This window comes from Microtus pennsylvanicus, chromosome 14 (genome assembly GCF_037038515.1).
Source record: "Microtus pennsylvanicus isolate mMicPen1 chromosome 14, mMicPen1.hap1, whole genome shotgun sequence".
NCBI classification, from domain to species: domain Eukaryota; kingdom Metazoa; phylum Chordata; class Mammalia; order Rodentia; family Cricetidae; genus Microtus; species Microtus pennsylvanicus.
The window spans coordinates 4,253,519-4,325,607 of record NC_134592.1 but is presented as its reverse complement, the minus strand read 5'-3'; the positions used below and the strand labels follow the sequence as shown (position 1 = coordinate 4,325,607).

Sequence of the window (72,089 nt, the reverse complement as noted above, 5' to 3'; positions counted from 1 at the left end):
TCACTTAAAGAGTACTCTTCAATACCAGCTGAATGAAAGAAAATATGTCTCAACCTTCTATAGAATCAGTCCCCTACTGAAAATTGAACATACCAACACTGTAAAAATAAAAGGATTTGAACAAAATGAATTTCTCAACAAGTAATTATAAATTTAGGAGTCTCAGACCAAAAGGGAATCATTTCAGCTGACTCTACTGTAATTCAGAACAACATTAAAAATTTCAATGGAAATATATCCCCTGAAAAACTGGATTCCCTGGAACAAATAGAAATTCTAAGTTCAAATCATCTACCAAAATTAATCCTCAAATATATAAAAAATATTTAACAACCAATTATCAATAAATTGGTATTGTTCTTAAAAGCTTCATCTTAAAGAAAAGTTCGGGAGCAGAGAAAGTCACTGTTCAAATGTTTCCTTTCCAAGGAAGACTTAGTAATACTTCTTCTTAACTGCTGTATATTATAAAGTGACTGAACACTTAAATTTACTTGAGGATTTCTGTATTATCTTGCTACCAAAAGAGCATGATACAAAAGTAATGACTGTTTCCCTTGATAAATATATATTCAAATTTCTTAGTAAAATAATTGTAAATCAAATTTAGTAATGCATTATGGAGTTTCAATAATACAAACAAGTGAACACCTTCAAATGCAAGGTTGGTTCAACCTACATTTTTCTATCAATAACATATCCTACATGAATTTGTATAAAAGTTGAAATAAAATAATTATTTCAAGTGATGCTGAAAGATCACTTAGCAAAGTTCAACACACTTTCATGAAATAAGTTCTGGAGTCTTTAGAAATAGATGTTACGAACCTAAAAATAAAAGTTGCATAGTCAAAATTATATTAAATTAAAACAAGTTGAAAGCATTTTATTGAAAAGGAGGAACAGAAGAAGAATATTTAATTTTTTACTCATCATTTGGCTTAGTGCTTATAGTCTTAGCTATAGTATTGGCAAGAGAAAGACATGAAATGTATCAGAATATGAAGGTAATAAATCAAATTGTCCAAATTTGCAGATGACGTGATGATTTACTTAAAAGTCCCAACAGTGTCTGGTAGAAAACTGTTGGATCTAATGAATACAGTAAAGTTTCAGAATACAAGTACTAGTGCAAAAACAAATGCAAAATAATTTGCCAAATCTCTATGTCCCTCCACTCCTGTGTAACTTATTGCATAGTAATGAACTCCAATGACAATTACATGATTGATTTTCCAGGCAAAATTACAAAAGAATAATTATGCCTATGTTTGTTGAACCCAAAGATTATATGAATATTCCGCAAACAAAATCAATACATGCTGAAGGAAATGAAAAGGAAATCCAAGCTATAAAAAATGACAAAGAATTGCTGAAGAAAACTAATTCAGTTGATGCTGGAAATGATCATAATATTATTTCAAAAATCAAAATACACTAAGTGTAATATTCACTATAGAATGAATCATATAAAAATAATAATCAAGAATTGAAGATATTTAAAAGGTAAAGAGTCATTTAGTAAAGGATGATGAGAAAAATTTTAAATGTGTATGAAGAGAACATAGAAAACTTTTGATAATGGGAAGAAATCATGGAGAACAGCCTAGCAAAAGCATAGTGAATATTTATCTGTGAAAACAGAAAAAATGTGAAATATAGAGTTACCTCTAGTTCCTAACAATCACCAAACTGTTAACTGATCAATGACCCATGGGTGGCAGACAGAAACACTGATTATGGAAAACAGAAACAGAAAAAACAGACAGTATTATCTTCTAGACCACACTTGTCCTTTTTCCAGGTACCTTAGCCCTGTATGAGCAGAGAGTTTTGCCCTGTTTTCCACTGAGGAGATAAGAAGACTATTTCCCTGGAGTAGATTAATTTCTCCCTGGTGATTAGAAGAATATTTGAGTTTTTACTCTTAAAGGTTGGGATTGCCAAGATCTTAGGTTCCCTTGAATACTCCAGGAAGTCTGTTAGTAATTTTCTTTTAATCTCACATAGTCATGATAGAATATCACTTCCCATGTGCTACATAAAACACATTATTTAATATGAGATTGTGCTACTGTGAACAAGATTTTATTATATGAAAAAATGAAAAGGAGGTAATTCTTATATTAACTAAAAGGGTTATCTTAGTACTTAAAAACACGCAAGAAAATTAAATTTACTATTTCTTCCTTGATTCTCTAAAAGTAAATAGATCACATATACTTTTAGGCAACACTGTGATTTAGAAAACACCTATGGGTGGTAAATTTGCCATGCTAGCTCTTAAAGACTTGGTATCAAAGAGGATTAAATATTTGTTTTATCTTAGCAGGAGGGAAGGTACAAGCTATGTTTTGGAAGACACTACTCTGTAGCACATCTTGTCACAGAATTCTCTTTTCAGTGATTCGGGTGCTCAAGACCATCTCAGAATATCTCTCCTACATGCAATCTTCTTCTCCAGCAGTTATCAAATATTTCCTTGATCCACATTCTTACAGGCACTTGATGGATGCCTTCCCACTACCTTAGAGAGTCACCTCCAATTCAGAAAATTGAAACTGAATGTTTGGCTGCCCTCTGGTTCGTCTCTACTATACAGTTGGGGTATATAAGAGGGTTCATTATAATGTTGCTGATATTTTATACAGCATTTCAATTTCAGAATAACTATGCATAACCTCTTATATAAAATTGTCCTGGAGGAATCATGCATACCCAATAAAGAAACTGCTTTGCCTGATAGGTTATAACCTAGGTGGGTGGAGTAAACAGAACAGAATGCTGGGAGGAAGAGGAAGTGAGGCAGACAACATACCTCTCCTCTCCAGGACAGATGCAATGGAGCAAGCCACCAGGTCAGACATGCTGAATCTTTCCCGGTAAGACTGGTGCAACACAGATTACTAAATATGGGTTAAGAAAGATATGAGAGTTAGCCAAGATGAGGCTAGATATAATGGGCCAGGCAGTGTTTAAATGAATACAGTTTGTGTGTTGTTATTTCGGGGGCTAAGATAGCTGTGCGGGAGCTAGGCAGGATGAAAAGCAGACCTGCAGCTCCTCACTACACCAACAGATGAAGCAAACAAATCGAGACTTGAAGACTGAAATAGAGGCAATAAAGAAAACACAAACTGAGGGAATGCTAGAAATAGAAAATCTAGAAAAAATTAACAGGAACTGTAGAGACAATAATAACCAACAAAGTACAAGAGATAGAAGATAGAATCTCAGATGTAGAAGACACTATAGAGCAAATAAATGCATTTGTCAAAAAAATGATGAATCCAATGAATTCTTAACACAATCCATCCATAAGATCTGGGACAACATGAAAAGACTAAGCCTAAGAATAATAGGGATAGAAGAAGAAGGACTCCAGCTCAAATACACAGAAAATATATTCAACAAAATCAGAGAGAAAAACATTCCCAAACTAAAAAACAAAACAAAACAAAATTCCTATGAAGAGAGAAGAAGCTTAAAGAACATCAAATACAATGGATCAAAAAAATGTCCCCTTACCATATAATAATCAAAATGAAAAAACATACAGAATAAAGATAGATATATTAAGAACTGTAAAGCAAAACGTCAAGTAACATAAAAGGGTAGATGTATCCGAATTACATCTGATTCTCAATGGAAACCATGAAAGCCAGTAGACACTGAGAAGATGTGTTGCAGACCCTACCAGACCATGGACAAAGGCCCAGACGACTATACCCGTCAAAGTTTTAAATCACTGTCAATGGAGAAAACAAGTTAATCCATGAAAAACAGATTTAAACAACAACTATTCACAAACACAGCACAACAGAAAGTACTAGAAGGAAAACCACAACCCAAGAAAGGTAACTGCACCCAAAAAAATCACAGGCAAGAGGTAATCATTCACCAGCAAAATCCAAAGAATGAAAACACTCAACCACTATCACCAAAAAATAACAGGAATTACCTAATACTGGTCAAAATATCTCCTCATATCAAGAGATTCAATCCACATATAAAAAGACACAGTCTAAGACAATGGATATGAAAACCAGATCTAGCATTTTGCTGTATAGAAGAATCACACCTCAGCCTCAAAGACAAACAATGTGTTAGAAGGAGGTTTGTAATCAAATAGAACTAAGAAACAAGTGGGTATAACTATCATAATATCTAACAAAATTGATATCAAAATAAAATCAATCATTACAGTTGGAAAAGATACTTTATACTAATAAGAGGAACAATCCACCAAAAAGAAATCTCAATCTTAAACATTTGTGACCCATAAAACAGAACATCCACATATGTAAAAGAAACATTATGTAAATTTAAATCACACATCAAACCCCACAAGTCATAGCAGAAGACTTCAACACTCTATGCTCACCAATGAACAGGTCAAACAGACAAAAATTTAACAGAGAAATAAGAGAAATGGCATGTCATAACACAAATGGACTTAACACACACATGGAGAACATTCCATCCAAACACAAAAGAATATACCTTCTTCTCAGAACCTTACAGAAATATCTCTAAAAAAGACCACATACTTGGTAACAAAGCAAACTTCCACAGATATGGAAAAAATTGAAGCAATCCCCTGTATCTTATTGGATCACCAAAGTTTAAACAAAGAACTTAACACTCTTCTCAGATATCCTATAAACACATGAAAGTTGAACAGTGAACTTTTGAACCATCCCTGAGTCAAGGAAGACATAAAGAAAGAATGTAAAAACTTCCCAGAATTCAATGAAAATTAAGGCACAACATACACAAATCTATGAGAAACTATGAAAGCAGTGCTATGAGGAAAGTACATAGCACTAATTGCCCACAAAAGAATGTGGAAAAAACTCAGATCAGTGACTTAAAAGCACACCTGAAAGTTCTAGACCAAAAAGAATCAGAATCGTTCAAGATAATGAGAAGACAGGAAATAATCAAATTCAGGCCTGAAATCAATAAAATAGAAAAACATTAATCAGTACAAAGAACCAATGAGTCAAATAGCTGGTAATTTATGAAAATAAACAAGATAGGCAAATCCTTATCCAAACTAATCAAAAAACAGAGAGAAAACATCCAAATTAACAAAATCATAAATGAAAAGAGGGACATAACTACAGACACTGAGGAAATCCAGAGACTATAGGTCATGCTACAAAAACATATACCCAACAAAATTGGAAATTTTTTTTAAAAAATGGACAATTTTTTGAATAAGTACCACATACCAAAATTAAATCAAAATATAGTAAACAATTTAAACAGAATTTTAAACTGCAAGAAAGTAGAAGCAGTCACCAAAACCTCCCCAGACCATATGAGTTCAGTGCAGAATTATACAAGATCTTCAAAGAAGAGCCAATACCCATACTCCTCAAAGGGTTCGACATAATTGAAAAAAAAGCAACATTGCCAATCTCATTTTATGAGATTACCATGATACTGAAACCACACAAAGTCCCAGCCATGAAAGAAAATTACAGACCAATCTCACTCATGAACATACAAGCAACAATACTCAATAAAATGCTGGCCAATCTAACACAAGAGCACATAAAACTATATTCTTCCATGATCAAATTGGATTCATCCCATAGATGTATAGATGCTTCAACATATGAAGATCTAACAATGTAATACATCATATAAATAAATTATAAAAAACATAACATCATTTCATTAGCTATTGAAAATGCATTCAACAAAATTCAACACCTCATCATGATAAAGGTCTTAGCGAGATCAGGGACAAAAGAAACATATCTAAACATAATAAAAGCGATATACAATAATCTAACAGCCAACATCAAATTAAGTGGAAACTCAAAGTAATTTCACTAAAATTAGGAAGAAGACAAGGCTGCCTTCTCTCTCTGTATCTCTTCAATATAGTTCTTGAAGTTCTGATTAGAGCAATATGATAACAAAAGGAGATCAGGGGATTCACAATGGAAAGACAAAGTCAAATTTTCATTATATGCAGATATGTAAGTATATATAAGTGAACTCAAAAATCCTACTAGGGAACTCCTACAGTTGGTAGATACATTTAGTAATGTAGAACAATACAAGATCAACTCAAAAAATTAGTAGCCCTCCATATACAAATGATAAAGAAGACAAGAAAAATATAAGGAAAACTTTACCATTTCAGAATAGTCACAGATAACATAAAATATAGTGATGTAACAATAACTAAAGAAGTGAAATATATGCCACACCAACTCCAACTGGACTGGGAATGAATGAGCATGGTATCAAACTAGTCCCTCTGAATGGGGTTAACATTTGGGGCACACTGAGAAGCCAGTGACAATGGCAGTGGGATTTGTCTCTACTGCTTGTGCTGAATTTTTGTGTTCCTATTCTCTTTGAATATATACCTGCTCCACCAGGATGTAGTGGAGAGGGCCATGGAAGTGCCACAGGTCAGGGTGCTTTGCCCTTTCTTAAAATTGGATGGAGTGGAGGAGAGTTTGTGGAGGGAATGGGAGGAGGGGAGAAAGCAGGAATTTGGATGATATTTTTAAAGTAATAAAATAAAATAATAATAAAAATAGAAATTTAAGTCTTTGAAGAAAGAAACTGAAGAAGATACCACAAAATGGAAAGGTTTCCTATGCTCTTGGATAGGTAGGATAAACATAATAAAATTGAAAGTCCTATTAAAAGCAATCTATAGATAGAGTGCAATCCCTATCAAAATGCCAACAGATTTTTCACAGACGTTGAGAGAAAAATACTCAACTACATATGGAAAAATAAAAATTCAAGGATAGCCAAAACAATCTTGTATAATAAAGGAATATCTAGACTCTTCAATATACATGACATCAACCTATATTATTGAGCTATAGTAATTAAAATAGCTTGGTATTGGCATAAAAACAGAGACTTTGACCAATGGAATTGAATCAAAGACAAAGATATTAATCAACACACCTATGAACACATGATTTTTGAAAAAGAATCTAAAATTATACAGCAAAGGCAGCAAGCATCTTCAAAAAATGGTGCTCTCATAACTGGATCTCAACAATTAGAAAAATGAAAATGGATCCATAACCATGCACAAAACTCAAGTCCAAATAGATTAAAGACCTCAATATCAATCTGTCCACAATGAACGTGATAGAAAAGAAACTAGAAAGTAGCCTGCAATGCCTGGGCACAGAAGACTACTTCCTAAATATAACCCCAGTAGCACAGACAATAAGAGCAGCAATGAATAAATGGAACCTCCTGACAATGAGAAACTTCTGTAAAGTAAGGGGTACTGTCATTAAGACTAAAAGACTGAAAGGGAGAATATCTTCTCCAATTCTATATCAGACAAAGTTCTGATCTCAAAAATATAACAAAACTCCAGAAACTAGACAGTAAAATTCTAAATACCCAATTAAAAATGGGGTGCAGAACTGAACAGAAAATTTTCAACAGACGAATATCAAATGGCCAAAAGATACTTAAGGACTTGTTCATCTTCCTTAGCTATCAAGGAAATGCCAATCAAAACAACTTGGAGATACCATCTTAAACCTGTCAGAATGGCTAAAATTTAAAACACTAATGATAGCTTATGCTGGAAAGGATGTGGAGTAAGGGGAACACTCATCCATTGCTGGTCAGATTGCAAACTTGTGCAACCAAAAATCAGTGTGGTTGTTTCTCAGAAAATTCAAAGTCAACCTACCTCATAATTCAGCAATGACACTCTTAGGAATATACCCAAGTGTTGCCTAATCATACTACAAAATCATTTTTTTCAACTATGTTCAATGCAGCATTATTTGTAATAGCCAGAATCTGGAAACAACCTACATGTCGCTCAATGGAAGAATGGATAAAGAATGTGTGGCGCATCTACATATTAGAGTACTACTCAGTGGCAAAAAAGGCAGGTTAAATTTTGCATGCAAATGGATGGAAGTAGAAAATTCTATCCTGAGTGAGATAACCCAGACACCCCCCAAATTAATATGATATGTACTCATTCATTCATTCATATGTGGAAACTAACCATAAACAAAGAACAGTGAGCCTATAGTTCATGATCATAGAGAATTTAAGTAATTAGGTGAACCCAAAGAAAAACATTTATAGATCCACCTGGAAATTGGAAGCAGACAAGATCGCAAGGAAAAAGTTGGGAGCATGACGGTAGGGAGTGTGGTAGAGGGAATGGGAGAAAAGGAAGGAGAGTGGAGAAGATGAGGCCTGGGGAAACCTTGTGGGAGTAGAATGGGTGAAATGGAGGAATGGTGGATATGGGAGTAGGGAAGGAAATATCTTAATTGAGGGAGCCATTTTGGGTTTGGCAAGGGGCTTGGCTCTAGAGAGGTTCCCAGGAGTCCAGAGGGATGACAACAGCTAGGACCATGGGCAGTGGAGGAGAGGGTATGTGAAGTAGCCATGTCCCTTAGTCAGACTGACTACCTTGAATATCACCAGAGAACCTTCAATGTGTGATGCATGGAGACAGAGACAGACTTACATTGGAGCTGTGGACTGAGCTCCCAAGATCCAGTTGATGAGTGAAAGGAGGGAGAAAATATCAAGGAAGTCAGGACCACAAGGGGTAGTTTCACCCACTGAGACAGTGTGCCTGAGATAATGGGAGCTCACCAACTCCAGCTTGACTGGAGTTGAATGAGTACAAAATAAACTGGACATGCTGAATGTGCTTGACAATTGGTGCAGACATAATGTCATTGTGATTTGTCTCTATTGCATATACTGGCTTTTTTTGGGATTATATTATTTTTGCTTGCATACATCTTAAACTTGGATACAGGGGGGAGGGCCTTGGACCTCACAAAAGGAAGGGTACCTTGTCACCTCTTATGACTAGGGGGAGAAGGGCATGTGGGGGAGGGGGAAATAAGTTAGAGGAGGGGAGGAGGTATGAATTTTGATTGGTTTTATTTATAATAAAATAAAAAGAAATTTAAAAATATAAAAAAGAAACTAAATAAAACCTCCAAAATTGACAGAGATATCTTTTTGTTTGTACAGTCACCCAACATTCTTTTGTAACACTGGGTTATCCATCTTCAGCCTACAGAACCATAGTATGCAGCTGACTTTTCCATGAATCAGGAAATTTGAATATCTGTTTGGCCTGTAATGGCTAATTTTATCAGACGCTTTCTTCTGTGTCCTTCAAAATGTTTGGCAATTCTTTCATGAAGCACAAAGGATCACCTCACCTACTTATGGCAAGTTTGGTAGTCATATTTCTGTCAGTTCTGCATGTCCAGTTCATATAGAATATCATCAGGAAGTATAGGCATTGATGTAGGTGGGTCTTCTGTCAATGTGTTAATTTTATTGGTCAATAAAGAAACTGCCTTGGCCTTTGATAGGCCAGACCTTAGGTAGGTGGAGTAGACAGAACTGAATCCTGGGAAGAAGGCAGTGAAGCAGCCTTTATAGCTCTCCTCTCCAAGATGGACGTAGGTTAAGATCCTTCTCTGTAAGCTACCACCTTGTGGTGATACACAGATTATTAGAAATGGGTTAATCAAGATATGGGAGTTAGCCAATAAGAGGCTGTAACTAATGGGCCAGGCAGTGTTTAAAAGAATACAGTTTCTGAGTAATTATTTTGGGTGTAAAGATAGCCAGGTGGAGGAACACTGCCCGCTGCCCCACACCTTCTACAAGGCATGAATAGTTTCTTGAATACATGGCTAACAAACTCCATAAGGACCCTCTTTTTTGTCCATCCTCCTCTCTGGAGAAAATGGTGCTGCCAGAAGCAGACATGTCTCACTGTAGAGAAAAGACTAATTTCTTAAAACCTTTTAAATGCTATATTCTGTGAGTCTTCGGAGCTCTGAAGATTGTATAATTTCAGTTATATTAACTGAAATATATTTATATAAATCTAGAAAACCTAACTAATTTGACTACAGTTTGACTTTTATAAATGATTATCTATTAATCTTTATTTTAGCAATACATTAAACACTAAAATGAGCTGCACAAACACAATACGTTAACCAAGAGAAGAAATATAACAAAATAGTCCTTAAATTTTTATCAGAAAACCAAGATTCATACAAATTGAAAATATTAATCTTTATAGCATATCCCCCTTTTAATGAAAACAAACATTTATAAACAATCATTTAATGAATTTGTTTGTTGTTCTCTAGACTACTTCCTGATGATTGGGGTGCTGTTAAGGAGATCTTTCTTGGGGTGTCCTTTGTGGTTAGTTCATCTTAGCCAGGAGTCCTGAATCTGACATGAATGTTAGATCCTCTGGGTTATGGTTTCAGGGGTTCTTGTGTGATCAAACCATATTAGTCAGTAAGGAATTTACAGCTTTCTATTGTCTGTTGAAACAAAAGCAGAACCTCCTTTCTGAAGTAACATATCTTTAGTCTCAAATTTTTAACTTAAAATTATTTATGTTGGTTTAACTTAGAGGCACATACAATTAAATATCTCCTTGTACTTAGTTCATGCACAGTCAAAGAATTCAAAGAATACACAAATATATATAATTCCAACTCTCTGTGTATTTTCTTTACATAGCTTAATTTTCTTTACTCCATTAATTTATGATTCTCTCTACTCTGTCTCTTAAAAGACTTCATAATTTTCTTTAAAGTTATATATTTTTACAACTTTCTATTTATTTCATTCTCTGTCAAGCCTACATATATTTTTGAAGTTTACTTCATCTGAATCTGATGTTTTGTTCATCTGAATCTTTATTGTCTATCTGTCTGTAATCTTTTTTTATGACCAGAAGCATTATTTTCTAATTGCTAGGTGGTCATAAATAAAAATAAGGCTTCTTTGCCTCTTGGCTCTGCCCAGACCAACATGATGGAGATATTTTTGTTGCCAGCTCTATGAATGATGCTCTCCACCCTAGCTCCAGGATCACATCTGGTCTACTTTGCTATCAGTCAACCTATAGCATTCTGCTCACATACCCTGTTCAAATTCTACATAGCCACACCTTCCAAAAGTGACAGAGCTTTTAGTGGTAGCATGAATCAGGAAACCTTTTCATTAGGAAGCCATGCATCTTTCGCTATCAATCTGGAGTCAGAAAGAACTCTTTTTAAGCAATCAGCAGAGGCCATGTGGAAAAAATATGACCACCAGAAGGCTTTACTAAAATTTTTATGTATTTTTGTCTAAAATTTCCTTCCAAGGTATCTCAGGTTTTATGTGGATGTAGTTGCCCCACATTTGCATGCCATTTTGTAGACAAAGAATGTTTATTCATTTCCTGACTGCCAAGCCCTTAAATAATCACAAAGAAACTATACAAATTAAAAGACTTCTTGGCCTGTCGATTAGGCATCTCATTATTTAACTCTTACATCTTAAATTAAAACATTTCTATTATTCTGTGTATTGCCACAATGCTGTGACTTACCAGGTTAATTTCCAGGGAATCTGTCTCATTTGGCAGTTACATGGCATCTTTTTGACTCTACCTACTGTTTCTCTATGTCTCTGTTCATATTTTGCCCTTCATAGGCCTTTGGCACCAACCAACTCACAGCATACTGAGGGTAATCCTACGTCATACTTCAGCATTTATCTCTAAGAAAATAAAAGAGTGGGTTTTTTTGTTTTTTATAACATCAAGCATATTAGAATTATACAACAAAATTCTATAGGGCAAATATAGAGAAAGACCAAATTGACCTCTATAAGATATGTAAATAAACAAAAGAGGATGATAATACCACCAGAAATAGATTTTCTAGTACATTATTAACTTTGAATTTTCTAAATGCTAATGATAAAGTGGCAACTGCAGAGAGACATTAAATAGAAAAAAAACTACAGAATTAATCAGCTAATATATCATGAAGATGTACTGGCCTCAGAACGGAAACCAGGACATGGGTTATATTGGAGGAGGAGTTCTGATTTTGTTACCACAGAGGAAGAGAACTATGCTATGGATACCACCAAAAATGATAAAGATTCAATCTGAACAGGAGATACGTGTTGATTAGAAGAGAAGACAGTTCATCAAACAGCATGGCTATTTAATCAGGTTAACCTATAAAAGTAAAAAAAAACAATTTTCCTTTGATCGGTTATAGATTGCAAGAAAAGAATCTCCTCAAAATTAGTGTTGAGGAAGGGTTTTTATTCTTTTCTTTAAGGAGAATAAAGATATCCAGTTATAGAATCCAAGAACAATTGAGACATCTGAAGAAATAGGATAAATCATCTAGAAAAAGTATTTTTAGAATAGGAATAAATTAATTTATTGGTTCATCATATTTCCAACAGGAAAAACTTTCACACATCTTAGCAAACGATAATTTCTTCTATGTTCTATAGACTAATAATACAAATGGACATTTTTAGTCACAATTAATTTAAAGATTAAAGCTCACAAAGGAGTTGGAGTGTGTTCCTCCCCATGTTTACACTGAAACATGATTATTAATGTGAAATCCAAAATCTCTGTCTCATGTCAGAAAAACCACCTGATAAGGGGCAGAAGATGAATAAATAATTATGGACTAGTTTTGCTGTGGGACAAAGATCAGTATCATTTCAATTATACTTTAAATAAACACTGATTGGCCAGTAGTCAGGCAGAAAGTTTAGGTGGGATAACAAGACAGGAAATAAAATCAGGTCAATGAGACCAGGAAAATTCAGGGAAGAGGGAAGCTCTTTCCCCAGTCCTGGCCCAGCCACAGAAGAAGCAAGATGTGACTTCCCCACCGAAAAAGGTAACAAACCACATGGCTAACGCAGACTAGAATAATGGGCTAATATACATTACAAGAGTTCATAAGAAGCCTGAGATAATGGGTAAATCAGTTTATAACTTATGTAGTCCTCTGTGTAATTTCTTTGGGACTTAACAATTCTCGGAACCATTCAGGACAGAAAACCCTACAACAAATGGCACCCATATGGACAATTGCATCCACATAAGCCTGAGAAAGCTTTGGAATAATTCTACACTTAAAATAATAGAGCTAAGGATGCCTTTTGGATAGCAGCATTTTCTCAGGTGGGCTCTGTTTGCTAGGGGTAAATGTGTCTCATTTAAGAGAGTCTTCCTGACTCAGTTTTAGATGTAAAACCTTGTAGCTCTTTTAAGAGTCCCTGCCAGGAAACAAGTAATTAGTGTTGATTAAAAGCTGACCACATGCAAAAGGTTTTCAGCTGTGACAGGAAAAAAAAAACACACCATTTTAAAATGCAGGATTTCTGGGCTGTCCTGCCATCTCAAACTCTGACTCTTTCAGTTAGGAAGTATGGCTAGAGAGCATTTGGTTTGTGAGCAGACTGTGGCAGCTTGCTTGCTGGCATAGGCATTGAAACTCCATAGAATTGTGGTACTATACATGACTACAGCCCATACCTTTTCTCCCATGAGGCTGGGATCTCAGAAAACCAAGTAATGGCCTAGATCCAGCTGTCAAACCCAAAGTTTACATCCTCTCCATATTGCTTAGCAAATTAAAGACTCATCTTTTCAGAAAAAGAGAGATATATAGTAAAGATAGATTCACAAATGAAGAAAACTTCTAAATGTTTTCAATATGTTAAAAATACATGCAGGCTTGGGAGAAATAAAGGTTAAAGTCCTTAAAAAATAAAGTAGTGTGATGTGGTGCCATATACCTTAATCCCAACACTTGGTAGGTAGAGGCAGGTAGATCTTTGTGAGTTCAAGGCTTGGTAGCACACACCTTTAATCCCAATTCTTGAGAGGCAAAGGGACAGACACTGTAAATTCAAGGTGTGGTAGTACACAACTTTAGTCCCAGCACTTGGGTAGCAAAGGCATGTAGATCTCTGTGAGTTCAAGGACAGCCTGGTCTACAGAGTGAATTCCAGGATAGCCAACATACACAAAGAGCCTGTTTCAAAAAGCCAAAAATTAAAAGTAAAAAAAAAAAAGGAATAGAGGTTAAAATAAAGCCACATAAAGATAAAAAATACACAGCGATTCTGGATAATGTATGTTATCATGCTCTCTGAATTGTCTGAATGCTGAATAAGGAACAAAAGATAAGATATTTGCTTATAAGTGCTGCTGAATTAATACAAGATAGGTATTTTGAAAACACCTTGACTTCAAAAATTCAAGTCAAAAGATATGTTATTTGGAGAAGAGTTTTTGCTTTTGTTTCCACAGAAAATAGAGGCTACGAATTCATTCTGAAATAAGTAAAATCAGGTTTGATCAAGGAACCACCTGAGAGACATAACATCACGCAGCCTAGCCTGTCTGGGCACTGGGTCCAAATCCTCAGGGCAACAAAGCGGGCGAGAGTTCCTTTGTTTCTATAGCCTGCCTGTACCAAGCAAGGTAGGCGCTTTGTTTGCGAGCTACCCAAGCAGCACGGAGACCTGATCTCTCGGTGCCAGGAGAGCCAACATTGGGGTGAGTTTCTGACCCCACGGCGCCAGCCCGGGACAGGGAACTCAGAAGTTTTCAACCCCCTATCCTTCTTGGGCTCTCTGCAGGGCCTCTACTCCCTGAATACTGCCCCTTTCTTCCTATCCTACCCAGCTTGCATCCAGAACCCTCCCTACTTGGGCATCCCTGCCCTCTTTCGGCACTTAACATCACCCAGCCCAGCCAGTCTGGGAACTGGGTCAGAATCCTCAGGGCAACCAAGCAGGCGGGAGTTCCTTTGTTTCTATAGCCTGCCTGCACCAAGCAAGTTAGTTGCTGTGTTTGCGAGCTGCCCAACCAGCACGGAGACCTGATCTGGGTGCCAGGAGAGCCAGCATTGGGGAGAGCCATCATTGGGCATGGAGAGCTGATCTCTGCACCAGCAGATCCATCACTGGGGAGAGCTATCACTGGGAAGGTACATCAGTAGGCAAGGAGACCTGATCCGGTAAAAGAAGATCAATAGGGGAGCATTTGGAGGAAGAGATGGGCATACGTCACTGCAAGAATTCACCCAACAATCTGAAAAGCAACATGAAGCCACCAGAAACCAGTGACCTCACAATGGGAGGACATGAACACCTTAATCAAGAAGAAGTAGAAAAGTTTGACTTCATGAAAGTGATTGACACCCTTAAACAGCATGGAAAGAATGCCCTTATAGAAATGGATGAGAAATATAACAGAAAGTTTGAAGAATTGAATAAATCAGTGAATGATACCCTAGAAAACCAAGGAAAAACAATCAAACAGATAATGGAAACAGTTCAAGACTTGAAAACTGTAATGGAGGCAAAAAAGAAAACACAAACAGAGGGCCGCCTGGACATGGAAAATTTAAGTAAACAAACAGAGTCTACAGAAACAAGCATAACCAACAGAGTTAGAAGAAAGAATCTCAGATTCTGAAGATACCACAGAGAAAATAAACACACTGATCAAAGAAAACAGCAAGTCCAAAAATCTCTCATCACAAAACATTCAGGAAATCTGGGACACAATAAAAAGACCAAACCTAAGAATAATAGGAGTAGAGGAAGGAGAAGAAGTACAGATCAATGGTCCATAAAATATATTTAATAAAATTATAGAAGAAAACTTTCCCAAGCTAAAGGAAGATATTCCTTTGAAGGTTCAAGAAGCAGACAGAACACCGAATAGACTGGATCAAAAAAAAAAAAAACATCCCCTTGCCATATAATAATAAAAACACAAAGCATACAGAATAGGGAAAGAATATTAAGAGCTGCAAAGGAAAAAGGCCAAGTCACTTATAAAGGTAAACCTATCAGACGTACACCTGATTTCTCCATGGAAACCATGAAAGCCAGAAGGTCCTGGATAGATGTACTGCAGAAACTGAGAGACCATGGATGAAAGTCCAGACTACTATACCCAGCCAAGCTTTTCTTCACTATAAATGGAGAAAATAAAATTTTCCAGGATAAATACAAATTTAAACAATACGCAGCCAAAAATCCAGACTTACAAAAACAATAGAAGGAAAATCACTAACCAAGGAGTCCAACAATGACCACAATAAATCAGACATCTAGTGACCCTTCACAAACACAACTCAAAGAAGGGAAACACACAAACTCTACGACTAAAAAAGTGACTGGAGTTAACAACCACTGGTCATTAATATCACTTAATGTCAATGGACTCAACTCACCTATAAAAAGGCACGGACTAAGAGACTGGAAACGAAAACAGGATCCAACATTCTGCTGTTTACAAGAAACACACCTCAACCACAATGACAGGCACCTACTCAGAATAAAGTGCTGGGAAAAGGCTTATCATGCAAATGGACCTAAGAAACAAGCAGGTGTGGCCATACTAATCTCTAACAAAGTTGACTTCAAGCTTAAATCAATCGCAAAAGATGGAGAGGGGCATTTTATACTCATAAAAGGAACAGTTCATCCGGATGAAGTCTCAATCCTGAACATCTATGCCCCAATATAAAAGCACCCACGTACATAAAAGAAACATTGCTAAAATTCAAGGCAGCCATCAAACCGCACACACTAATAGTAGGAGACTTCAACACTCCTCTCTCACCAATGGACTGGTCAATCAGACAGAAACCTAACAGAGAAATAAGAGAATTAATGGAGGTAATGAAGCAAATGGACTTAACAGACATCTATAGAACATTCCACCCAAATAGGAAAGAATATACCTTCTTCTCTGCAGCTCATGGAACCTTCTCGAAAATCTACCACATAGTCGGTAACAAAGCAAACATCCACAGTTACAAAAAAATATTAGTAACCACCTGTGTCTTATCAGATCACCATGGATTAAAGTTAGCATTCAACAAAAATGCTATTCCCAGAAAGCCTACAAATTCATGGAAACTGTACAGTCAACTACTGAACCATACCTGGATTAAGAAAGAAATAAAGAACGAAATTAAAGTCTTCCTGGAATTCAATGAAAATAAAGAAACAACCTACTCAAGCTTATGGGACACTATGAAAGCGGTCCTAAGAGGAAAGTTCATAGCACTAAGTGCCTACTTAAAGAAAACGGAGAAAGCTCACATTGGAGACTTAACAGCCCACCTGAAAGCTCTAGAAAAAATGAAGCAGACTCACCTAGGAGGAGTAGAAGACTGGAAATAATCAAACTGAGGGCTGAAATCAACAAAATACAAACACAGAAAACAATCCAAAGAATCAATGAAACAAAAAGCTGGTGCCTGGAGAAAATCAACAAGATTGACAAACCCCTATCCAAACTAATCAAATGGCAGAGAGAAAATTTGCAAATTAATAGGATCAGAAATGAAAAGGGCGAAATAACCACAGACACAGAGGAAATTCAGAGAATCATTAGATCTTACTACAAAAGCCTGTATGCCACAAAACTGGAAAATGTAAAGAAAATGGACACTTTTTTAGATAAATACCATATACCAAAGTTAATCCAGGACCAGGTGAACAATCTAAATAGACCTGTTAGTCGCGAAGAATTAGAAGAGGTTATCAAGCACCTCCCTACCAAAAAAGCCCAGGACCAGATGGTTTCAATGTGGAATTTTACCAGAACTTCCAAGAAGACCTAATACCTATACTCCTTAATGTATTTCACAATATAGAAACAGAAGAGGCATTGCCAAATTCCGCTTATGAAGCTACAGTTTCTCTGATACCAAAACCGCACAAAGACTCAACCAAGAAAGAGAATTACAGGCCAATCTCACTCATGAACATCGACACAAAAATCCTCAACAAAATACTGGCAAACTGTATCCAAGAACACATTAGAAAAATTATCCATTATGATCAAGTAGGCTTCATCACAGAGATGCAGGGTTGGTTCAACAAACGAAAATCTATCAATGTAATCCATCATATAAATAAACTGAAAGAAAAGAAAACATATGATCATTTCATTTGATGCTGAAAAAGCATTTGACAAAATTCAACATCCCTTTATGATTAAAGTATTAGAGAGATTAGGGATACAAGGGTTATACCTAAATATAATAAAAGCTATATACAGCAAGCCTACAGCTAACATCAAATTAAACGGAGAGAAACTCAAAGTCATTCCACTAAACTCATGAACATGACAAGGCTGTCCACTCTCGCCATACCTCTTCAATATAGTGCTTGAAGTTCTAGCAATAGCAATAAACAACATAAGGGGATCAAGGGGATCTGAATTGGAAAGGAAGAAGTGAAACTTTTGCTATTTGCAGATGATATGATAGTGTACATAATCGACCCCAAAAACTCCACCAAAGAAGTTTTACAGCTGATAAACACCTTTAGTAATGTGGCAGGATACAAGATCAACTCCAAAAAATCAGTCACCCTCTTATACACAAAGGATATGGAAGCAGAGAGGGAAATCAGAGAAGCTTCACCTTTCACGATAGCCATAAACAGCATAAAATATCTTGGGGTAATTCTAACCAAGGAAGTGAAAGATCTATTTGACAAGAACTTTAAGACATTGAAGAAAGAAATTGAGGAGGATACTAGAAAATGGAAGGACCTCCCTTGCTCTTGGTTTGGGAGGATCATCATAGTAAAAATGGCAATTCTACCAAAGGCAATTTATAGATTCAGTGCAATCCCCATCAAGGTCTCATCAAAATTCTTCACAGATCTTGAGAGGACAATAATCAATTTTATATGGAAAAACAAAAAAACCCAGGATTGCCAAAACGATCCTATACAATAAAGGATCTCCTGGAGGCATTATCATCCCTGAATTCAAACTCTATTACAGAGCTACAGTGATGAAAACAGGGTGGTACTGGCATAAAAACAGAGAAGTCGACCAATGGAATCGTATAGTAGACCCGGATTTTAACCCACAGACATACGAACACCTCATTTCCGATAAAGGAGCTAAAAGTATACAATGGAAGAAAGAAAGCATCTTCAACAAATGGTGCTGGCATAACTGGATGTCAACCTGTAGAAGAATGAAAATAGACCCATATCGATCACCATGCACAAAAATTAGTCCAAATGGATTAAAGACATCAATATCAGTCCAAACACATTGAACCTGATAGAAGAGAAAGTGGGAAGTACCCAACAACAGATGGGCACAGGAGATCACTTCCTATGTATAACCTCAGCATCACAGACATTAAGGGCAACATTGAATAAATGGGAGCTCCTGAGACTTAGAAGCTTCTGTAAAGCAAAGGACACTGTCACTAAGAGAAAAAGATAACCTACTGACTGGGAGAAGATCTTCACCAACCCCACAACAGACAAAGGTCTGATCTCCAAAATATATAGAGAACTCAGGACACTAGACTTTAAAATGCTAATTAACCCAATTGAATAATCAGGCACTGAACTGAACAGAGAATTCTCAACAGAAGAAGTTCAAATGGCCAAAAGACACTTAAGGTCATGCTCAACCTCCTTAGCGATCAGGGAAATGCAAATCAAAACAACTTTGAGATATCATCTTACACCTGTCAGAATGGCTAAAATAAAAAACTCCAATGATAGCCTGTGCTGGAGAGGCTGTGGAGGAAGGGATACCCTCATCCATTGCTGGTGGGAATGCAATCTTGTGCCACCACTTTGGAAATCAGTGTTTCGGTTTCTCAGGAAATTCGGGATCAACCTACCCCTGGACCCAGCAATACCACTCCTGGGAGTATACCCAAGAGATGCCCTATCATATGACAAGAGCATTTGTTCAACTATGTTCATAACAGTATTATTTGTAATAGCCAGAACCTGGAAACAACCTAGATGCCCTTCAACGGAAGAATGGATGAAGAAAGTATGGAATATATACACATTAGAGTACTACGCTGCGGTAAAAAACCATGGCATCTCGAATATTGCATGCAAATGGATGGAAATAGAAAACACTATACTGAGTGAGGTATCGCAGACCCAAAAAGATGAACATGCGATGTACTCACTCATAATTGGTTTCTAGTCATAAATAAGGGTCACAGAGTCTACAATTGGTGAACCTAAAGAAGCTAAGTAAGAAGGTGAACCCAAGGAAAAACATATAGTTATCCTTTGGCTATGGGAAGTAGACAAAATTGCCAGGGAGAAAATTGGGATTTTGGGGGTGGGGTGGGATGGGGGTAGGGGAAAATGGGGAGAGAAAAGTGAGAAGGGGAGGATGGGGGGAACTTGGGGAAAAAGGATGATTGGGATAAAGGAAGGTTGGATAGGAGAGCACGGAAGCACAATTCTTAGTTAAGGGAGCCACCTTAGGGTTGGCAAGAGACTTGAACCTAGAGTGGCTTCCAGGATCCCAAGTCGATATCCCCAGTTAGTTCCTTGGGCAGCTGAGGATAGGCAACCTGAAATGACCCTATCCTATAGCAATACTGACGAATATCTTGCATATCATCATAGAACCTTCATCTGGTGATGGATGGAGATAGAGACAGAGACCCACACTGGAGCACTGGACTGAGCTCCCAAGGTCCCAATGAGGAGCAGAAGGAGGGAGAACATGAGCAAAGAAGTTGGGAACACGTGGAGTGCACCCACCCACTGAGACAGTATGGCTGATCTATTGGGAGCTCACCAAGGCCAGCTGGACTGTGACTGAAAAAGCATGGGATAAAACTGGGCTCTCTGAACATGGCGAACAATGAGGGCTGATGAGAAGCCAGGGACAAAGGCACAGGGTTTTGATCCTACGTAATGTGCTGGCTTTGTGGGAGCCTAGCCAGTTTGGATGTTCACCTTACTAGATATGGACGGAGGGGGGAGGACCTTGAACTTTCCACAGGGCAGGGAACCCTGACTGCTCTTAGGACTGGAGAGGAAGGGGGAGAGGAGTAGGGGGAGGGGGAGAAGGGTGAGGGGAGGGGGAGTATGGTGGGAGAAGTGGGAGAAAGGTGGGAGGAAGGGGAGGGAAATGGGAGGCTGGGAGGAGGCAGAAACTTGTTTTTTTTTTTCCTTTTCTCAATTAAAAAAAAAATGAAAAAAGAAGGAACCACCTGAAAAATTTCCAGTTGAAACAGATGGCCCGGATGTCTGAGATCTACATTCAGAACACATTCAAGACTGCTGCATGAGATGGTCAAGACTCACAGGATACTCCCATCAGGACTTGATCTAAATTTTCTCTAGGTGCCCATAAGATATCAGTGCCCCCAAACAGCTGCAAATAGCCTGAAAAAATACACCCACTCTCTCAAAAAATGGACTTTGGATATTTTCTTTTGTTTCTAATGTTGTTGACAAGTTGTTATAGCTAATGGTCAGGAGAAAAGCTAAAGAAAGTATATTAGATTCAGAGTTCTTGTTTTTTTATAAAAAAGAGGAGGGAGTGCTGTGGGACAATAATCTGTATCTTGTCAATTACATTTTACATAAATGCTGATTGGCTAATAGCCAGACAGGAAGTATAGGCAGGACAACCAGAAAGAAATTAAAGTGCATAAATGAGGATAGGAGAATTCTGGGAAGAAACTAGCTCTTTCCATAGTCCTGGCCCAGCCACAGAAGAAGCAAGAGGTTACTGCCCCACTAAAAGGGTATTGAGCCACATGGCTAAGATAGACAAGAATAATGGGCTAATATACATTATAAGAGTTAATAAGAAACATGATAATGGTCCAATCAGTTTATAACTAATGCATATATACATCTGTGTGATTTCTTTGGGACTTAACAATTGGAGGAACCAAGCAGTACAGAAACCCCTACAACATATTTTATTGCCACTAATCTCATTATTTTTTTTATTTTATATTGACTCTTTAACTGTTGTGGCATTTTCCTCTGTATGCTGTGGTTAATAAAGAATCTGTTTTGAGCCTATAGCAGAGCAGGGAAGGACAGAGCTTGGCAAGGAAAACTAAATTAAATGCTGGGAAAAAAAAGGTGGAGTCAGGGAGTATCCATTTAGCCCCACAAGAGATGGACACCAAAGAATTTTCTGGTAATCCACAGCCACATGGTGATAAAGAGATTAATGGAGATGAATTAGTTTAAGATATAAGAGTTAGACAAAATATGCTTAAGCGATTGCAAATAATATAGTTACAGTGTGGTTTTAGTAATCTGAGGAGCTAGGAATTACAAGCAAATTCTTACAACATTTAACTACTTTTATTAAGATATATACATATTTATATATATACATAAAACTTAACTTTTCGTCATGTTATTTATAATCATACAGATTACTAATTTTAGACAAAGGCTCTATTTACCTTCCTGTACATGAATTCAGGTTTAAAGCTCCATCAGTTTTCTGCAGTGAACAGTGAGCATGTCTAACAGCAAAATTTGAAGTATCCAAATGTTGGTTCCTCTAGGACTCTGACAATACCACTAAATGGAAAACACTACCTTTAGATCAATTATGAACTGCAAGCTGCTTGAAACAATTTTGAGGTTTCTAGCTGAAATGATCCAGCCAAACAGATTCCTCTGGCAGGGACTTGAAATAAGCCCCGCATTTTCTCATTATGCAGAAAGTGGAAAACAATGATACAGGTGCCTCTGCCAGAACTTGACAATTAGCCCAAATTTTTCTTTGCAAGATACTCTAAAGATGCTATTACCTCCAGACAGCAGGAAGTAAATGTAAGAATATTACATCTTGTTTTTCATGATGTGGGATGGGTGGTTTTTGATTTTTCAATGGGTTATGGATATTTGTCATTGTTTAATGAGATTTGTTACGAGTTGTGAATGGTATTGGTCAGACAAAAAGGTAAACCCATTTGTAATAATCTGTATGTCACCACGAGCTCGTGGCTTACTGGGAAAGATTCAGCATGTCTAACCTGGCAGCTTTATGGCAGGTGGCTTTTTCATTGTGTACTCTTTCTCCCTGAATTCTCTTCTGTCTTCCCTGCCTTCCTGAGTTCACCCTATCAACTAGGCCAAGGCAGTTTCTTTATTTCATGAATGAAAGCAATACATAGAAAAAGACCTTTCTACACCACAACCTGAAAGAAAAAATTATATATCATCTGATTAGATGCTGAAAAATCCTTCAATAAAATTCAATACCCCTTAATGCTAAGTGTCTTGGAGAAATCAGGGATACAAGGAATGTATATAACATAGTAAGAGTAAAATACAACAAGACAACATCAAATTAAATGGGAAGGAACTCAAAGTGATTGCACTAAAATCAGGAAGAAGGCAAGGCTGTCCACTCTTTCTATATAGAATCATCATAGTACTCAAATTTCAACCTTGATCAATAAGAAAACAAGGGGAGATCAAGGAGATAAAAATCAGAAATGAAAAATTCAATTTTTTTCTCTTTGCAGATGATATGATACTATTCACAATTGACTCCAAAAATTCCACTGGGGAACTCCTACAGTGATAAACACCTAACTAAGGTGGCAGGATTAAAAAAGTCATTTGCCCTCCTACATACAAATGATAAAAAGGCAGGAAATGAAATCAGAGATATGAAATTTTACAACAGCCACAACCAACATAAAACACCTTTGGTATACACCAACCAAAGAAGTAAAAGTTCTGTATGACAAGAACTTAAAGACTTTGAAAAAAGAAATTGATGAAACTATCAAAAAATGGAAAGAGCTCCATGCTTTTTTGATAAGTAGAAGAAGTAGAAGAAATATAATAAAAATAGCAGTTTTACCAAAAGCAATCTACAGATTCACTGCAAACCCCATAGAAATTCACACACAAATCTTCACAAATCAAGTATGAGCAATATTCAACTTCATATGAAAAAAAGCCAGAATAGCCAAAGTAATAGCTAAAATAATTAAAATAGTTTGGTATTAGCATAAAATCAGACAGGTGGGCCAATGGCATTGACTCGATATTAATTCTCACACCCATGAGCATTTAATTTTTGACAAAGAAGCTAACTTTATACGATGGAGAAAAGAAAGTATCTTCAAAAATTATGCTGACACAACTGGATGTAAACACGGCAAAGGAAGCAAACAGATGCTTATCTATACCTATGAATAAAACTTATGTCCAAATGGATCAAAGACACCAACAGAAATCTAGCCACACTGAATCTCTTTGAAGAGAAACTGTTAAGTAACCTTAAATATATGGGTACAGGAAATCACTTATAGTACCAGTAGCACAGGCACTGAAATCAACAACGATTAAATGAGATCTCCTGAAACTGAGATGTTTCTGTATGACAAAGAAGCAGTCAATAAGAAAGAACAGTCTACAGAAAAGAAAAAGGTAATTCAACTGTACATCTAACAAAGGACTGAATCCCAATATTATATAAAGAAAACAATAAATTATACATCAAAATTCCAAATAATCTATTTAAAATTGAAATACATATAGAATTCTTAACAGATGAATCTCAAATGGCCAAAAAAAAAAACACTTAAGGAATTGATCAACATTCTTAACCATCTATCAGGTTCAGTGTATTGTGATTTTTATTGAGGTATTTAGTGCATCTGGATTTGAGTTTTGTGCGTGTGGATAGATATCAATCGATTTTCATTCCTCTGCATGTTGATAGTTATGCCAGCACTATTTGTTAAAATGCTTTCTTTCCTCCATTGTATACTTTTAGCTTCTTTCTCAAAAAATCAGGTCTTCCTAGGTGTATTGATTAATATCTGAGATTTTGATTCAATTCCATTAGTTAACTTCTCTGTTTTTGTATCAATATCAAACTGTTTACATTACTGTAGTTCTATAACAGAGCTTGATGTTAGGGATGGTGATGCCTCTAGAAGTTTCTTTATTGTGAATGATTGTTTTGGCTATCCTGTGTTTTTTGTTTTTTCATATAAAGTAGATTATTATTCTTTCAATGTCTTTGAAGAATTGTGTCAAAATTTTGATGGGGATTGTATTGAATCTGTAGACTGCTTATGGTAGGGTTGGCATTTTCAATATGTTGATCCTACCTAACCAAAAGCATCTTTCCATTTTCTCATGTCTTCTTCAATTTTTTCATCAAAGACTTAAAGTTCTATTCAAACAGATCTTTTACTTCTTTGGTAAGTGTTACCCCAAGATATTTTGCTATCTGTGGCTGTAGTGAAATGTAATGTCTCTGATTTCTTATTTAGCATCTTTAACATTTATATATTGAATTGTTACTGATATTTTTTTGAGTTGATCTTGTATAGTTTCACATTACTAAATGTATTTATCAGCTATATAAGTTGATTCATAGAGTTTTTGGTGTCACCTATGTATACTATTATATTATCTGCAAATAATAAAAGTTTGACTCCCCTTGATGTCTTTTTGTTATCTTTTTGCTCTAGCCAGAACTTCAAGAACTATCTTGAAGAGATGTAGAGAAAATTGACAGTTTTGCCTTCTTTCTAATATTAGTGAAATTGCTTTGAGTTTCTCTCCATTTAATTTGATGTTAGTGTTAAGCTTGCTCTCTATTGTTTTTATTTCATTTAGATTTGTTCCTTGTATCTCTGATCTCTCCAAGACTTTTATTACAAAGTGTGTTGTATTTTGACAAATGATTTTTCAGCATCTAATGAGATCCTCATGTTTTTTTTCTTTCAGTATATGTATATGTTGGATTATATTGATAGACTCTCATAAGTTGACTCATTCCTGCATCTCTGGGATGAAGCTGAGTTTGTTATGATGGATGATAATTTTGATGTGTTCTTGGATTCGACTTGCCAATATTTTCTTGAGCTTCTGTGAGTGAGACTGGACTATGATTCTCTTGCTTGGTTGAGATTTTTGTATTTTTGTTATCAGGGTAACAGTAGACACATAAAAAGAATTTGGCAGTGTTCCATCTGTTTCTGTTACATGGAACACTTTGAGAAGTATAGTTATTAGCTCTTCTTGTAAGTTCTGGCAGAATTCTGCACTGCAAAATATGGTACTCTTTTGTTTTGTTTTTATCAGGATGCTTTTTATGACATCCTCTATATCCTTGCTATTTAAAGATCTATTTAAATTGTTCACCTGGTCTTGATTTAATTTTGGTATATGGTACCTATCTAAGAAATTGTTCATTTCTTTTATATTTTAGAATTTGGTGGAGTACAGTCTTTTTTTTTTATTAAAAATTTCCACCTCCTCCCCTCCTCCCTCTCTAGTCCAAAGAGCAGTCAGAGTTCCCTGCCCTGCTGGAAGTCCAAGGTCCTTCCCCCTTTAACCAAGTCCCGGAAGGTGCACGTCTAAACAGACTAGGCTCCCTCAAATCCAGTACATGCAGTAGGATCAAAACCCAGTGCCATTGTCCTTGGCTTCTCAGTCAAGCCCTCCTTGTCCACCACATTCTGAGTACTACTCAGCGGTTAAAAAAAAAAAAAAGACATCTTGAACTTTGGGTGCAAATGGATGGAAATAGAAAACACTATTCTGAGTGAGGTAACCCAGACCCAAAAAGATGAACATTGGATGTACTCACTCATAATTGGTTTCTAGCCAGAAATAAAGGTCAGTGAGCCTATAATTTGTGATCCTAGAGAAGCTAAATAAGAAGGCGAACCCAAAGAAAAACATATAGTTATCCTCCCGGATACTGGAAGTAGACTAGATTTCCAGGCAAAAATTGGGATCCTGGGGGTGGGGGTGGGGTGGAGGTAAGGGAAAATGGGGAGTTGAGTATAGGTTTTTGTAGTACGACCTTATGAATCTCTGGTTTTCCTAAGTGTTCCATGTTACGTATCTCTTTTCATTCATTATTCTGTTAAATTGCATATTCTCTCTATTCCTTTTTATTAGTTTGGATAAATTTTTTTCTATCTTTTTTTTATTTTCTCAAAGAAACAGATGATTGTTTCATTGATTCTTTGTACTGTTTTCTTTGTTTCTGTTTTTACTGATTTCAGGCCTCAATTTGATTATTTCCTTTCTTCTACTCCTTGTAGTAGGTGAGCACTCTTCAGTACCAAAGTATCAACACAGAACCTGTATTAATTAAATTACTGTTTGGCCTGTTAGCTCTAGCATATTATTAGATAGTTTTACTTCTCAGATTAAACCATTTCTATTAATCTGTGCATCCCCATGTGGCTGTTGTTTACTGGCAAGTTTTATATACATCTGTCCCTGGCAGAGTCTACATGGCTTCTCCCTACACTTCCTTCTTTCTCCCGGCTTTCAGTTTTTTTCCCCACATAGCTTTGTCCTTCCCTGCTTTATTTTCAAAGCAGTTTTCTTTATTTGTTAACCAGTAAAAGCCACACATACACAGAGAGACTTCACACATCAACGCCTCTTGGGTGAGTCTGCTTCTTTTTGTTCTACAGTATTCAGGTGTGCTGTTAAATCACTAGTGTGAGCTTCTCCTACCTTCATTATGTGGACAGTTAGTGTTATGAACTTTTCTTTTAGCATGACTTTCATGGTGTCTCATGGGTTTGGGTATGTTGTACCTTAATTTTTATTGAATTCTAGGAATTCTTTAATTTCTTTCTTTCTTTATTTCTTGACTCAGGGGTGGTTCCATAGATTACTGTTTAATTTACATCTGTTTATGGACTTTCTGAACTTGGTGTGGCTGTTGAATTCTAATTTTATACCATGGTGATATGATAAGATACAAGGGGTTACTACATTTTTTGTATCTGTTGAGGTTTGCTTTGTTATTGAGAGTAAGTGGTTAGTTTTAGAGATTGTTCCATGAGATGCTGAAAAGAAGGTATATTCTTTTGTGTCTGGGTGAAATTTTCTCTAGATATATGTTAATTCCATTTGAGTCATGACCTCTGTAATTTCTCTTATTTCTTTGTTAAGTTTCTGGCTGGTTGACTGTCCATTCTGAAGAATGAAGTGCTAAAGTCTCCTAGTATTTGTGTGTGAGTTTTGATGTGTGATTCAAGCTTCAGTAATTTTTCTTTTACATATATGGGTGATCCTTAATTTGGAACATAGATGTTTGGTATTGAGACTTCATTTTGATCAATTGTTACTGTCATGTGTTCAAAGTGTCCTTCTCTATCTCTTTTGATTGATTTTAGCTTGAAATCTATTTTCTTACATATTAGGGTAACTATTACCACTTGCTCATTAAGTTCATTTGATTGTAAAATCTTTTATCAACCCTTTCCTATAAAATAATGTCTGTCTTTGAGTTTGAGGTATATTTCTTGTATTCAGAAGATTAGATCCATTTTCATATCTAATATTTTAGCTGGTGTCTTTTTATGGGTGCATTGAATCCAATGATATAAGGAGATATTAATGACCAGTGGTGGTTAATTCCTGTAATTTTCAGGGTTATTAGTTGTATATTTCCCTCCTTTATGATTTATTGGTATGAGGTTATCTGTTGCCTGTCTTTTGGGGGTGCAGCTTGATTCCTTGGGTTGGGTGTTATTTCTAGTACTTTTGGTAGGGCTGGATTTCTGGATTGGTGTTGCTTAAATCTTGTTTTGCCATGGAATATCCTGTGTCCTCTATCAACTGTGACTGAAAGCTTTACTCCATATAGCAGTCTGGGCTTGCATCCGTGGTCTCTTATTGATGGTTTTCTTTGACCAGTGAATCTATTTCTTTGATAGTATCTTCAACCCATGAAGGTCTCTCTTCCATCTCTTGTATTTTGTTGGCTATATCTGCCTCTGTAGTTCCCATTCATTTGCCCATATTATTAGGCAAAACAATTTAGATAAAAAATAAATGGATAACATTAGATCAAATGGAAAGGTTCTTCAATAAATGGTGCTGTCATTACTGGAAGTCAACACGTAGAACATTGAAAATAGATTCATATACATACCCATGCACAAAACTCAAGTCCAGTGGATTAAAGACCTCATTATAATTCTGACCATACTGACTCTGATAGACGTGAATAAAGGAAATAGCCTTCAATACATGGTATTGGAGACCACTTCCTAAATATAACAACAGTAGCACAGACATTGAAAGAAACAATAAATAAATGGAACCTCCTGAAACTAAAAAGATCCTGTAAATAAGGACTATGTTAATAAGACAAAAAAGGCAACTTACTAGATTGCAAAAGATCTTTATTAAACCCACATCAAACAGAAAACTCCAAAATATATAAAGAACTCAAGAAAATAGACATCAAAATTCCAAATAACTCAATTAAAAATGGGGTATAAAAATTAAGTAGAGAATTGTCAACAGAAGACCATCAGATAGCCAAAAGACACTTAAGGAAATGTACAACATCCTTAGTCATCAGTGAAATGTGGTTCAAAACAACTCTGAAATAGTTTACTTGAGCTAGTGGGAGCTCACCAACTCCAGGAAGACAGGGAAGAAAACAATATAGGTCTCAACTAGTCCCTCTGAAATTGGGTGACAGCTATATGACTGAGGAAGACTGTGGGGCTTCCTTCAGTGGCAATGGTATTCCTCTCTACTGCTTTCACTGCTATTTCTTGAACCTATTTTCTTTGGGTGGATACTTTGCTCAACCTAGATAAAGGAGGGTGGACCTTCAACATTCCCCCAAAGCACTGTGCCTTAAACTCTCTGAGGAGTGAATAGGGGTTGGGGTGAAGTTAGGAGGAGGGGATAAGAGGAGAGGAGAGAGTGGGAACTGAGGTTAGTATGTAAAAATTTTACAAGAATAGAAGAGACCCAGAAACAGCTGCATCATGAGAAAGAACCACACAATAATGTGTTCCAACTTCGTGAAAACTAAACTGATGGTGTTTGCTTAGTTATTCCTTCTACAGGCTCTTGCAACTTTTAGAATAATGGCAGATTTACAGGATGAACTGCAGATTGCTATTATATAAGAAGGAGTTCTTATAACTCCCCATATGTACTTATATAATGTTTAATTAAGGAAACTCATTTACACCTTAAGTGGTTCAGACCATTCTGGGAGTATCTTGGTATGTAGGCACATAAGGTGATGGTATAGTGGCCGAGCATCCTACATCTTGAATAGAACAGAAAGTTGTCTGAGACATGGAGAAGAATCCTCAGAATAGGGAACCTGGAGGCCTGACACCAGAATGACACAATTTCTCCCAAAAAGACATACAAACTCAAAAAGTCACTTCTCCTTACAGTGTCCTATAAGATTTTGGGGCCAATTATATTCAAAGAAGCATAGCTAATTTATCACAATCTTAGTCTGATTTTATATAATAAAATAAAATGCTTATATGCTTCACTGCATTAATTTGGGTTCACCTCTTACAGGCCAAAAGGACCTCGGATAATTACAGAAATTAACAATCTGTTTCACAACTGATTATTTGCCCCAGTCTTCAGATGGGGATCTATCTCTTCCTCACACACTCTTTCTCTCAATCTCTGCCTCCCCTGGTCTTGGGTTTTAACTTCCCTCAATTATCAGGTACATGGGCCTAAATGTTCAAATATTCATCCATATAAAAATTTCCTAAGTGTCCTATTTTACTTTTTCTCCTAAGTTTATTTGTTGTATCATATTGAAAATCAAATGCTGATTGCTGCATCAAATAGCTTCCAGTGTTCCCTCAAAATTTTCATTCTTGGACCAGTTTAAATTTGCTCATCAAAGTAGTCCTGCCTCAGAAATTGCTCCAAGTGAAGTCCACATGTCCCTATTCCTAGAAATTTTCTCAAAATCTGGTCAGGTAATGACCAGCCCGCTCTTTCTGGCCTAAACCAGCATTCCAGTTTCCTTTGTCCCCACCCAACATGAGTGAGGTTCAGTATCATTAGGAAATAGTCATAGACAAGGTTGCACATTGCTCCTTGTCATTTATTTTTTATTAACATATGGCTGGGATCCTAGCTTTCAAACCTGGTAAAAGTGGCTGAGGTGCCTATTCAAAATACCAAAGCAGAGTGTGGCACCAGATTCTCCCTGCATCCTTTAGTTCCTACCTGTAACAGTGAAAGACCCCCCATCCAGCTTGCTAAGCCGCTTAGCACCAGATAAAAAAAAAAAAAAAAAAAAAAAAGACCCCCCGCCCAGCTTGTTAAATGACTTAGCACCTGTAACACCATTTTACAAAGCTTGTACTGAATATTCAGGGTTTGAACAAAGGGCAGTTTAAAAGCTGCCAAAACGAGCTAGAGACACCTGTGGCTGGGCCGGGGGGGGGGGGGGGGGGGGGGGGGGGGGGGGGGGGGGGACAGGGAATGTGGCCGGGTGCTGTCTGTCCCAGGCAGGGAGGAAAGGTGAAGTCTGCCCAAGATAAGAGCAAAGGCAGCCCATATCTGAATTCTCGGGTAAAGACCTTATCCCGACCTGAACTAGGCCACATTCAAACTGACCAATGAAAACCCTGTAACTACGCTTCTCGCTTCTGTACCATGCTTTTTTGCTCCCCAAAACATATATAAACCCATTACCCCGACCTAAAGGCGCACAAGTCCTCCGAGAGACTTTGTCGCCCCAGGTACCTGTGTATCTGAATAAACCTCTTGCTGTTTGCATCCGTAAAAGTGGCCTCGCTGTTCCTTGGGAAGGGTCTCCCCAGAGGAATGACACTCTTGGAGGGTCTTTCAACAGAATGTTTGTGGCTAGCATTTCCTTCCACCTACCTTAAGTATTCCATCCTTGGGGCTTTACTTACCTCTCCCAGCAGCTCTTCTGTGTACAATACAACTATTTTAGTCACATGGGCCTTTTATCTCCCCTTTGGGCCTCTTGACTCATTTACTTGCTTTCCTCTCTCCAGTATCTTATCCCTCCATCGACTCCTCACATTGCTGAGGGTAATATTCACTCTGGACACTCCCAGATGCCTTGCCTCTGGTAATGATCTCCCACATATTTATAATAAACTTTCTCCTCCAACATACTTGCTACAAGTCATGATCCTTTAACTTTTGTTTTTTTTTTTTTCATTGATGTTCAACCATCTCCATGTTCCACAGAGTTTCATATAGCCTAGGCCTCAGCTGAACTTCAAGTAAGTGTCACATATCTGTTTAGAACAAAGGCCAGAAGTTAGATGAACAAAAAATAATGGGAGATATGATGATGAAAGTTCTAGGTTAAGTAAATAAATCAAGTGAATATACAAGTACAAAATACATTCCTTCCTGGTTTGCACAGATTTCAGGGAAAACAGATGATCTGAGACTTGTGATAGTATGTGGGCCCCTAATGCTTGTGTCCTTTCCCTGTGGTTACAAAGATCCCAATATTGTCCTAATCATAATACCACTGAGGCATTGCCTTGAATCTCATGAAGGTAAATATTCCTCAATATCATAGAAATTCCTAAGTATTTGATCCTAGCGTCTTCACCCTAATCATTTCTATTATCAAAGGTGATTTTTTTACAAGTAATTTATTTTAGACTGTGTAGTGTATATACTTTAAATTGTGCCAAAACAGGTCTTTGTCATCACAGATTTCACAGCACATAAATACAGAAAGCATTATATTAAATTAGTAGATGGGCCATAAGAGGTGCACTGAATTCTGTTTGCACCTGTTCCTGGACTACCTTGTGTATGCTTTGTGCCACCTGCTGGTTCTAGGCATTGGTGCAGGGAGGATTTTGTCAGGGTTCACACTGAAATCCTCTCACTGTGCCTTCAGTACAGTAATAAATGGCGGTGTCTTCAAATCTTAAGCTGTTCATTTGCAGGTACAGCATGCTTTTGGAGTCATCTCGTGAGATGGTGAATCTGCCTTTCACAGACTCTGCATAGCGTGTTTCATAATTATCAGGTTTGTCTTTAATTATAGCAACCCACTCTGGGCCCTTCCCTGGTGCCTGCCGGACCCAGTGCATCCAGGAGTTACTGAAGGTGAATCCAGAGGCTGCACAGGAGAGCCTTAGGGACCCTCCAGGCTGTACCAAGCCTCCCCCCGTCTCTACCAGCTGCACATCACACTGGACACCTGCAAACACAGAGAATCTTGTCAGAAAACTACAATATGTCCATTGTCACTCTCACTTATATTTTCCCAAATACTGAGGATCTCTCTTCATCTATACATTACCTTTGAAAAGAGCACAAAGGAAAATCCAGCTCAGCCTCACGTCCATCTTAGATGTTGTTTGTTCTGGGCTGACCACAAAATGTGAAGTTTTGTGAGTGCAGTCCTGTGTATCTCTCTCAGAACTGTAGGGTTTGGGCTTGTTTTCATGAGCAGAAGAGAAAATTATTTGCATATCTTCATGTTATATGAGGAACTGAGTGATGTTCAACTTAGAGGAGACAGTTTTTGGTACAGATGTTTGAAATAAGCCCTGAACTAGCATTTATAAGATTAAATTATCATTTATTGCTTTAGAGTCATACTTCGGTTTGTAGAGGATATTTTCCACTCCTGAAACTCTTGTGTTCATTCCCATCCCTGCATGATAGGCAAGCCATTGGGTCAGGAGAATCATAGGTTTGGGTTGGTAATTAATGTAAATTATGAGTCTTACTATATTATTCATTTTATTTGTAAACCCCTTAACTGCCTTTGTATGAATTGTAATCAGTGGTATAGTAAGTATATAATGCTGAAATCTCTAATATTGATTACTCCTAAAATGAAAGAACTAATATATACATATAAATACTCTCTGAGATTAGTTTTGAATAAACATAAAAACACATCTTGAAGATATGTTTTTCATTTAGTTCCTCCAGGTCTAATGGTTCACACCAACCACTGAGACCTGCTCTATCCCATTACAAAGCTATTCCCAGTCCTTTGGTGACCTCTCAGATATGCTAGAGGGGGCTTATTCTATACAGGCCACATCTTTCTACTCCCTGGTCCCTAAAATATTTGCCTTTTTCACACCATCAGCTAAGTCTACTTATCATTCACACTCAATGATCCACTCGGGTCCTTAGAGACTTGCCTGAGTTCCAATAGCAGCTAGTCCAGCTTCTTCCTCTTCCACAGTTTACTTCCTTCCTGAGACCTTTTCCTACGTGGCATCATATCGTTTCTGCCATTTCCCCCATCTTTGGCAATCTTCCCCATGTTCATGTTTCTCTGTACTGTTAAGTAGAAATTGTACTGGCTTTTCTGGAATCTATTCTCTTTGGGTGGATACTTTGATCAGTCTAGATACATTTGATCTTCACCAAAGCATTTGCCTTACCCTCTCTGAGGAGTGAATGGGGGTTGGGATAGAGGTATGTGAAGGGAATGGGAGGAGAGGAGAGCAAAAAAACTGAGATTAGTATATAAAATGACGAATAATATTTTGTTTTCGTTTTAAAAAGTAATATAAAATCATTTAAGAAATGCTCAGCCATTAGGGAAATGCAAATCAAAATGACTGAGATAGCATCTTACACTTGTCACAATGGTTAAGATCAAAAACAAAGATGGTATTTTTTGATGTTTAGAATGCACAGTAATGGGAACACTCCTCCATTGATGGTGGGAATGCAAACTTATAAAGCCAGTTTATAAATCAGTACAGTGGTTTCTCAGAAAATTGGGAACCATTTTGCCTCAAGACCTAGCCATAGAACTCTTTGTCGTATATCCAATGGAAATAGACCCTAAACACAAAGGACATTTGCTCAACTATGTTCATAGCATCATTATAGGTAATAGCCAGAACCTAAAAACAGCATGGATACATCTCAACTAAAGACTGTATAAAGAAAATGTGGTACATTTAAACAATAGAGTACTACTAAGAGATTTAAAAAAAAATGATATCTTGAAATTTGAAGACAGATGGACGAAACTAGAAAAAGCCATCTTTCCTGAGGTATTCCAGACACAGAAATACAAACAAGGTATGTACTCACTTCTCAGTGAATATTAGATGTAATGCAAAAGATACCCAGTTCATAATCCACAGCCACAGAAATGCACACTGCTTCTTATCATTTATTTATTATTAACATAAGGCTAGGATCCTAGCTTTCAAACCTGGTAAAAGTGGCTGAGGTGCCTATTTAAATACCAAAGCAGAGTGTGGCCACCAGATTCTCCCTGCATCCTTCAGTTCCTACCTGTTACAGAATGTTTGTGGCTGCTATTTCTGCCCACCTACCTTAAATATTTTATTCCTGGGGCTCTGCTTACCTTTCCCAGCTGCTCTACTGTGTATAATCCAACTATTTTAGTCACATGGACCTTTCATCTCCCCTTTGGGCCTCTTGACTGATTTATTTACTTCCCTCTCTCCTGTATTTTATTCATGCATCCACTCCTCACATTTCTCAGGGCAATATTCACTCTGGGCTCTCCCAGACACCTTGTCTCTGGTCCTGCTCTCCCACATAACTATAATAAACTTTCTTCTCCACCATACTTGGTACCAGTCATGTTCCTTTCACTTTTATTTCTTTTTATTTTCATTAGCTTTCAACATTCTACACATCCCACAGAGTTTCATATTGCTTTGGTCTCATCTGAACTGGAAGATATGATGCAAAAGTTCTAGGTTAAATAAATGAACCAGGTGAAAATACAAAAACAAAATACACCTGTGCCTGGTGTGCACAGATTTCAGGGAATACAGAAGATTTGAGACATGTGATGGTATGTGGGTCCCTAAGGGTTGCGTCCCCTTGCCTGTGGTTACCAAGATCCCAACATTGCCCTAGTCATAATAACACTGAGGCTTTGACTTGAATCTCATGAGGGAAAATCTTCCCGAGTACTATAGACCTTCCTTAGTGTTTGATTCTAGTGTCTTCACCATAGTCATTTCTGTCGTCAAGGGTATTTTTTAAAAATAATTTCTGTTAGAAATAATTTCTGTATTTACTTTAAATTTTGCAAAAACAGGACTTTGTTATCACAGATTTCACAGAACATAAATACAGAAAGCATTATGTGAAATCAAGAGTTGGGCCATATAAAGGAGCACTGAATTCTGTCTGCACCTGTTCCTGCACTGCCTCATGTGTGTTCTGTGCCCCCTGCTGGTTCTGGGCATTGCTACAGGGAGGTTTGTGTCAGGGTTCACACTGAAATCTTCTCATTGTGTCGCTAGCACAGTAATAAATGGCGGTGTCTTCAACTCTTAAGCTGTTCATTTGCAGGTACAGCATGCTTTTGGAATCATCTCGTGAGATGGTGAATCTGCCTTTCACAGACTCTGCATAGCGTGTTTCATAATTATTAGGTTTATGTTTAATTACACCAACCCACTCTAGGCCCTTCCCTGGTGCCTGGCGGACCCAGTTCATCCAGTAATCACTGAATGTGAATCCAGAAGCTGAACAGGAGAGTTTCAAGGACCCTCCAGGCTGTACCAAGCCTCCGCCCGTCTCCACCAGCTGTGGATCACACTGGACACCTGCAAACACAGAGAATCTTGTTAGAAAACTACAATATGTCCATTGTCACTCTCACTTATATTTGCCCAAATACTTAGCATCTCCCTTAATCTATACATTACCTTTGAAAAGAGCAAAAATGAAAATCCAGCTCAGCCTCAAGTCCATCTTAGATGTTATGTGTTCTGGGATGACCACAAAATGGGAAGTTTTGTGAGTGTAGACCTGGGTGCCTCCGTCAGAACTGCAGAGTCATGGCTAGTTTTAATGAGCAGAAGAGAGAATTATTTGCATATCTTCATGATATATGAGGAACTGAGTGATGTCCAACTTAGAGGAGACAGATTTAGCTAAAGATGTCTGAAATAAAATAAGCACTAAACTAACATTTATAGGATCAAATTATCACTTATTGTCTTAGGAATATAGCTCAGGTGGTAGAGGATGTTTTCTATCCCTGAAACTCCTGTGTTCATTCCCATCCCTGCATGATAGGAAAGCCATGGGTCTGGAGAATCATAGGTTTGGGTTGATAATTGTCTATTTGAAATGGTGTATCAAGAAATATAGAAATAAAGGAACAAAAAAGTATCATTGCATGGTATGAGTTTATGGCTTTCTATTTTATTATAAGTAAATATTAATAAGTAATATTATTTTATTATTCATTATATTTGTAAATTCCTTAACAGCCTTTGTGTGAATTAAAATCAGTGGTGTAGTAAGTATATCATGCTGAAATCTCTAAGATTGATTACCCCCTAAGACGAAAGAACTAATGTATACATACAAATACTTTCTGAAAATACTTCTTAGCCATCATAAAATCACATCTTGAAGAAATGTGTTTTCCATTTATCTCCTCCCGATCTAATGGTTCACAATAACCACAGAGACCTGCTCTTCCTCAACACAAAGCTATTCCCAGTCCTTTGGTGATCTCTCTAAAACCCCCAGGACGAGCTTATTTTATTCCATGCCACATCCTTCTACTCACTGGTACCTGAATTGTTTGACTTTTTCACACCATCAGCTAATCTACTCATTCACACTCAAAGATCCACTTGGAGCCTTAGAGACTTGCCTGAGTTTCACCACCAGCTAGTTCAGCTTCTTCCTCTTCCACAGTGTACTTTCTTCCTGAGACCTTTTCCTACATGCCATCATATCCTTTTCGCTATTTTCACCAACTTAGGCAATCTTCACCATGTTCATGTTTGTCTGTACTGTTGGGTAGAAATTGTTCTTATTTAGCAGGTAGGCCTTTTTTCTTCAAAGTTCTTGCTTCTTAGTGCTCACATGCAGGCTTGTTTTTTTCAGAGTTTTTCTTTCCCATGCCTTCTATAGCAGAATAGTATTTGTTTTTCTCCTGCATTCTCAAACAGCATACTTATAGCCTCAAATAAAAGTTCTAACACCTTCATTAACAAACTTTTTGCATTTTAGTTACAGGTGAAAACATAACAATTTACAAAAAAGAAATGATGCTGTAATGCCCAAGTAAAGTTGATACAACCTCAATTAAATCCCTACACATAAGTCTCAGGAAATGTCATGATGATGGCATAGAAAGATTGCAATATCTTCAGGACCAGGATTTTGGTATGAGATCATATTTTCTACACATGAGAAGGGTTCTGAACCCATAAAATCTTCATAATATCTATGTCTAAAGTAGATTTCTAAGGAATAAAAGGAAATCTCTAGTGTTCCCACTTCTAAAGGAAGAACTACAGGTTTTCCATATCTGTTGAAAATGAGAAAATAAGTTTTCTTCAAAAAGAAGCTCTTTGATAGGTAAATGAATCCCAATTGACTACGTTAGACTCATGTTTATATATGTAAATAAAACTAAAAATCAGGCAGTATTATTATCTTCTAGAAGACACTTGTCCTTTTTCCAGGTACTTTAGCCCTGTGTGGGCAGAAAATTTTGTCCTGTCTTCCAGTGAGTAGATTATAAGACTATTTCCCTTGATTAGATTATTTTTTTCCCTAGAGATTCAAAGAATATTTGAGTTTTGACCCTTAGAGGCTGGTATTGTCAAGATCTTAAGTTCCCTTGAATACTTTAAGAAGTCTGCTAGTAATTTTCTCTTAATTTCACATAGATTGCAAGTCATGATGAAATATCTTTTCCTATGTTCTACAAAAAATCCATTATTTGTATGCAAATCGATAGAAATAGAAAGCACGATCCTAGAGAAGCTAAATAAGAAGGTGAACCCAAAGAAAAACATATAGTTATCCTTCTGGATATTGGAAGTAGACAAGATTGCTAGGCAAAAATTGAGAGATTGAGGGTGGGGGTGAGGTGGGGATAAGGGGAGATGGGGAGAGAAGTGAGAAGGGGAGGATGGGTGAAGCTTAGGGGAATGGGATGTTTGGGATGGAGGAAGGGTGGATGTAGGAGCAGGGAAGTATATATCTTAATTAAGGGAACCATTTTAGGGTTGGCAAGAGACTTGACTCTAGAGGGGTTCCCAGGTGTCCAAGGAGATGTCCCCAGCTTGTTTTTTGGGCAGCTGAGGAGAGGGTGCCTGAACTAGACCTATCCTGTAGCCATACTGATGAATATCTTGCATATCACCATAGAAACTTCATCTGGCAATGGATGAAGCTAAAGAATGAGACCCACATTGGAGCACTAGACTGAGCACCCAAGGTCCAAATGAGGAGCAGAAGGATGGAAAACATGAGCAAGGAAGTCAGGACCACAAGTGGTGTGCCCACCCACTGAGATGGTGGGGCTGATCTAATGGGAGCTCACTAAGTCCAGCTGGACCGGGACTGATGGAGCATGTGATCAAAACAGACTCTCTGTATATGGCTGACAATGAGGGCTGACGGAGAAGCCAATGACAATGATACTGGGTTTTGATCCTACAGCATGTACTGGCTTTGTGGGAGCCTAGTCTGTTTGGATGTTTACCTTCCTCGACCTGAATGTGGGGGGGGGGGACCTTGGACTTCCCACAGGGCAGGGAACCCTGACTGCTCTTTGGACTGGAGAGGGGAGAGGGATGGGAAGTGGAGTGAGAGGGAGGGAGATGGGAAGACTTGGAAAATTTAATAAAAAATATATTATTTAATATAAGTTAGTGCTACCGATAACTAGATTTTATAAAATGAAAGAATAAAAAGAAGATAAATCTAATATTAACTAATAAATTTACCTTATTGCTTAAAAACACACAAGAAAATTAAATTTATTATTTCTTCTTTGAATCTCTAATAGTGAGTAGATCACATATACTTTTAGGCAATACTGTGATTTAGAAAGCACCTATGGATGCTAATTTGCCATGTTAGCTCTTAAAGACTTGATATCAAAAAGGAATAAAATATTTTTTTCTATCTTGGCAGGAGGGAAGGTACAAGCTATGATTTGGAAAAAAATTACTCAGTAGCACATCTTGTCAAAGAATTATCTTTTCAATGATTCAATTGTTCAAGACCCCCTCAGAATATCTCTTCCACATGCAATCTGCAGTTCCTCCACACTTCAAAATTTTTTTCTCAAGCAGGTATCAGACATGTCTTTGAACCACATTCTTACAGGTACTTGAATTATGCCTTCCCACTACCTTAGGGAGTCCCTTCAATTTAGAGACATGAAATTCAGTGTTTGTCTGCCCTCTGGTCAGTCTCTACTATACAGTTGGAGTATATAAGAGTATGCTTTGTAAAGACACTGATACTTTGCACAGCATTTCAAATTTAACATAACTTTGCATAACCTCATGCATGCCACAATGTATTCCCCACATGATTATATACACATTAAGCACATGACATTCATATATTTAAAAGGAATGGGATCTATGCTACTGGAACATGAGGAATTATAATTGTTCTGAGCTAAAGACATTTGTCACTGACATCAAAGCTGTTGTGATCCAGCTGCCCTCACTGCCCCTGACTGACAGCAGAACTTCCTTGTGGTCTGTAATTGACGTGGTCTGTAATTGACAAGGATGTTTGTGTTCTTCTGGCCGGTGGGTCTCCACAGAAGGAGTAGAGGTATAAATGGTTGCTGGGCAAAATAAAGGTTGTTGTTCTTCCACCTGAAAAGAAGCCCCCGTGTCTCAATCCCAGCACCCCCCTGCCTGTCTTGGTATCCAGGCTGTGCTGGCTGCGATAACTATAGTATTTATTTAATATAAAAGGTTATTTAGAATAAACATGAAAAAAATGAACTGAGAAAGGTGATGCTGTGTAAGTAGAGGTTCTTGTTTTTTAAAGGCTAAAGCCTGTAGTGCAAAATACTGGGATTGGAATAGAATCATAGAAAGAACATGGGTAAAACTCAGACCAGTGGACTTAAAAGCACACCTGAAAGTTCTAGACCAAAATCACATCAAAATATATCTTCCTCCATGATCAGATTTGATTCATCCCATAGTTGTAGAGATGGTTCAACATATGAAGATCTAGCAATGTAATCCACCATATAAATAAACTGTGGGAAAAAGTATGATCATTTCATTAGTGTTTAAAAAGCATTCAGCAAAATCCAACACCTCTTCATGATAAAGGTCTTGGAGAGATCAGAAACAAAAGAAACATATCTAAACATAATAAAAGCGATATACAACAATCTGACAGCCAAGATCAAATTAAGTGGAGAGAAACTCAAAGTGATTTCACTAAAATTAGGAAAAAGACAAGGCTGCCCACTCTCCCCTTAACTCCTCAACATGGTTCTTGAAGTTTCGATCAGAGCAATATGACAACAAAAGTAGATCAGGGGATTCTCATTGGAAGTGAAATTTTCATCCTTTGCAGATAGTATAATAGTATATATATATAAGTGTACTCAAAAACCCTACCAGCGAACTCCTACAGCTGATAGATACCTTCAGTAATGTGGAACAGTACAAAACCAACTCAAAAAAAAAAAAAACCCAGTAGCCCTCAATATACAAATGATAATGAAGCCGAGAAAAATTCAGCAAAATTTCAGCACTTCAGAATCGTCACAGATATCATAAAATATCAATGAGGATACTAAGAAAGACTTGCACAGATCTAATCTATATGGGAAGTAGAAAAAGACAAGATGTCCTGAGTAAATTGGGGGCATGGGAGACCTTGGAGTCATGTTGAAGCAAGAGGGGAGAGGCTGGGAGGGGAGCAGAGAAGAATGTAGAGTTCAATAACAAGCAATTTAGAAAATTCTAAACAACAACAACAAAACAGAGACAAGGGAAGGTTCCTAGTCTCTTGTCTGTCATGCCAGCTGCAGTAGTGATGTGTGTCTCCTGACAACATCTTGTGGGATGGAGTTAGCAGTCAACTTCCATGTACTGGCAGCATTCATAAAGCTGAGCATGCTGAAGGCTGACATAACAATTTAAGGTCCATCTCATGGAATCACAAAGCAAAACGTGCTAAGTAAAACAGATCCAGATAAGCAAAAAAAAATCTAGACAGGTTACACTGTATTTGAAAATATACATAGCCTTGGGAGAGAAAAGAAAAGGAGCATATAGTTATATGTTTAAAAATAGTTTAAAATATTCATTAGTATGGCTATAGGATTGGGCCATTTCAGGCTCTCTCTCTTCAGCTGCCCAAGGACCTAGTTGGGGGCATCTCTCTGGATCCCTGGAAACCCCTCTAGAGTCAAGGCTCTTGCCAACCCTAAAATGGCTCTTTAATTAAGATATATACCTTCCTGCTGCCATATCCACCCTTCCTTTATCCCTACCATCCCATTCCCCCAAGCTCTCTCCATCATCCACTTCTCACTTGTCTCTCCCTATCTCCCCTTTCCCCCATCCCACCCCACCCCTCAGTTCCCAATTTTTGCCTAGCAATCTTGTCTACTTCCAATATCCAGGAGGATAACTATATGTTTTTCTTTGGGTTCACCTTCTTCTTTAGCCTCTCTAGGATCGTGAATTGTAGTCTCAATGTCCTATATTTATGGCTAAAAACCAGTTATGAGTGAGTACATCCCATGTTCATCTTTTGGGTGTGGGTTACCTCACTCAGATAGTGTTATCTATTTCCATCCATTTGCATGCAAAATTCAAGAAGTCATTGCTTTTTTACCACTAAGTAGTACTGTAATATGTATATATTCCACACTTTCTTCATCCATTCTTCCATTGAAGGACATCTAGGTTGTTTCCAAGTTCTGGCCACTAATGAATATCTTGCATATCATCATAGAACCTTCATTTGGCAATGGATGGAGATAGAGACAGAGACCCACATTGGAGCAATGGACTGAGCTCCCAAGGTCCAAATGTGGAACAGAAGGAGGGAGAACATGAACAAGGAAGTCAAGACTGCAAGGGGGGCACCCACCTACTGAAACGGTGGGACTGATCTATTGGGAGCTCACCAAGGCCAGCTAGACTGGGACTGAAAATGCATGGGATACAATTGTACTCTCTGAATATGGTGGACAAGGAGGGCTGCTGAGAAGCCAAGGACAATGGCACTGGATTTTGATCCTACTGCATGTACCGGCTTTGTGGGAGCCTAGTCTGTTTGGATGCTCACCTTCCTAGACCTGGATGGAGGGGGGAGGGCCTTGGACTTCCCACAGGGCAGGGAACCCTGACTGCTCTTTGGGCTGGAGAGGGAGAAGGAGGGGAGTGAGGCATGGAGAGTGGGGGAAGAGGGAGAAAAAAGGGAGGTGGGAAGGAGGTGGAAAATTTTAATAAAAAAATTAAATTAAATTAAAAAATAGTTTAAAAATCTTGAAGTCCTTAAATAAGGAATAAATTAATAAATAATATAAGAAGGCATGTAAAGATGGGAAATACAAAGATACTGAATCCTGTATGTTATTGTGCTGTTTTTCAAATTTTTGACTGCTGATAAAGGTTCAAATAACTGGTAAGAATAATTGAATTATAAAACTTGCCTGATTATGCAAAGCTATATACTTTAGAAATATCTTGAAAACAAAATGTTAAGTCAAAAGCTGTGTTGCTTTGTGGAATAGCTTATGCTTTTATTTCCACAGGAAATTAAAGGCTGTATATTCATTCCAAGTTGATATGGTTCACGTTTGATCGAGGAAGACTCCCTGAAAATCCTGGCTACAGATATAAGGAAATAACCAAGAAAAACTACAAAACACATTATGTATATTTTAACTCTTCAAACATAAAATATAAAATCATCTTTGGCTACACATGTTCAAAACACAATCTATACTTGTCTTAGTACAGATATCTATGTTATCTCTAAAGTTTTTTATATATTCAAACCAAGCAGACTAAACATAAATGGAAACAAATGGCCAAGGTTATTCAGCCACTTAAAATGCCTCTATTGCAGTTTCCTCACAATGCTCAGAGTTCTGCATCTAGATCAGCCCCAAAGTTGTTGACTGAGTAGGTGCAGACTCATAGAGTATGACTTGACAATGACTATAATTGTTTTTTCACATTTTCTCAATTATGCCAGTGCCCTAAGTAATCAAGAAGCAGTCTAGAAAAAAAAAAGACACGCACATTCTCAAAATATGGTTTATAGATGTTTATCTTTATAAAGAGGATGGTTATAAATTATTATTTCTTATGGTAAAACAAAGCAAAACAAAACAACAAAAACTTAGCATTGGATTTAAGTTGAAAGATATCTTTCTAAAGCAAACAAAAAATGGAGATATAACACAGAAAAGATCAGATAAAAGGGCAAGATATTGAATCTACTTTAATCCAAGGTAACCATATAACTATTAATCTCAAAATGTTTTGCACACACACACACACACACATTTGTTATTTTTTGTTTAAATAAAGAAGAACCATGTCAATGGAGGTGGTCACTGATAAAGATCTAGTAAATTTATGTTGTAGCATAGAGGGGGTCCAGAACCAGCATCACTTCATTTTCTGATGTCCTTTTGAAAACTTGATAAATTCCTTATAGGACCGTGAAGTGACAAAGGGACAATCAGAATGATTATGTTTGTGCAAGTCTCCAGGTCAATAATCTCGGTTATTTTAATCGAGGGCAGCTTCCTGTTCCTCCCGGGTTTCTAACATGCTCAGGATGTGGTTGTAACACTGTGTCTGGCACAGTAATAAACCGCAGAGTCCTCAGATGTCAGGCTGCTGAGCTCCATGTAGGCTGTGCTGGAGGATTTGTCTGCAGTCAATGTGGCCCTGCCCTGGAACTTCTGTGCATAGCCAGTACCACCATTACTAGGATTAATATATCCAATCCACTCTAGGCCCTCTCCAGGTCTCTGCTTCATCCAGTTAATATTATAGTCAGTGAAAGTGTAACCAGCAGCCTTGCAGGAGATCTTCACTGCAGACCCCAGGCTCTTAAGCTCAGCCCCAGACTGCTGTAGCAGGACCTGGGATTGGACACCTGTGGAAAAAAATGAATAAATGTCATTGTTATCAGAGTGTATAGTGGTATATATTTATTTCTGGAACTGGAGAGCCACTTACATACAGAAGCAGACACCAGGAAGAAGATGACCAACGTCCATTCCATGGTGAGGACTTCTGTGAGGACTGCAGAGAGCACACTGTGATAATCTGTTGTGTGTGGACACCTTTGTATCTACAATCATAGATTCACATTGTTTGCATATTCATGAGGCATGGTACTTCTTAGATAAGGACCTAGCCCAGCTAGTTTAGTCAAAAGGATCCTGAGGTATAAGTCCTCATCCTGTCTGAGTTGGTAGCCATTACTGAGAGCTGTGGTGAACATATAGTTAATAGAAAAGGATTAATCATTCAGCTTAAAAATGGAATCCCAATGTGAGACATTTAAAACTTTTCCCCAAAATATTGATTTTTAGGTGGTGATAGTGAAAAGGATAATTGTGAATGGAAGTTAAAGAATTCTCAATTTAGGAGAATTTGTAATCTTTTTAAATGTACAAGGAATTAATATTTCTTTTGCAGCAGGTTTCAGATATATGTTCCTGGGAATGTTTTCTTTAAATTCTTTTCTTTTTATCTACTTGTTTGCTTTTTATAAAGAGAAGGGATGGTTGTAGAATTGAGAAGTAGGAATGTGGGAAGGATCTGAAAACAGGCACAAAAACTGTGATCAGAATAAAATATAGTTTAAAAAACTATGTTTTACAAAAACCAAAAATAAATAAGTGAATTTTACTAGTATAAACGAAAAAGTAGATCAATATTTAACAAAAACATTTTACTGTGTTTGAAAATTAGGGATTTTATATAATAACTGTATCAGGTGTTGTTCTACTAATAAAGGAGCCCACAAATGCTAGGGAGATCATTCCACTCCTCATCTCATTTCTGTCTTGTTGATTATTGGCTCCATTTTGCCCCCTGCTGGTCCTGAGCTCCCCTGCAATTTGGTATGTCATGATTTACTCTTAAGTTTCAGGGTCTCTCTTGCACAATAACATAGTTATGCTACTTCAGTGCTCACAGAGATTGGCTCTTGTTTTCTTGGAGATACTGAAGGGATATGCCACAGACTGTACCTCTATTGTTATACATATTCTGTTTAATGCCATGATATTTACTCATGGCAACTGAATTCATATCCACAGTATTCACTAGCACTACAGACTCACTGCAAAGAATTATTGCATGCTAAATGACAGTTGACAGGAAAAATAAGCATCTTGTTTTTGCTAGACTCCTCATATTTTTCAGGGAATCATTAGTTGGTCTAGACTAATTACCTTGTAAGGCACTTGTCATAAGTTTCTAGGTTAGAGTCCTTGGTTCCTGGGGGACTGTGTGCTTTTCAGTTCTTGATAAAAACAAGTCACTTCCTGAGGCAGTGAAGCTTACAGGCCATATCTGTTTCTTTATATTTCCTGTAAGTCCATGAAAGATATAGAAGTTTGAGAGAACAATTGGTTATAGACATTAATATTTTATACCCAAACTTTCAAATATCATAATATGCAGTTAAATATCATTTCTACAATCATAGCAACTGCTATTATAATATTGTTTTGATAAGAGTATAAATACCTGGTTGTTCACCATATAATTGTCACATTGTCAGTCTTGCTGAGTTCCCTTTATCCTGGCCTAGTTACAATTTACTTCGCACTGACTATAATATGGACACTTTGGCTTGTTAAGAAAGCAATGCTGTTTACAGGGATTATGTCAATTGAACTAATACGGGTTTTTTTTTTTAAGAATCATTTGTCCAAATCCTTGAAAAACAGCTTGTTTCAAGTTCATTAAATATTGTTCATATATTTACCTCTTTTCTTCAGCATACCTGGGAGATACTTAGAAATTAATTCACAGACTCCTGATGTCCATAGTGTGCCCAACCTGCAGGTTCACTGTTGTAATTGCTGGTCACTAGCAGCCATCTCTGATGACTCTCACTCTGGCATTAGGGAACAGACAATAGATCTCTTGGTTTTTGTGTTAACACTGTGCTTTGGAATGAGTTGTGTTTCTCTAGATATCAGTAATCCCATATTCTATAGTTGATTTGTTCTCCAAATTTTCTTCATGGGTAACAAAAATATTATTTACAAATGGCTCAGATATGAACCTGTAGATTCTCGTTTTCTTTTACATATATATGAAATCTATAATTTTTGATACTAAATCAACAGCAAACTTTGCTTCTACCATTGATGTGTCTCTAACTCAAAGGTAAAACTTTTCAGCTTCCCTACCATCAACAACAACAAAGAGATCTATTTCAGTAAGCATGGAAACAATATAAACAAGAAAATATCTATAAAAAGCAGAAAACTGTGAATAAGAATTTTTTGTCAATGGAGTGCAGGTAGAACAGAGACTGGAGATGACAGCAACTGGCTTGTATACTATCATCTCTCAGACTTTTTGACAAGCTGAGGGTATAAGAAACACCTTCAAAGGAACAATTGCATGAAACATTAAGGCATAAAGTAATCTTTAGAAGTATGCAAATTTAGAATATGCATTTGTGAAAATGTTAATTGTTTCCACCCTATTAGGACATTAAAACATTGGAAGTTAGAAACAGTAGACTTCTTGTTTGCCTCTCCTATTAACTCAATCCTTCTTCCCAATCCTTAGTTTGCTTGTCCAGCCTATACTTCATGCCTAGCTACTGGCCAATCATCTTTTTTATTAAAAAGAAGAGCAACACATTTTTACAATGTACAGGATTATCCCACAGCATTAAAAAGGTACAGATCAGAACCACCTAATTCCACACACTGTGAAATCCCATACAAATACAAACTTAAAAGCTACACTATGTATGCAAAGGAAATTTAGGTTAAAATAAGAGATATATAAATAAACAAATAAATAAAATGACAAAAAACACATGATATAATGGGACTAGGAGCCTCCAAAATGGTTTTCAATTTGATAACTGAAGACTAACTTTTGCAGTTCAAACAACTTATTCTTTTTTTTATTGAGAAAAGGAAAAAAAAGTTTCCCCCTCCTCCCCGCCTCCCATTTCCCTCCCCCTCCCCCCACTGCTCTCCCCCTCCCTCTCCAGTCCATCGAGCAGTCAGGGTTCCCTGCCCTATGGAAAGTCCAAGGTCCTCCCCCCTCCGTCCATGTCTAGGAAGGTGACCAACCAAACTGGCTAGGCTCCCACAAAGCCCGAACATGAAGTAGGATCAAAACCCCGTGCCTTTGTCCCTGGCTTCTCATCATCCCTCATTGTTCGCCATGTTCAGAGAGTCCAGTTTTATCCCATGCTTTTTCAGTCATAGTCCAGCTGGCCTTGGTGAGCTCCCAATAGATCAGCCCCACTGTCTCAGTGGGTGGGTGCACCCCTCGTGGTCCTGACTTCTTTGCTCATGTTCTCCCTCCTTCGCTCCTCATTGGGACCTTGGGAGCTCAGTCCAGTGCTCCAGTGTGGGACTCTGTCTCTATTTCCATCCATCACCAGATGAAGGTTCTATGGTAAAATGCAAGATATTAATATCCATACCAATATCTTAAGACTTAAAGGTCTTTATTTTGAGCCCATGTTTTCAATTCTGGCTGTGAACAATTTATTCTTGACAGCAGGCTCAAGAATAAGAACAGGAAATTAATGAAGTCTATATCAAACAAATTCACATATTTTTTCTCATAGACTAGGTATTATCACTTTCATTTGCAATTAGAAATAGTAAAACAACTATTTTGTGAGAAATATAATTGTATAAACTGTTTGCTTGTTGAATTTGCCTTGAGAGATACAGTAAGTTTAACAAGAAGGAGCACAACCTGAATGGGTATAACAGATAGTGCTAATCCCAATGGAGAGAAAAAGGCCACTACCTCAATTTGAGCCAAGTTTTAAGCAAGCATAATTTTTATTGGGGTTGTTTCAAAAGTTGACCAGTGACTGTCTCCTAAATTAGTTTAAAGAGAGCAATGCTGAATCCATCAATCCGTGCCCTTTTAATGATTAGAATACAGGTTGTTTGAGAGAATGGAGACAGTAAGTTTATTAAAAAAATAATCTCAGAAAACATCATATGGTCAATAACCATGTAATTAAATGGTTACAGGGATGGTCTCAGACTATTTATCATCTGTATAAAGGATGGCTACAGATTTTTTTTTTAGTTAGTCTTATATGCTGTTGAATTACTGAAGGTGTTTAAGAGTTTTAGTAGTTCCTTGATAGAAATTTTGTGTAACTTATGTAAACTATCATATCACCAGCAAATAGGCAGAGTTTGACATCTTCTCCAATTTGTATCCTCTTGATCTCCTTTTGTTGTCTTATTGCTCTAGATAGAATCGCAAGTATTATATTGAATAGATATGGTGAGAGTGAACAACCTTGTCATGTTCCTGATTTCAATGGGATCACTAATGGGCCAATCAGTTTATAACTAATGTAGACCTCTGTGTGGTTTTCTGGAACTTAACAGAGGCAGTACCAGGCAAGACAGAAAACCTCAGTCTAAACAGAACAGTGCCCATGTAGATAATTGAATCCACATAAAGCCTAAGAGAGCTTAGGAAGTTATTTTACACAGAAAAAAATAGAGTTAACTATGACTTATTGATAGTAGCACTTTCTTGGGTGGCTCTGCTTGACAGAGGCAAACACTTGAGGGAGGTTGAAAAGGGAGGGGGGAGGCAGGGAGGGGAGCAGAGAAAAATTCAGAGTTCAATAAAAGTCAATAAAAAAGAAACTCACTTTACAACAAACCATATATTAATTACAAAAAAAGAGAGGCTTCCTGACTCAGCATTAGCTGCATAAACTTGCAGTTCTTTTAAGAGGTCCTCTCACAATACACTTAAATGCTGTTGATGAAAAGCTGACTGCTTGCTTTTTGGTAGTTTTGGGGACCTTGAAACACCATAGAGTTGTGGCAATAAATTTGGCTTTTGCCAGTACTTTCACCGTGAGGCTAGAATCTCAGGGAGCTAAAAAATGGGCTTGATCTAGTCATCAAAGCCACAGCTTTAATCCTACTCATATTGCTTAAAAAAATTAAAGACTCAGGTGGTCAGAAAAAGAGATAGATATAAAGTGAAGATACATTCAAAGACAAAGAAAACCTCTAAATTATTTGCTGTGTGTTTAAAAATATATGAAGACTTGGAGAGGAAAAGGAATAAAGTCCTTAAAAGAAAAAAGAAAAAAAAAGAGTAGTTGGGTATGGTGGCACATACCTTTAATCCCAAAACTTGGGAAGTAGAGGCAGGTAGATTTCTGTGAGTTCAAGTACAGCCTGGTATAAAGAGGGATTTCCAGGACAGTCAAAGAGAAACCTTGTCTTAAAACACCAAAATTTAAAAGTAAAAATAAAAGAAATAGAATTTAAAATAAAGGTACCTAAAAATGAAAAATACACAGAGAATCTGAATACTGTGTATTGTTATGTTGTCTTTGAATTGCTTGACAGCTGAGGAAGAAGCAACAGTTGCTAAAAGACATTTGAATATAAATACTGAGGAATTAATAAAATATAAATATTGTGAAAATACCTTGACTTCAAAATTGAAAGCAAAAGATATGTAACTTTGGAGAAAAGATTTTGTTTTTCTTTCCACAGTAAATGAGAGGCTGTGGATTCATTCTGGATTAGGAACAATCAGGTTTATCAAGGAAGACCCCCTGAGAAATCTCCAATAGAAGCAGATGGCCCAGATGTCTGAATTCTACATCCAGAACAGCCTCAAGACTGCTGAATGAGATGATCAAGCCTCACGGGATACTCCAGTCAGGACACGTTAATAATTACAAATTTTCTTTAGGGCCCCATAAGATTATAGCACCCCAATTTAGTAGTAAGTAGCCTGAAAAACTATGACCACATTCCCAAAAAATGGACTATAGGTATTTTCCTTTGTTTAGAATGTTGATTACAAAACAAAGGATATAAGATTCAGAGTTCTTGTTCGTTAAAAATAAGGGGGTATTGCTGTGGGACAATGATTTTACCCTGTAAACATTTGTTTCTTGTACTTGTTTAATAAAATTCTGATTGGCTGGTAGCCAGGCAGGAAGTATAGAGGGGGCGACCATGCAGAAGTAAAGGTGGGGCAATGAGAACAGGAGAATTCTTGGAAAAGGATTCTGCAGTTGTGACCTAGCCTCAGAGGAAGCAAGATGTGACTACCTCATCGAAAAAGGTATGAAGCCATGTGGCTAACTCCAACAAGAATTATGGGATAATGTAAGTTATACAAATTAGTAAATAAAAAGCTTGAGCTAATGGTCTAATCAATTTATAAGTAATGTAGACATCTGTGTGATTCTTTGGGACTTAATGGCTGCAGGACTGGATGGGACAGAAAACCTCAGTCAACATATCACTTTGAGTTTCTCTTCTATTTAGTTTGCTATTGGCTGTTGTCTTGCTGTACATTGCTCTTCAGTAGGTAAAATTAATATAGTAATAATGACAATCTTATCAAAAGCAATCTATAGATTCAAAGCAATGCCCATCAAAATCTCAGAAAATTTCTTCACACACCACAAAAGAAAAACACTCAACTTCATATGGGAAAGCAAAATCCAAGGATAGCCAAAACAATCCTGTATAGTAAAGGAACTTCTGAAAGCATCACAATCCTTGACTTCAACTTCACTACAGAGCTTCAATACTACAAACAGCCTGATCTTTGCATAAAAACAGACAGGAAGACCAATGAAACCAAATTGAAGACCCAGATATCAACCCACATACGTATAAACACCTGATTTTTGACCAAGAAATTAAAAAAAAATACAAAATGAAAATAAGAAAACATATTCAACAAATGCTGCTAGAATAATTGCATGTCAATATGTGGAAGAATGAAAATAGATCCATATCTTTCACCATGCACAAAACTCAAGTACATATCCATAAAAGACCTCAACCTAAAACCAACCACACTGAATCTCATAGAAGAGAAAGTTGGAAGTACAATGGAATGCATTGGCATAGGAGACCACTTCCTAAATATAAGCTCATTAGCACAGGTCTGAGAGCAGCAATTAAGAAGTGAGACCTCCTAAAACTGAAAAGCAAAGGACACAATCAGCAAGATAAACAACAGCCTACAGAATGGGAAAAGATCTTCATCAACCCCACATCACACAGAGGGCTGATCTCCAAAATATACAAAGAAATTGGTCATCAAAAGAGCAAATAATTCAATAAAAGATGGGATACACACTTAAAAAGAGAACTCTCAGCAGAGAATCTAAAGTGGCTGAAAGACACTTAAGGAAATTCTTAACATTCTTAGCCAACAGAGAAATGCAAATCAAAACAGCTATGAGATTCCATCTTAAAACCTGTAGGAATGGCCAAGATCAAAAACACTTATGACAGCTTATGCTAGTAGGGTGTGAGGTAAAGTGAAAACTCCTCTGTTGTTGGTGGGGGTTCAAAGTGGTTTTTGAAATCAGTATGTCAATATCTCAGAAAATTAAGAAACAACCTCCTTTAATACCCAGGAACTCCACTTTGAGATAAATACCTAGAGAGTGTTCAATTAAACAAGAACAGGTGTTCAACTACATTCACAGCATATTTGCCATCGCTGGAAGCTGGAAACCACCTACATGCCCCTCTAGCAAAGAATGGATACTGAAAATGTGGTACATTTACACAGTAGAGTTCTACACAGTGGGAAAAAATGACATCTTGAAACTTGGGGAAAAAGAATGAATCTAGAAAAGAACTTATTGAGTGGGGTAACCCAGACCCAGAAATATAAGAATAATATGTACTCACTCACAAGTGGCTTTAGACATAAAGCAAAGAAAAAACTGTGTATAATTCTCAATCCCAGATAATGTAGACAACAAAGAGGATCCTACAGAGACACACATGGAACTAATCTACATTTGAACTAAACAAGACTAGATCGAAGTAAATTGGGAGTGTGGGGATTATTGGAGAGGGCAAAAGGAGTGGGGGGAAGGAAGGGTGGGGAGCAGAGAAAAAATATATAGCTCAATAAAAACAAAAATACAGCACACTGGCTTCTTCCTTTTAAATAGTGTTCAGCAATTATTCAACAGAATGGAAAAGAGGCTTCAACAACCTCTGCATTTACCATTCATCAGCCAATGGGCCTCTAGGCTGATTCTGGTCTTAGCTTCTATGAAGAGTGTGATACTGACCACAAATGATCTGGCATCTTTGCAGTAGAGAGTCCTTAGGTGTTTACCCTTGAATGATGTATCTAAGTCACATGAAGTTTTTCTTTTTAGTGTTTGGAGAAAATTCCAAGCAAACTTTCAAAAGAACAAAAACAGTTTATTTACACTCTCTCCAACCATGCATGAAATATGGTTCCCTTTCTTCAATTAATCATCAATATTTGGTGTAATTTGTTATCTTAATATTTACTATTAGGGGCTGGAGAGATGGCTCAGAGGTTAAGAGCACTGCCTGCTCTTCCAAAGTTCAATTTCCAGCAACCACATGGTGGCTCACAACTATCTGTGACAGGGTCTGGTGCCCTCTTCTGGCCTGTGGTCATACACACAGACAGAATATTATATACATAATAAATAAATAAATAAATAAATAAATAAATAAATATTAAGTAAAATCTTGTCCAGGAAAAGATTGACTCTAAAACTATTTTTAGATTTTAGAGATTTCCTGATGGATCAAATGTTGAAAAATATAAACAGTATATATTTGCCATCTGTTTAATGGTTTTGTTTCAATCATATGAAAAAACATGATGTTTCTCAAAGCATCACAGCTGTCTGTATGTAGAATTAAATTATTCTTGGCTTTTCCAAGGCTTAGGAGAGGACGCTGTAGGCTGTGAGAAAAATCAGAGAATAACCCTCTTTCTGTGTTTGTATTTGTTTCACCAATACCCATAGCCACTACCACAATAAAGAATATGTTCCAGTTTCAGCCCATGGTAGAGACCTTTCAACTCAGGGAGGGTGAGGGTGGGGGTGGTCATATGGTGCTGTATAATATGGATAGCCCTGTAATTAACAGCACAAATTCAGCTCATTGGCATATTCATGAGACAGATAGTAGTACTTATCAAGATCTGATCAAGCTTTTACAGGAGATAGAAGACACCTGGGACAACAGGAAAAAGAAGAACACGTTTTAACCTTGTCTGAGGAAACACACTCCATAGTCATTCTCTTAACTCATTTCAGACAAGCTTCTTTCCGTTAAGATATGTCTTCATCTCCAGGTGGTTCAACAAAAGTCAAATAGTACAGTCCATGAGACTCCTCAGGGTAAAAGTTATCTGTGGTTTGGGAAAGTTCCTTGAACCCACCCTGGCCCCATGAGGTGTCATTAGAGAATATTGGATTCTGTTGTTGAACTCTGATCACTGTCAGAGTCCATGAGACATCTGCGATATTAGCTGAGTACTTCTGAGATACTATTTTCATATGAGTCTTAGTATGTGAACTTCAGCCTACTGAATAGGAGGATAGTTTTTATCAGCCTATATATCTGGTATGTGACCCATACTTGTATTTCTCATAAGTAAACAATAGGAACCAACAGACCTCTTGATAATTTCAGTGTTCTAATATCTTGGCTAGAATTATTTTTCCTTGACATTTGTTTTTCATTTCACATGAAGCAAACCTTTACTTCTTACAAGTATATAAGTCAACATTTTCCATCATCACGTATTGTGCTGATGGACACTTCCACATACAATCAAACTCTGAGCTGTCATCACCATGCTTTACTGTCATCTTAATGAGTGCTACAGAGACCAGGGCTGAATATATCAAAGGGAGGAACATGATTTCTATCAGCATGTTCTCTCACACCATGTGAGTGATCAATGAATTCCTGTATTATCTTGTCTTATGTCTAAGGTACATAGACACACTGAAAATTTTTTATAACCCAGCTCTTCATTGACTACTCAATTAAAATTGTTTATAATGATAATGGCTTACCTAAGCCATCAATTTGAAACACATAGATAAAGGAAACTGAAACTAAAGAATTTCTTCTATTGGATTGGCCTATAACTCTTCTCTTACTGGTAAGTCACAGCCTTGTGATGATATACAGATTAGTAGAAATGGGTTAAATTAAGATGTAAAAGCTAGATAGAAATGTCCTTGAGCCATTGGCCAAACAGTGTTATAGTTAATATAGTTTCTGTGTGATTATTTGGGTAAGGGCAGTGGGGAATCCAATGGAAAGTCTCCATTTACACCCTCTGTCAAGCATTTTCTTAAGTGGTAATTAATGTAAGGTGATCCAACACCTTGTGAGTCATGTCATCCCTTGGTAGGTAGGTAAGTATGGCCTATATAATAAAGCAATCTGTGTAAGCCAAGAAGCAACATACCTTTACCATCTATGCTTCAGTCCTTACCTTCACTTTCCTCTTTTGGTTTCACTCAATGATGAGCTATGATATGCACAATAAAGCAAAATTTTCTTCACCTATTTGTTTTTTTTTAGTTTTGGTAGTTATTACAATAATAGTACCAAACAGGGAAAATAACCAAATGTAATTCCTTATCAAATATCAGGAGCTCTACATCCTTTCTTTTTTATTTATTTTTTCTCTTTTGTTCTCTATATACTTTCTATGTAGACTACAGGACAGAACAAAAATGATTCAGACACTAAGAAGGGCTCCCATTTGCTGACAATTTTGTTAAATTGACAACAAAATTTGAGAGGAAAGAAACTTAATTGAGAAAATTATTCTATAAGATATGTTTATAGGCAAGATCACAGTGTAATTTTTTTATTGCAGTATCAGAACCTATCAAATTTTGGGTAGAGTTTCTTCTCATATATTGTCCATGGGTTTCTATGTAATCAGACTGAAGAAGTCCTGTGGAACAAGCAAGTAATCAACACTCCTGCATTACCTCTGCTTTAGTTTCCACCTTGAGTTTTTGCCCTAACTTCACTCAGAGATAGAGCATAATGTCAAAGTTAGAATTTGAAATAAATATTTTTCTTCTCAAGTTTATTTTAGTCATGGTATTTCCCCATAGCAATAAAAATATAAGTGAATTGCTTTTTTTCAGTGCCTGCATCTTATAATCAGGTTTGAGTTGTCCTGGGTGAGTTCCAATATCTCTGCAGTCCATTAAACACATCAGAGATATTCTTTTAAAGAATTTTAGTATATTTAATTGCAATTTTCCAACTGTCCAACCCATAGAGGAAGTGATTGTTCCCTATTTTTGTATACAAGACTCAGTGAGATCACAAGCTTCTGACCGAAACATTTTTGCATAGTGACTTGCTTGGACTCACTTAAACAATGAAGTCATTCACTGGGCAATGGCAATTCAGGCATAAGCAACTCTTACACCCATCAGAAGTGGTAAAAAAAAAGCCCAGCCTCATGATGAATGTTCAATCTCAGGCAGGTTGGCCAGTGACTCTTGGGATAAGTTGGAAAATGCCCACAGTAGAGGAAACATTTTGGGACAGTTTTGCATTACTCCACTTTAATATACAGCAAACCTTAATATTAAACATACACAAGCACACACACACACACACAGAGAGAGAGAGAGAGAGAGAGAGAGAGAGAGAGAGAGAGAGAGAAACAGAGAGAGAGAGAGAGAGAAACAGAGACAGAGAGAGAGAAACAGAGACAGAGAGAGAAAGAGACAGAGAGAGAGAGAGAGAGGAGCTTTATTTGGGTAATAGGAATGGATCTGTTTTATTCTATTTCTGTGTTTCTCTTGCTAATTTTGAACTAGTTGTCGATCTGTAATTTAATTTGATTTCTTTTTTATGATTTTTCTATTTATTTATTTATTGTTGAAAAAATTTCCGCCTCCTCCCATTTCCCTCCCCCTCCCCCCACTCCTTTCCTCCTCTCCTCACTCCTCTCCCCCTCCCCCCACTCCATTCCCCCTCCTTCTCCAGTCTGAAGAGCAGGCAGGATTTCCTGCCCTGTGGGAAGTCCAAGGTACTCCACCCTCCATCCAAGTCCAGGAAGGTGAGCATCCAAACAGGCTAGGCTCCCACAAAGGCAGTTCATGCAATAGGATAGAAACCTAGTGCTATTGTCCTTGGCTTCTCATCAGCCCTCATTGTCCGCCATGTTCAGGGAGCCCAGTTTTATCCAATGCTTATTCAGTCCCAGTCCAGCTGGCCTTTGTGAGCTCCCAATAGATCAGCCCCACTGTCACAGTGGGTGGGTGCACCCCTCGCAGTTCTGACTTCCTTGCTCCTGTTCTCCCTCCTTCTGCTCCTCATTTGGACCTTGGGAGCTTAGCCCGGTGCTCCAATGTAGGTCTCTGTCTCTATCTCCATCCATCGCAAGATGAAGGTTCTATGGTGAATATACAAGATATTCATCAATATGGCTAATTTGATTTCTTATGAGAACAATAGCAAAACCTTATAAACCAGGATATCTGCAATAGCTTAAAATATTATTTTTCAGATTTCCAGACCATAACCCTGTAGCTGCTGTGAATTGGGCCCTCGTAACCCTATGACATTTCAATCTCTTCTCAATCTTGCTGAATCCTAGCACCCAACATTGCACCACAGAATGTATGGAGTGTCACAATTACTCTAAAAGTCTGTCAGTCAAGGTTCCAAGATTTCACAACTGGACTGAGAACCCAGAACCAGGGACTTACCTGTAAATGCAGTAGGTGTACATTTGAGAATGGAAACTGGGCTTACACCACAGCCGAGGAAAATGATTATATAGGAAGTCTTCCCATGTCCTATTTCTGTAAGTATTTTTCTCTCTGAATTCTTCTCTGCTTTATCTAGAAAATGTTATTCAACACGGGACCAAGTGATCTTTATTATTCTCAGTGTCTACAATATTGAAAATTCTGGGTATTTCAAGTATCATGAACTTGGATCTATTTTCTCACAAGATCAGCTGACTATTGTGTAGATCATAAAAAGTCACATGATATTCCTGGACAAGCATGAGCTTAATGTGGCCTTTGGGAAATTTCAACAACTGCAACAGGTCAGAAATACTCTCCAGCGAGTCTGGCCCTTACAATAGGCATTCTCGGAATCTCCTAATCTATAATATGCCTGCTGTTACAAAGAGACCTAAAAATAAGACTCCAGGTTTCTGATACCAAAATGGGACTTTAGCTTGTTAATTTGCAGGAAAGTTGTGCAGCTATAATATAAGAATAAATGTAAAATATCATCTATCATGAGCAAGTAGGCCTTATTCCAGAACATAACAAAGTTTCTACATATGAAAGTTTACAAATGTAATCCATAAGGTAAATAGGCTGAAAGAAAAAAATCCACATGATCGTGTCATTAGACTGAAAAAATGAGTTTAACAAAATCCAATTCCCCTTCATAGTATATTATGTGAGACTCTAGTGATTAAAAGAAAATTCTTTAACATAATAAGTGCAATATACAGGAAGATCTCAGTAAACATCAACTGAAATGCAGAGAATTTCTAAAAGTTTACACTAAAATCAGGGAACAGGCAAGGTTATTTATTCTCTACACATCTATTCAAAATAGTACTTGAAATTCTATCTAGAACATTAAGATAGCTAAGGTGGTCAAGTGAATATAATTAGGAATAATTCAAAATAGCTATACATGTAGCTTATATGACTGAAAATACAAGTGACCCTAAAATTGCCATCTGAAAACTCATAATGCTGACAGATAGCTTCAGCTAAGTAGGACACGAAACAAATACACAAAGATCAGTGACCTTTCTATATACAAATGGTTATTAGACTGAGATGGATGTTGAAAAGGAAACAATACCATTCACAAGAGCCTCAAAAATAACTTGAGATAATTCAACAAAGGAAGTAAAATACCTGTATGACAAGAATTTAAGATATTTAAGCAATAAATAGAAATAGCTAATAGAAATGGAAAGATTTTTGTAGGGGAGAGGGCCCATTGTTGTATGAGGAGAGGACCCCTTGTTTGTCCCAACCACCTGGCTAGCTTTTATTTAAAATAACCAGATAGAAGCTGTATTAATTAAAACAATGTTTGGCCATTAGCTCTAACTTCTTATCGGCTAACTCTTATCTATTAGTTTAACCCATCTTTATTAATCTATGTATCGCCATGTGGCAGTGGCTGACCTAAGATTCTAACCAGCATCCAACTCAGGTAGAGAATCCATGGCTTCTCTGACTCTGCTCTTCTTCCTCCCACCATTTGGTTCTGTTTTTTATGACTAGTCAAGTCCCACCCTAGGCCAACACAATTTCTTTATTCATTAACCAATAAAAGCAACACAGAAACAGAAGGAACTACTACACCATTTCTGTTTAAACAAAAAGGAAGGATGTAACTTTAACATAGGAAAATTACATATAACAAAACAGTTACAAAGCAAGAATTACAGTTACAATATTTATATCTACTTTATCTTTTATCATAACTAAGGAAAATATAACCATAAATTCTGCAACTCCTTCAAAGACTTCAGAATAATACCTATGTAAACTGGAAGTATATTACAAGCAACTTTCAAAACTTTAGAATTGATAGAGACATCTTGCTGCCTAGACAGTCACCCAAAGATTTTCTGTAGCATTGGGGCATCCATCTTCAGCCTAAAGGTGCATAGTATCCAGCAGACTTTTCCATGAAGCAGAAAATTTCTTTTTTTTAAATTTATTTATTTATTAAAGATTTCTGTCTCTTCCCCTCCACGGCCTCCCTTTTCCCTCTCCCTCCCCCAATTAGCCCCCCCCCCTCATCAGCCCGAAGAGCAATCAGGGTTCCCTGCCCTGTGGAAAGTCCAAGGAACCCCCACCTCCATCCAGGTCTAGTAAGTTGAGCATCCAAACTGCCTAGGCTCCCACAAAGCCAGTACCTGCAGTAGGATCAGAAACCCATTGCCATTGTTCTTGAGTTCTCAGTAGTCCTCCTTGTCTGCTATATTCAGAGAGTCTGGTTTTTTCCCAGGCTTTTTCAGCCCCAGGCCAGCTGGCCTTGGTGAGTTCCCAATAGAACATCCCCATTGCCTCAGTGTGTGGGTGCACCCCTTGCGGTCCTGAGTTCCTTGCTCGTGCCCTCTCTCCTTCTGCTCCTGATTTGGACCTTGAGATTTATGTCCGGTGCTCCAATGTGGGTCTCTGTCTCTGTCTCCTTTCAAAGACAGTTCAGTCACTTTCTTCTGTATCTCGCAGAATGTCTCACAGACCCTTTCATGAAGCAGGAACCCCAAGAGATCAGTTTAAGCAAGTTCAGCAGTCATCTTTCTGCTGGTTCTTCATGGCCCATTTATGAAACAGTCCAGACAAGAGCATTTCTTGCCCAAATAGCTAAACAACTCCATAAGGATCCTCTTCAATTCCCTTCTTCCTTAGGAAGTAGCTTGGTGCCGCCAGGAGCAGACGTGTCTCATTATCATGAAAAGTCCTAATTTATTAAAACATTTTAAATGCTATATTCTGTAGTCTCTAAAAAGATATGAAGAATGCCTATCCATCTGAAATATACTTATGAACATCTAGAAAAATCTAACTAATATGACTACAAACTTGACTATTATTGGTGATTATCTCTTAACCTATATTTCTTAATTATACTGTACATTTTCAAATGAACTACACAATCAAAATACATTAATCAACAGCAGAAACATACATATAACAAGACTAACCTTAAATTTCTATCAATAAACCAAGATCCATACCAATGCAAATTATTCATATTTATATTATATCCCCCTTTAAATGCAAAAGAACATTTATAGTCAATATTGGAAATAAGGGTGTAGATTTGTTTGTTGTCTGAGGTTTTATACCTGCCCAGTTTCCACAATAGTTAACTTCCAAAGAAATCATGCAGAGGTCTACATAAGTTATAAACTGATTGACACTTATAAATTATATTAGCTCATTTTTCTTATCTGTGTTAGCCATGTGGCTCAGTACCTTATTTGGCGGGGCAGTCACATCTTGCTTATTTGGCTGGGACAGGACTGCAGAATGTGCTTTCTTCTTCCCAGAATTCTTCTGTTCTCCTTGACCTACCTCTACTTCCTGTATGGTTGTCCCACCTATACATTCTGCCTGGCTACTGAGCAACCAGTGTTTTTTTAAAATATAATTGACAGAATACAATATTTATCCCACACCACTTCCCCCTCTTTTTTATAAATAACAAGAACTTTGAATCTAATATCCGTTCTTTAGCTTTTCTCCTCACCATTAGCCATAACAACTTGTAACCAACATTCTAAACAAAGGAAAATATCAATAGTCCATTTTAGGGAATGTGGGCATAGTTTTCCAGGCTTCTTCCTGCTGGTTGGGGGTGCTGATAATCATTTCAGTTTTGCTTTTATGAAAAGTTCCACTGATCTTCAATAAAAGATGAAGCAAATACTGTTAGTAACGGAAGAGTATTAATATAATAGATGTATATCTTCTCAAGACATTGAGAAGTAGTAAATGTACCCCTAGAACAATATGTGTATATTGAACAACATAAGTGGTTTAGAAGTTTCAAATATTTTGTTTCCCTCTTCCTGTGTTTATAGATTATTTCTTATAGCCCATTGATTTTTGTACAGAAGCACATACAATTTTTATAAAGGAACTGTTAGAATATGCAGGTACCATACTATGGACTTTTGGAGACACAGTTTGTAATTGGTTTTGGAAGTCATACAGAGAAGTAGCAGCTTTTCTATAATGTGTATGAGAATAAAAATTGCTCTATGTACAGACACACACAGATAAAAATAAAATAGTTTCTAAATCATAAATGCAGGTTTAACACATGACCTGGTTATTAAACATTTGTATTTGCATTTTCAAGTTAATGTATCACCAAAATATTTTTGTAAGTCATTTTTATTTGGCAAAAGTGAGTGTATTTCATATTTTCATTTTATACCTGTAAGCTGAACATGGATATCTATGTGAATTTTATTTCAGTTTTCTAAATCATAAATGTATGCCATATACATGTATGAAAATGTCATAATGAAAGACATTGATTGTAGAAATAATATAGGCTCATATTAATAAGAAAACAGCATGATAACTCATGCTCAGAATGTTCTACAAAATTTTATGCATTGCATCATCAAGTATTTTTTTACCCACAATTCAAAGAGGCCCACTTGAGTTATGCTAACATGATTAAACATGGAAATGAACAATGCAATTGAATACAAAGGTAAAATATATATTTCCAAAAATGTAGAACATATAATTCATAAAATTAAATCTTTTCCGTATAAAGACTACCAACACATTAGGAAGAAAGAAAAAAAAAGAAAATGTATTAGTGTGTTTTGCACTATGGGAAAGAAATGGCTGTTCTAGCTATGCAAATGTGAGGTCCTAAATTAAGTTCTCCAGAAAGTGTGTAATGCTTTGGAAGCTTCTTTTTTCTGCACCATTACCACTTCTATTTTGAGATGACAGGTGGAGATAGGAGAATCTTGATATTTATCAGTCACCTAACCTGACACATCTAGTGATAGACAACTAGTGACCTTGTATCAAAGAAGGCAGAAAGTCTTCTAACCTCAACATATAGTATATACTGGTACCTACATATCCACCCTCACCTCCCCCCCATGACACACACAGACAGAGAGACACACGAATAAATATGACTAAAGTACCTGCAGAGAGAAATGATCACGGGGTATAATACAACTATAATCATAGTGATCAAGAAATACATAAAAGAATTTGTCTCTTTAATCTAGGACAATATAACGATGTCCACTTGAATAAAATAGCCTGATCCTTATTCATGAAAGAGAAGAGTAATCCAAAATATAAAATTGTTCACAGATGGCATGAGTTTGTCACATAGATGACTTGTACTTTTGTGCAAAAATGTCATTCACAGATAAATCATTATTTAATAAAAGTACATGTTGCCTGTTGATCATTAGAGGATCAGGAAAGAACAGGTTGTTTTCTTTTCCTCAAGAATGAATTTGGGATATATGAGATCAGTATTAGGGTGTATGGGTTAGCAGAACAAGGGCTCTGGGACAGAAGAATATTTGACTTGAATGAAAATGTATAAGTTCAGTCCTTTTATCTTGGTCTCAGATGGTGGTTCTGTTTGGAACGGTTTGGGAGGGGTGACTTTTCTGCAGAAACAGAATCATTAATGGTGGGCTTTGATAGTTCATACCCTCATTCGACTTCTCTCTGCCTTTTGCTTGTGATTTCTCCAATATCTGTCCACTATTTGCTAGTATAGTTCCTCCATGCTCCTTTGGATTCTATCACTGAAGTAATGAGGCAAAACAAAATTTCTTTTCTTAAATTCTCTTTGGCCACAGTGTTCTATGAAAGGAAATGAAAAGTAATAAATAAAAACATACACCTTGTTCAGGCCTTTACACCAGCAAAATTCAGTTATAATTTGCTAGTGATCACAAAAGGACATGACATCACAACTCAGAAATATCTTCATTCTTACACACACACACACACACACACACACACACACACACACACACACATTTATTTATAAAATATACTGAGTCAAATTACTTAGGGCTAATATTTGTGTATGTATCACCTATCATATTAATTGTAATTTGGGAATAGTTATTCTTCACTCAACAACAACTAATTGTTTGTAACTTGATGTGGGATTTCCCTTGAATGCTATGAATATAGTTTATTACCAATGGTTGGTAAAAAAAAAAGCTGTTTTGGCCTATGAGAATGCAGAGTATTGTCAGATGGGAAATTAAAACACAAATATATAGAGTAGGTGGAGCCAAAGAGACACTATGTAGCTGCCAAAGGAGAAAGACACCAGAATCATACTGGTTAGCCACAGCTCCGTGTTTATAAATAGATTAATAGAAATGGGTTAACTTAAGTTGTAAGAGCTAACTAGGAATATGTCTGGAGCACTGGCTGAACTGTTTTCAAATTAATATAGTTTCTTGGTGACAATTTGGGTCTGAGTAGTCAGGAAACCAAAGCAGGTTCTCTGCTTACATAATAGCACCTAAGGTATGGCAATATACATGCACTTAAATCCTAAGAAAACTTAAAGAAAAGGACTTCTAGAACCCCCGCCAAATTGAGTCAATTGGAGCATCTTGGTAGCCACAGTTTTCCATATAAGCTCTTTTTGCTGACCACAAGCAGTGGCATAGCTCCTTTAAGAGATAGCTTCCTGCTTCTTTATTACAGTCCTTTCAGAAAGTCCTGCTACAGAGCACTTAAATGGGGTTTGTAAGCAGAGAGCTACAAGTTGCTTAATGGCAACATAGACCTCCTGCATCCTTGGAAGTAGGAAGTTAGCATGACTCATAGAGCTGGCAGTGAACATACTTCTACCATTTTTAGTGAGGCAAAGCCAAAAAGCAGTGCCACAGTGTTATCCTAGTCACACTGTTTGACATTTTAAAAGTGCTCTTGTACAAAAAAAGCATTACAGATATAATAGAAATGCTGATTTAGACAGAAAGAAAACATCTAAATGGGTCACAGTGTTTGATAAATGTGCATGCATTTATGACTAAAGGTAATAAAATAAATATTAAAATTTAACTTAACTAGCTTAATTTTTAACTAGTATAAATCTTGTCTTCATATGTACTAATAGGCATAGTTATCTCTCCCCTCAAGGAAACTCCTCTTTGCAAAAATTGGAGACCATTGCAGAAAAACAAATAAAAATGCATAATTGTTAGGCAAACTGCAACTGGTATATCTACAACATAACTTATGCATCATAGACCTAGCAGTTATTGTGAAAGAGGGAATGGAAAGGGGTGTGAGCCAGGATAACGAATTTTTCTCTAATATTATGTCTGTTATAAGTGGTAGAGAAGATATAATCAAGAAGCCTAACTAACAAGGCTCCAGAAACATGACCTAATGCAGAATGAAATAAATAAACATGCTAATATGGTAGAAGGAGACTTTACTGTGCCTCAATTCTCAATTAAGGAGCCATGAGTAGGAGAAATAGTCTTCAAGTGATAAGAGTATACTAATACATTTTCCAATACTGTACAATCCTGAAAACATACTTACAAGTTACATTATATGCAGTGATGGGATTGGATTTCCATAATTAGGGATACACACATACATGCATACACATACATTTACTCATACGCACACATACACACAGCTGAGAGAGAGGGAAGCAAACATATTTACAAAGTAAAGAAAAAGGCAATGAACTTGAATGAAAACAGGAGTCTATAAAGGAATCTTAGTATAGAAGAAAGAAAAAAGAAAACGAAATATATTATGATCTCAAAAATATTTACATAAATTCACACTAGAAACCAAACTCTTTGTTCATTAATTTCTTTACTTTTTCATGTGGAAATCAAAACAATAGAAACTGAGTGATATGTAGTTCAGCAGTAAAGCAATTGCCTCATGTGCACAAAACCCTGGATTCATTTCCACACAGCATAATAAACCCCTGTCATAATGCTTGCACCACAATTGGAAGTCTTTGGGTGATATGTTATGAGCTGCTGACCCGGTCTGTCACCAGTGTACCCTGTCCCTTTAAGAGACAAGCCCTGGCCACTCCTAACCTGCCCCTTTCCACCAAGGGAAGTGAATATCCCACCTTTTCCGGCACACACTCTCTCTTTTTCTCTTTCTCAAAGAAGTTTTTTTTTCTTCCTATCTCCCAGCCTCTCTTTCTCTCATCCCCCCTCTCATTGTGCCTCTCTCTTTTCTTCCCCTTCTCCCCTCCTCCCTTTCCTTTCCACTTTATAACACACTAAATCAAATCTATATTTAAACTCTTTCTCAATGATGTACATCTGTCTCCCACCTGCTATGTTCTCCACCCTCCAAGGTGACCCAAACCGCTAAAGCCTCAGGGGACTTGTTGAGGCATGGGTCATCTGCAAATCTGCAACAGCCTCTTGTGGGAACAGCTGTCCCTAGAGGGACCACTGCCCCTGGTAGGATCAGTCCCACACCTTATATAATTAAAAAAGAATAACATAATGCAGAAGGACCAGAGTTCAAGGTATTCTTTGTAATTACAATATGATTGAAGAAAGCACAGAATACATTAAACTAATATCCTCCAATTTATATTTAAGAAATAAAACTATAAATGACTGCACAATACATATTACAGGAAGAGATAATTTCCAGGCACAGGAAACCAATCTTTAACATTCCTCTGCACCTGCTTCACAGGGTGTCTTCTCAGTATATCCTAACAGCACTTGAGGAATTTGGAACCTTGTTTAACACTTAGTACCTAGGAAGCAATGGACACTTCTCTCATCAGGATACTACATCTGAATCATCTGTTATGCTTTCTCTCAATGTACTTAATCTTGAATGATAATTAACAGCCCCTTATTGTCCTCCTGTGTTATTATAGTAGTTTGAAGTAAATTGAAATTTTGACATAATGTAATAATATTTAATTCAGTGTGCATTAAAATTGCCTTGTAATGCATTTCACACATCTGGATGTGAGCTGCTCCTCCTACCTGCAAAGAAATTTGTCCCAGATACTTTTGAGTCTGAGTAAGTCCAAGATCTCATGTTATTTTATCAAAAAATATTTTCCAGGAAATCAAAATTTTCTTTACCATAACTTTACACCCCAGCAATTTTCAGCATTTTGCATTTAGTCTACTTCCACCTAATTTCCAGAGACCTTATCAACAGTGGAAAACCTTGTTACATGGCACTAAAACTAGCTGAACCTTGTGTCAGAAGTTTGTATATGCAGTCGTCTTACAGTCTGTATAAAGTCCTCTGATGTATACCTATTCACTATATGGATAATATATTGTGTAAGAGTCTATTTGCAAGAGGTGTCACAATTTCTGATTCAACATTTAATCTTATGAGGGTGTCAGGTGCACCCCGAGAAAATCCAAACGTATCCACTGTTTTCTTATTAGGTCCATGTTATCCAAACACATCTTGTTTCCTTTGCAAATGCTAATTAACCATTTATGAACACTAAATGACATCCAAAGACTCTTTAAAATAGTAATTTGGTTTAATCTTACATAGAGAAATCCATGGCTATATTGAAGCCATTATACAACATTCTCCATGGTGACCACAATCCCAGGATACATTGGAAGCTAACGTGGAATCTAAAAGTTTCTTGGCTCTTATAGAAGAAAAACTTAATTCTCAAAAGCTCCTTCATGAAGATAACAGTAAAGCTGAGTCTTGGTATACATCCTTCTGAGTATACACCCTCTGCCTACTTGTCGTGGAAAGGGTCACTATAAAGATTGAATTTTCCTGTAACACATTAAAAAAATTGGCTGCCTACACCTCACTGGACAAAGAAAGAAGAAGATAGGGAACCTGAAATGATACTATCCTATAGCCATACTGATGAATATTTTGCATATCACCATAGAACCTTCATCTGGCGATGGATGGAGATAGAGACGGAGACCCACACTGGAGTACTGAGCTCCCAAAGTCCCAATGAGGAACAGAAGGAGGGAGGAGATGAGCAAGGTAGTCAGGACCAAGAGGGGTGCACCCACCCACGGAGACAGTGGGGCTGATCTATTGGGAGCTCACCAAGGTCAGCTGGACTGAGACTGAGGAAGCAGGGGATGGAGCCTGACTCTCTGAATGTGGCAGACAATGAGGGCTGCTGAGAGGCCAAGGACAATGGCACTGGGTTTTGATCCTACTTCATGTTCTGGCTGTGTGGGAGCCTGGCCAGTTTGGATTTTCACCTTCCTAGACCAGGGGAGGGGGGAGGACTTTGGACTTTCCGCAGGGCAGGGAACCCTGTCTGCTCTTGAGACTTGAGAGGGAGGGGGAGAGGAGTGGGGGGAGAGGAAGAGGAGTGGGGGCACAGGGAGAGGAGTGGGGGGGAGGAGTGGGAGGCTGGGAGGAGGCGGAAATTGTTTTTTTTTCTCAATAAAACAAAAAGAAAGTTTAAAAAAATAAAAAATAAAAAAAGTTAACAGAAAATTGAAATTGGTATAGGATTGAGTCAGAATTACAGCTAAGAAACAATAAACAGTTAAGACAGAAGAATTAGAAGAGTACAAGAAAGAAAACAGAATAAAGAGACATATGGAGGAAAAATTGCCTGTAACTGAATTGTTTTCCCTCAGATCCCTTTGGTTATTTCATTTCACTTGCTATTGAAGCACGATTAATAAAAGCTCAGAAACAGATATTGGAGATCAACCTGAAGATCATAAAATCAAAGCAGTAAGCCACTGTATTTTACTTCAAACTCAGTCCAAAAATGGTGAAACTGCCTCCAGGAAACCTCAGAATGAGATTAAGATTGAGAGTTGTTTCCTAACATGTTATAATACCCTCTAGTTCTGTGATTAATGATGTGTACTACTACTGCCTGGTTTATATGGCAAGCTAGTATTGCTACTGGGATTAAAGCTGTGTGTCATTGTTGCCTGGTCAGTGAGGCTGGCCATTAGAACTGTTGTATTTTTCTAATAATCTTCAGGCAATCTTTATTAAAAGGAATTAAAATGCAACTACATTGATCTTTTTTGTATAAAATGAAAAAGAAGCATATAACTAATATAAAAACTATATATAATAATACAATACATATAAAATATATATGGGCAATAACTACATGAAAAATGTCTATTTCATTTTCATTTGAGAACTTCATAGAAAACACTCCACATCTAGCCTATCTTTGTGAGTTTGAAGTCTTGTACCTAATTTAGTTTCTATTATAACTTTCTTTCTGCATCAAATCAATAATGAAAACTATAAATATCAATTGTTCAACTCCCTCAGAGACTCAATAAGTAAATAATATTAACTGAGTAAGCAGGGAGTGGAAGCAAGGGACTTCCAAAAAGTGTGAGTAATGACACAAACAGTTGTCTGCCTGGACAGTCACACAAAGTTCTTCTGCAATGTAGGAACATCCTTCTTCAGCCTATAGAACTAACATATCCAACAGATTTTTCTTTGAAGAAGGATATTCTGAAGGGATGTCCCTTCTTTTCTTGAACATATTTGGCAGTCACTTTCTTTTATGTTCTGCTTATTAAATTAGAACAACATACTCTCAGCAGTAGAAGCACGGTCATTTTCTTTCCTTATGGCTTAAATTTTACACAAAGAAATTAACTCCATGTGGAGTTTCTTCAATGCCCATTATCTTCTCTGAAGATAAGAAAGAGCCTTTGTTATTAAAACATCTTAAATGCCATTATCTGAACCTGCCTGAAGTGTTTGAAGTTGACCTGTCAATCTAAAATATATCTTTGTTTGACCTTGAAAACATACCTCATGTGACCCATATTTGATTATAATAGGTTACGAATTACTAACCAACATTTCATTATTATCCTAAACAATTGGTAATAATAATTTTTAAAGACTGGAGATTTCCATTATAATGTTTAATGAGCTATGTTTTTTTAGAAAATTAATCTCAAATTTATTATAATGTACATAATTTGTATACATTATACAAAAGTACAATCCAATGTAAAACATTTAAGACTAGTATTAGATTTTTAAAAGCAGATTCAATACTGTACTTTTTAATCATATCTATATCCTCCTCTTTTATTTTCAAAGTAGATACTGTAATCTACCATTTTATTGTATCATATTTATATTCAACTTTGTTCTTTTCAAAATAAGAATCTTGTCTTTAATTTAGTTTATTTAACTCTTTTTCTGATCATTATCTGTAATAACCAAGACTCTAAATAAAAACAAATAGGCATATTCCACTTTTGGTGTAGGTCTAGTTTTCTAGACTACTTTCTGCTGATTAGGGGCACTGTAATCTTATGGGAATCCAAAGAAAATTTAGGATTATAATAAAATCCTGACTTGAGTATTTTGTGAAGCTGGGTCATCTCAGTCAGAAGTCTTGAAGATGTTTTGGATGTAGAACTCAGAGAAAACTGCATGAGAGGAGCTCTGAAACTTTGGAATATCTGAGCCATTTGTTCCCAAAGGAAATTTTTCACAGGGTCTTCCTTGATAAAACTATATTTTTCTTAATTCAGAATGAGTAACATCCTTTCATCTTTCGTGGAAACAAAAACAAAACATCGTCTTCAAAGTAAGATATGTTGCGGCATAAGTTTTGAACTCAAGGCATTTTCAAAATATATAGGTTGGGTTAATCCAGAAGTATTTATAATTATGGTTTTTCACTGCAGGTGCTATTTCCTTAGTCATCTAACAATTCAAAGAAAACACAAGAAGATATAGTATGCAGATTTCTTATGTATTTCCATATACATATGGCTTTTTTACTCTATTTTATTCTTTTTTAAGGAGTTTCTCTAACCTTTTTTTTTCTTTCCCAAATCTACAATATTTTTAAACACATTGTAAATCATTTACAGGTTTTTTTTTCAATCTGTATTTGTCTTTACTGTATATTTCTAGCTTTTTCTGAACACATGGGTCTCTAATCTGCAAAACTTCATGACCAGAATTAATATCCTGGGTTTGGTAGCTTAGTCTGCCCCTCTCCTTAACTTCCTGAGAATTTAGCTTTATGGTGGAGGTCTTGGTAGGATCCAGATTTTTTGCCACAATTCTTTGGAGTATCTAGGTTCATGCCATCACCACAAACAATGCCATGCAGTTTTTGCTGCTAAGGCTGAATCAGGAGCCTCTCTTAAAGGTTGTGCTTCTGTTTGCTGAGCACACCAGAGAAAATGTCGCTACCAAGAAACCATTCTTCATTCTGTTTTACTTGTCTAGAATGTGGGGCTCAAACACATGACCTGAGATTAAGAGTTTTATGTTGTACTGACTGAGATAGCCAGAATAACTAGCATCCCTCTTTCAACAAATTGGTGCCCTTGTGGCCAACAAATTCCATTTAAAAACCCGAGAGAGCTTGAATAGGAATTCGAGACACAAAAATACAGAGTTTAACACAGCTACTTGCTGCTTGCTGGTGGCATGCTACAGCTCCTTTAAGAGTTTTGTTGTTTAGCAAAAACCAAACAAAAGGAGCCACGCAGTTTTGAAATGCTGGTTTTCTGGGCCATGCTGCCAGCATGAACTCTCTTTTTCAGGAGTTCTGGCTACTGAACATTTAAAGGGGTTTGAGAGAAGACTGCTGCAGCTTGCTTAATGGCAGCATGGACTGTCTGTACACCTGAGAATGGGGTTGTGGGCATGGCTATCAGAGGCAGCAAACAACTCTGCCATGCTGGACTGGGTGAGGCAAGCAGAGAGTATCATATATACCCTTGTAATGCATCAGCTTAAGTTTTTAAGAGGCACTTAGCATTTTAGGAAGTGCTTCTGGACACTAAAGAACTAAAGAAATACACAATAAAACAGATTTAGACATAATAGACCTCTAAATGGATCACATCATTGGATAAATGTAAATAAGCTTGGGATAGAGAAGAAAAAGAATACAGAGAGTTATAAAAAATAGATTAAAAGGAGTAAAGAAAAACAAGCTACTTAAATATTGAAAATTCACAGAGAGTTCGGATTATATATATTACTGTGTTTTCTTTGAAATTTATGACTGTGAGGGAGCTAAGTACTTAAAAAGTATCATGACCTCAGAATTTGAGTCTAAAAATATATTGCTCTGTAAAGAGGTTCTTTTGTTTCCACAGAGGATGAGAACCTATGGAATCAGTCCAGACTAATGTAGTTTGATGAATCAAGACCTGCTGAAAGGTTGCTTTGAACTCCCCTCAAAAAATTACTTCACCCAATAAATGGCAGAAATAAATTTGGACAGAACTACACCCATATTCCCAAATATTGTCAATACATATTTATTTACATTTAAAGCAGGATATGCTATAGAAATTTGCATTAGTATGTATCTTTGTTTATTGATCTAAATTTGTCAATTTTGTTAGATGTATATTTATGCTCTTGATTAAGGTATTGTTTTGTGCATCTCATTTGAAAATGTAATGTATAATTAAGAAATATAGGTTAATAGGTAATCAATTATATTAGTCAAGTGTGTAGTATTCATGTTAAATATTCTAGACATATAGATATATATATATATATATATATATATATATATCAGTTAGATAGGTATTCTTTAAATCTTTTGGAGACCTTCAGAATATGGCATTTAAAATGTTTAAGAATTTAGGACTTTTCATGACAGTGAAACACATCTGCTCCTGGCAGCACCAATAACTTCAAGAATAAGATGGGAATCAAAGAGGATCCTTTTGGAGTTGCTTAGCTGTTTGGACAAGAAAGTGCTCTTGCCTAGACTACTTGAAGAACTATACATGCAGGACCTGAGAGCAATGACTGCTGAGCTTGCCTACAGCTTAGATTGTCCTTCAGGGGCCCTAATACATAAAAGAGTCTGCCTAGCATTTTATAGGATACAGTAGGATGTGACTCACAAACTGCCAATACAGGCATAACTGTCTTTGAAATGTCCTGCATCAGGAAAAGGTCTGCTGGATACTATGGGCATATAAGCTGAGGATGAATACCCCAAGTACAAAAGAACCTTGGATGACTGTTCAGTCAGCAAGATGTCTCTGTCAATTCTAGCGTTTCGGGAGTTGCTTACAATGTACTTCCTGTTTACTTAGGGAATATTGTATCCTTCTGGAGTCTTTGATGGAGTTGAAGATTAGATAGTAATAATATAGTTTTCCTGAGTTATGGTAAGAGTTAAAGTAGATATAAATATTGTAACTGCAATTCTTGCTTCATAACTGATTTTTATATGTAATTTTACTATGCTGAAGTTAAAACCTTCCTTTTTATTTAAACAGAAAAGGGAAGGTGATGTGGTGTTTCCC

The 72,089-nt window shown here is 36.9% G+C and overlaps 2 gene segments (V, D, J or C); both read right to left on the bottom strand.

Moving 5' to 3' along the window:
- Positions 1-32,309: 32,309 nt before the first annotated feature.
- On the bottom strand, positions 32,310-32,861 carry LOC142834877 (immunoglobulin heavy variable 3-15-like). The segment is given in 2 exon segments: positions 32,310-32,653; positions 32,756-32,861. Coding segments are annotated over 2 exon segments (390 nt in total).
- An 11,147-nt stretch (positions 32,862-44,008) lies between these two features.
- Positions 44,009-44,516, bottom strand: LOC142834962 (Ig heavy chain V region 108A-like). The segment is given in 2 exon segments: positions 44,009-44,352; positions 44,436-44,516. Coding segments are annotated over 2 exon segments (375 nt in total).
- Between the last annotated feature and the right edge of the window lie 27,573 nt (positions 44,517-72,089).